The following is a 62,074-nucleotide window of genomic DNA, read 5'->3' as shown; positions in this document are numbered from 1 at the left end:
ACATATCCATACACCTTACATCTACATATCCATACACCATACATCTACATATCCATACACCATACATCTTACATATCCATACACCATACATCTTACATATCCATACACCATACATCTACATATCCATACACCATACATCTTACATATCCATACACCATACATCTTACATATCCATACACCATACATCTTACATATCCATACACCATACATCTTACATATCCATACATCTTACATATCCATACACCATACATCTACATATCCATACATCTACATATCCATACACCATACATCTACATATCCATACACCTTACATCTTACATATCCATACACCATACATCTTACATATCCATACACCTTACATCTTACATATCCATACACCATACATCTTACATATCCATACATCTTACATATCCATACACCATACATCTTACATATCCATACACCATACATCTTACATATCCATACACCATACATCTTACATATCCATACACCATACATCTTACATATCCATACACCATACATCTTACATATCCATACACCATACATATCCATACACCATACATCTTACATATCCATACACCATACATCTTACATATCCATACACCATACATATTACATATCCATACACCATACACCATACATCTTACATATCCATACACCATACATATACATACACCATACAACTTACATATCCATACACCATACAACTTACATATCCATACACCATACATATTACATATCCATACACCATACATATTACATATCCATACACCATACACCATACACCTTACATATCCATACACCATACATCTTACATATCCATACACCATACATCTTACATATCCATACACCATACATCTTACATATCCATACACCATACATATCCATACACCATACATCTTAAATATCCATACACCATACATCTTACATATCCATACACCATACACCATACATCTTACATATCCATACACCATACATATACATACACCATACAACTTACATATCCATACACCATACATCTTACATATCCATACACCATACATCTTACATATCCATACACCATACATCTACATATCCATACACCATACATCTACATATCCATACACCTTACATCTACATATCCATACACCATACATCTACATATCCATACATCTTACATATCCATACACCATACATCTTACATATCCATACACCATACATCTTACATATCCATACACCATACAGCTTACATATCCATACACCATACATCTTACATATCCATACACCATACATCTACATATCCATACACCATACATATACATATCCATACACCATACATCTACATATCCATACACCATACATCTTACATATCCATACACCATACATCTACATATCCATACACCATACATCTACATATCCATACACCTTACATATCCATACACCATACAACTTACATATCCATACACCATACATCTTACATATCCATATTTTGGATAGATAGAGTTGAAGTCGGGGTTATTAAAACTCATTTTTCAACCACTCCACACATTTCTTGTTAATAAACTATAGTTTTGGCAAGTCTGTTAGGACATCTACTTTGTGCATGACACAAGTAATTTTTCCAACAATTGTTTACAGACATATTATAAATCACTCTATCGCAATTCCAGTTGGTCAGAAGTTTACATACACTAAGTTGACTGTTCCTTTAAAAAGCTTGGAAAATTCCAGAAAATTATGTAATGGCTTTAGAAGCTTCTGATAGGGCTAATTGACATCATTTGAGTCAATTGGAGGTGTACCTGTGGATGTATTTCAAGGCCTACCTTCAAACTCAGTAACTCTTTGCTTGACATCATGGGAAAATCTAAAGAAATCAGCCAAGACCTCAGAAAAAGAATTGTAGACCTCCACAAGTCTGGTTCATCCTTGGGAGCAATTTCCAAATGCCTGAATGTAATTCACCTGATGAGGAAACACTGACCGTGCACTTTGACATATTATAAGGTGAATAAACTATAGTCTGAGCTATATTATAAGGTGATTAAACTATAGTCTGAGTTATATTATAAGTTGAATAAACTATAGTCTGAGTTATATTATAAGGTGATTAAACTATAGCCTGAGTTATATTATAAGGTGAATAAACTATAGTCTGAGTTATATAATAAGGTGATTAAACTATAGCCTGGGTTATATTATAAGGTGATTAAACTATAGCCTGAGTCATATTATAAGGTGATTAAACTATAGCCTGAGTCCAGAGGCTGTTTGAGCTGTCTTGACAACTTCATTGCTGTCATTTGAGAGAGAGGGAGACGCAGAGAGAGAAAGGAAGGGGGATAGGCGCAGAGAGTGGGAGAGACAGAGAGAGAGAGAAATGAGGAGATGGGTGCAGAGAGAAGGTGAGAGATAGCTGCAGAGAGAGAGAGAGAGAGAGAAAGGGGGAGATGGGCGCAGAGAGAAGGTGAGAGATAGCTGTAGAGAGAGAGAGAGAGAGAGAGAGAGAGAGAGAGAAATGGGGAGATGGGCGCAGAGAGAAGGTGAGAGATAGCTGCAGAGAGAGAGAGAGAGAGAGAAAGGGGAGATGGGTGCAGAGAGAAGGTGAGAGATAGCTGCAGAGAGAGAGAGAGAGAGAGAAAGGGGGAGATGGGCGCAGAGAGAAGGTGAGAGATAGCTGCAGAGAGAGAGAGAGAGAGAGAAATGGGGAGATGGGCGCAGAGAGAAGGTGAGAGATAGCTGCAGAGAGAGAGAGAGAGAGAGAGAGAGAAAGGGGAGATGGGCGCAGAGAGAAGGTGAGAGATAGCTGCAGAGAGAGAGAGAGAAGAGAAAGGGGGAGATGGGCGCAGAGAGAGGTGAGAGAATAGCTGCAGAGAGAGAGAGAGAGAGAGAGAGAGAGAGAGAGAGAGAGAGAGAAATGTGGAGATGGGCGCAGAGAGAAGGTGAGAGATAGCTGCAGAGAGAGAGAGAGAAGAGAGAAAGGGGGAGATGGGCGCAGAGAGAAGGGAGAGATAGCTGTAGAGAGAGAGAGAGAGAGAGAGAGAGAAAGGGGGAGATGGGCGCAGAGAGAAGGTGAGAGATAGCTGTAGAGAGAGAGAGAGAGAGAGAGAGAGAGAGAGAGAGAGAAATGGGGAGATGGGCGCAGAGAGAAGGTGAGAGATAGCTGCAGAGAGAGAGAGAGAGAGAGAAAGGGGGAGATGGGCGCAGAGAGAAGGTGAGAGATAGCTGCAGAGAGAGAGTGGGATGGAGAGATGGGCGCAGAGAGAAGGAGAGAGATAGCTGCAGAGAGAGAGTGGGATGGAGAGAGAAGGTGAGAGATAGCTGCAGAGAGAGAGTGGGATGGAGAGAGAGAGAGAGAGAGTGGGATGGAGAGAGAGAGAGAGAGAGAGGGAGAGAGAGAGAGATAGCTGCAGAGAGAGAGTGGGATGGAGAGTGGCATGGAGAGTGGGATGGAGAGATAGCTGCAGAGAGAGAGTGGGATGGAGAGTGAGAGTGGGATGGAGAGATAGCTGCAGAGAGAGAGTGGGATGGAGAGAGAGAGTGGGATGGAGAGTGAGAGTGGGATGGAGAGATAGCTGCAGAGAGAGAGTGGGATGGAGAGAGAGAGTGGGATGGAGAGATAGCTGCAGAGAGAGAGTGGGATGGAGAGTGGCATGGAGAGTGGGATGGAGAGTGGGATGGAGAGTGGGATGGAGAGTGGGATGGAGAGAGAGAGTGGGATGGAGAGTGGGATGGAGAGTGGGATGGAGAGTGGGATGGAGAGTGGGATGGAGAGAGAGAGTGGGATGGAGAGTGGGATGGAGAGAGAGAGTGGGATGGAGAGTGGGATGGAGAGAGAGAGTGGGATGGAGAGAGAGATAGCTGCAGAGAGAGAGTGGGATGGAGAGTGGGATGGAGAGTGGGATGGAGAGTGGGATGGAGAGAGGGAGAGAGAGAGATAGCTGCAGAGAGAGAGTGGGATGGAGAGTGGGATGGAGAGTGGGATGGAGAGTGGGATGGAGAGTGGGATGGAGAGAGGGATGGAGAGTGGGATGGAGAGTGGGATGGAGAGTGGGATGGAGAGATAGAGAGAGAGAGAGAGAGAGAGAGAGAGAGAGAGTGGGATGGAGAGAGGGATGGAGAGTGGGATGGAGAGTGGGATGGAGAGATAGAGAGAGAGAGAGAGAGAGAGAGAGAGAGAGAGAGAGTGGGATGGAGAGTGGGATGGAGAGAGGGATGGAGAGAGAGAGTGGGATGGAGAGAGAGAGAGAGAGTGGGATGGAGAGAGAGAGAGAGAGTGGGATGCAGAGAGAGAGTGGGATGGAGAGTGGGATGGAGAGTGGGATGGAGAGTGGGATGGAGAGTGGGATGGAGAGTGGCATGGAGAGTGGCATGGAGAGTGGGATGGAGAGTGGGATGGAGAGTGGGATGGAGAGTGGGATGGAGAGTGGGATGGAGAGTGGGATGGAGAGTGGCATGGAGAGTGGGATGGAGAGTGGGATGGAGAGAGAGAGAGGGATGGAGAGAGAGAGTGGGATGGAGAGAGAGAGTGGGATGGAGAGTGGCATGTCTATTTATAAGAGAACTTTGTAATATAGCAGCCTAGTGTTCTCTGGCCCCGGTCCAGTCCCTCTCAGCTCAGGGCTGTTCTGGGGTCAGCTGGATGGACAGAGCACATAACAGACCCGCTGGATCCAAACAGTATGTGTTTCTCCAAATATGTTACGTGTGCCTGATTTGGCTTGTCTGTACTATAGTGTTCTGGAACTAAATGGATAACTTGCCTGTACTGTAGTGTTCTGGAACAAAATGGATAACTTGCCTGTACTGTAGTGTTCTGGAACTAAATGGATAACTTGCCTGTACTGTAGTGTTCTGGAACTAAATGGATAACTTGCCTGTACTGTAGTGTTCTGGAACTAAATGGATAACTTGCCTGTACTGTAGTGTTCTGGAACTAAATGGATAACTTGCCTGTACTGTAGTGTTCTGGAACTAAATGGACAGTGTTCTAGAACTAAATGGATAACTTGCCTGTACTGTAGTGTTCTGGAACTAAATGGATAGCTTGCCTGTACTGTAGTGTTCTGGAACTAAATGGACAGTGTTCTGGCTTGCCTGTATTGTAGTGTTCTGGAACTAAATGGATAGCTTGCCTGTACTGTAGTGTTCTGGAACTAAATGGATAGCTTGCCTGTACTGTAGTGTTCTGGAACTAAATGGACAGTGTTCTGGCTTGCCTGTATTGTAGTGTTCTGGAACTAAATGGATAGCTTGCCTGTACTGTAGTGTTCTGGAACTAAATGGATAACTTGCCTGTACTGTAGTGTTCTGGAACTAAATGGACAGTGTTCTGGAACTAAATGGACAGCTTGCCTGTACTGTAGTGTTCTGGAACTAAATGGATAACTTGCCTGTACTGTAGTGTTCTGGAACTAAATGGATAACTTGCCTGTACTGTAGTGTTCTGGAACTAAATGGACAGCTTGCCTGTACTGTAGTGTTCTGGAACTAAATGGATAACTTGCCTGTACTGTAGTGTTCTGGAACTAAATGGACAGTGTTCTGGAACTAAATGGACAGCTTGCCTGTACTGTAGTGTTCTGGAACTAAATGGACAGTGTTCTGGAACTAAATGGATAACTTGCCTGTACTGTAGTGTTCTGGAACTAAATGGACAGCTTGCCTGTACTGTAGTGTTCTGGAACTAAATGGATAACTTGCCTGTACTGTAGTGTTCTGGAACTAAATGGACAGTGTTCTGGAACTAAATGGACAGTGTTCTGGAACTAAATGGACAGCTTGCCTGTACTGTAGTGTTCTGGAACTAAATGGATAGCTTGCCTGTACTGTAGTGTTCTGGAACTAAATTGATAACTTGCCTGTACTGTAGTGTTCTGGAACTAAATGGACAGCTTGCCTGTACTGTAGTGTTCTGGAACTAAATGGACAGCTTGCCTGTACTGTAGTGTTCTGGAACTAAATGGATAACTTGCCTGTACTGTAGTGTTCTAGAACTAAATGGACAGCTTGCCTGTACTGTAGTGTTCTGGAACTAAATGGACAGTGTTCTGGAACTAAATGGATAACTTGCCTGTACTGTAGTGTTCTGGAACTAAATGGATAACTTGCCTGTACTGTAGTGTTCTGGAACTAAATGGATAACTTGCCTGTACTGTAGTGTTCTGGAACTAAATGGACAGCTTGCCTGTACTGTAGTGCTCTGGAACTAAATGGACAGTGTTCTGGAACTAAATGGATAACTTGCCTGTACTGTAGTGTTCTGGAACTAAATGGACAGTGTTCTGGAACTAAATGGATAACTTGCCTGTACTGTAGTGTTCTGGAACTAAATGGATAGCTTGCCTGTACTGTAGTGTTCTGGAACTAAATGGACAGCTTGCCTGTACTGTAGTGTTCTGGAACTAAATGGACAGTGTTCTGGAACTAAATGGATAACTTGCCTGTACTGTAGTGTTCTGGAACTAAATGGATAGCTTGCCTGTACTGTAGTGTTCTGGAACTAAATGGACAGCTTGCCTGTACTGTAGTGTTCTGGAACTAAATGGACAGCTTGCCTGTACTGTAGTGTTCTGGAACTAAATGGACAGTGTTCTGGAACTAAATGGATAACTTGCCTGTGCTGTAGTGTTCTGGAACTAAATGGATAACTTGCCTGTGCTGTAGTGTTCTGGAACTAAATGGACAGTGTTCTGGAACTAAATGGATAACTTGCCTGTACTGTAGTGTTCTGGAACTAAATGGACAGTGTTCTGGAACTAAATGGACAGCTTGCCTGTACTGTAGTGTTCTGGAACTAAATGGACAGTGTTCTGGAACTAAATGGATAACTTGCCTGTACTGTAGTGTTCTGGAACTAAATGGACAGCTTGCCTGTACTGTAGTGTTCTGGAACTAAATGGACAGTGTTCTGGCTTGCCTGTATTGTAGTGTTCTGGAACTAAATGGATAGCTTGCCTGTACTGTAGTGTTCTGGAACTAAATGGATAGCTAGCCTGTACTGTAGTGTTCTGGAACTAAATGGACAGCTTGCCTGTACTGTAGTGTTCTGGAACTAAATGGATAGCTTGCCTGTACTGTAGTGTTCTGGAACTAAATGGATAGCTAGCCTGTACTGTAGTGTTCTGGAACTAAATGGACAGCTTGCCTGTACTGTAGTGTTCTGGAACTAAATGGACAGCTTGCCTGTACTGTAGTGTTCTGGAACTAAATGGACAGTGTTCTGGCTTGCCTGTACTGTAGTGTTCTGGAACTAAATGGATAGCTTGCCTGTACTGTAGTGTTCTGGAACTAAATGGACAGTGTTCTGGCTTGCCTGTACTGTAGTGTTCTGGAACTAAATGGATAGCTTGCCTGTACTGTAGTGTTCTGGAACTAAATTGATAACTTGCCTGTACTGTAGTGTTCTGGAACTAAATGGACAGCTTGCCTGTACTGTAGTGTTCTGGAACTAAATGGACAGTGTTCTGGCTTGCCTGTACTGTAGTGTTCTGGAACTAAATGGATAGCTTGCCTGTACTGTAGTGTTCTGGAACTAAATGGATAGCTTGCCTGTACTGTAGTGTTCTGGAACTAAATGGATAGCTTGCCTGTACTGTAGTGTTCTGGAACTAAATGGACAGTGTTCTGGAACTAAATGGATAGCTTGCCTGTACTGTAGTGTTCTGGAACTAAATGGACAGTGTTCTGGCTTGCCTGTACTGTAGTGTTCTGGAACTAAATGGATAGCTTGCCTGTACTGTAGTGTTCTGGAACTAAATGGATAGCTTGCCTGTACTGTAGTGTTCTGGAACTAAATGGATAGCTTGCCTGTACTGTAGTGTTCTGGAACTAAATGGATAACTTGCCTGTACTGTAGTGTTCTGGAACTAAATTGATAACTTGCCTGTACTGTAGTGTTCTGGAACTAAATGGATAACTTGCCTGTACTGTAGTGTTCTGGAACTAAATGGATAGCTTGCCTGTACTGTAGTGTTCTGGAACTAAATGGACAGTGTTCTGGCTTGCCTGTACTGTAGTGTTCTGGAACTAAATGGACAGTGTTCTGGAACTAAATGGATAGCTTGCCTGTACTGTAGTGTTCTGGAACTAAATGGATAGCTTGCCTGTACTGTAGTGTTCTGGAACTAAATGGACAGTGTTCTGGCTTGCCTGTACTGTAGTGTTCTGGAACTAAATGGATAGCTTGCCTGTACTGTAGTGTTCTGGAACTAAATGGACAGCTTGCCTGTACTGTAGTGTTCTGGAACTAAATGGATAACTTGCCTGTACTGTAGTGTTCTGGAACTAAATGGATAACTTGCCTGTACTGTAGTGTTCTGGAACTAAATGGATAACTTGCCTGTACTGTAGTGTTCTGGAACTAAATGGACAGCTTGCCTGTACTGTAGTGTTCTGGAACTAAATGGATAACTTGCCTGTACTGTAGTGTTCTGGAACTAAATGGATATCTTGCCTGTACTGTAGTGTTCTGGAACTAAATTGATAACTTGCCTGTACTCTAGTGTTCTGGAACTAAATGGATAGCTTGCCTGTACTGTAGTGCTCTGGAATTAGTAGTGCCAAAACAGTAAACATCACCCACCAAATGGCCTGCTGGGTAAACAAATATATTTATTTTATTGATGTCAAAGTCAGAATTCTGCTCTTAGGTTATCCACATTAGATTTTAGTCACCAAATGTCCTCCACCATTGGACTTATTTTAGCCCCTTACTAGAAGGAAGGCTTCGGTGCCATTTCCACCCGACGCTAATATTGCCACGTTGGTTTTAATTGGTCTTCCAGGAAAGAGAGAGCGAAAGGGAGCTGTTGGCCTCGTGTCAGGAATGCTTTTGTGGGTTAACTAGTTATCTACTGACAACAGACAGCTAGTGACATCAGCCCAGGCAGCATGGAGCTGTCTCCAGGGAGATGTTGGCCTCGTGTCAGGAATGCTTTTGTGGGTTAACTAGTTATCTACTGACAACAGACAGCTAGTGACATCAGCCCAGGCAGCATGGAGCTGTCTCCAGGGAGATGTTGGCCTCGTGTCAGGAATGCTTTTGTGGGTTAACTAGTTATCTACTGACAACAGACAGCTAGTGACATCAGCCCAGGCAGCATGGAGCTGTCTCCAGGGAGATGTTGGCTAAAGTTGTGCAAGCAATGACGTATCTACCTCCAATTCTGTGTGCAGTGGTCATTGGATAGCTTGCCTGTACAATTGGGGAATGTGTGTCTCTCATACTCTGGTAAGAGTTGACCTAGGATCAGCTTACCCTCTCTGAATCCCAGACATTATTAGTGCAAGTCCAGACCTTCACCTGAGACGGGTCAACTTCAGGTGGGTTAGTCATTTAGGAGACGCTGTCATCCAAAGCGACAATCAGGCATGCATCCATTTTCGTAAGGGAGGCCCCAGGGGCAATGGAATCCTGGCATTGCTAGCGCCATGCTCTACCAACTGAGCCAGACAGGACCCGGTTTCAAAACGGCCGATTCAAAAATATCTGACCTTGTATCAGAGATGAAAAGGAGAAGCAAGAGGACTTACTCGTACCCCAAAATCTATCCGCGCGAGGACTTACTCGTACCCCAAAATCTATCCGCGTGAGGACTTACTCGTACCCCAAAATCTATCCGCGTGAGGACTTACTCGGACCCCAAAATCTATCCGCGTGAGGACTTACTCGTACCCCAAAATCTATCCGCGTGAGGACTTACTCGAACCCCAAAATCTATCCGCGTGAGGACTTACTCGGACCCCAAAATCTATCCGCGTGAGGACTTACTCGTACCCCAAAATCTATCCGCGTGAGGACTTACTCGGACCCCAAAATCTATCCGCGTGAGGACTTACTCAGACCCCAAAATCTATCCGCGTGAGGACTTACTCGTACCCCAAAATCTATCCGCGTGAGGACTTACTCGTACCCCAAAATCTATCCGCGTGAGGCCTTACTCGTACCCCAAAATCTATCCGCGTGAGGACTTACTCGTACCCCAAAATCTATCCGCGTGAGGACTTACTCGTACCCCAAAATCTATCCGCGTGAGGACTTACTCGTACCCCAAAATCTATCCGCGTGAGGACTTACTCGAACCCCAAAATCTATCCGCGTGAGAACTTACTCGGACCCCAAAATCTATCCGCGTGAGGACTTACTCGTACCCCAAAATCTATCCGCGTGAGGACTTACTCGTACCCCAAAATCTATCCGCGTGAGGACTTACTCGGACCCCAAAATCTATCCGCGTGAGGACTTACTCGTACCCCAAAATCTATCCGCGTGAGGACTTACTCGTACCCCAAAATCTATCCGCGTGAGGACTTACTCGTACCCCAAAATCTATCCGCGTGAGGACTTACTCGGACCCCAAAATCTATCCGCGTGAGGACTTACTCGGACCCCAAAATCTATCCGCGTGAGGACTTACTCGTACCCCAAAATCTATCCGCGTGAGGACTTACTCGGACCCCAAAATCTATCCGCGTGAGGACTTACTCGTACCCCAAAATCTATCCGCGTGAGGACTTACTCGTACCCCAAAATCTATCCGCGTGAGGACTTACTCGTACCCCAAAATCTATCCGCGTGAGGACTTACTCGGACCCCAAAATCTATCCGCGTGAGGACTTACTCGTACCCCAAAATCTATCCGCGTGAGGACTTACTCGGACCCCAAAATCTATCCGCGTGAGGACTTACTCGGACCCCAAAATCTATCCACGTGAGATACAGTGCCGTCAAAGTATTCACACCCCTTGACTTTTTCCACATTTTTATTGTTACAGCCTGAATTTAAAATAGATTAAATTACCCCAAACATTGTCACTGGCCTCAACACAATACCCCATAACGTCAAAGTGGAATGATGTTTTTACATTGTCACTGGCCTCAACACATTACCCCATAACGTCAAAGTGGAATGATGTTTTTACATTGTCACTGGCCTCAACACATTACCCCATAACGTCAAAGTGGAATGATGTTTTTACATTGTCACTGGCCTCAACACAATACCCCATAACGTCAAAGTGGAATGATGTTTTTACATTGTCACTGGCCTCAACACATTACCCCATAACGTCAAAGTGGAATGATGTTTTTACATTGTCACTGGCCTCAACACAATACCCCATAACGTCAAAGTGGAATGATGTTTTTACATTGTCACTGGCCTCAACACAATACCCCATAACATCAAAGTGGAATGATGTTTTTACATTGTCACTGGCCTCAACACATTACCCCATAACGTCAAAGTGGAATGATGTTTTTACATTGTCACTGGCCTCAACACAATACCCCATAACGTCAAAGTGGAATGATGTTTTTACATTGTCACTGGCCTCAACACAATACCCCATAACGTCAAAGTGGAATGATGTTTTTACATTGTCACTGGCCTCAACACAATACCCCATAACGTCAAAGTGGAATGATGTTTTTACATTGTCACTGGCCTCAACACAATACCCCATAACGTCAAAGTGGAATGATGTTTTTACATTGTCACTGGCCTCAACACATTACCCCATAACGTCAAAGTGGAATGATGTTTTTACATTGTCACTGGCCTCAACACAATACCCCATAACGTCAAGTGGAATGATGTTTTTACATTGTCACTGGCCTCAACACATTACCCCATAACGTCAAGTGGAATGATGTTTTTACATTGTCACTGGCCTCAACACAATACCCCATAACGTCAAAGTGGAATGATGTTTTTACATTGTCACTGGCCTCAACACAATACCCCATAACGTCAAAGTGGAATGATGTTTTTACATTGTCACTGGCCTCAACACAATACCCCATAACGTCAAAGTGGAATGATGTTTTTACATTGTCACTGGCCTCAACACAATAGCCCATAACGTCAAAGTGGAATGATGTTTTTACATTGTCACTGGCCTCAACACAATACCCCATAACGTCAAAGTGGAATGATGTTTTTACATTGTCACTGGCCTCAACACAATACCCCATAACGTCAAAGTGGAATGATGTTTTTACATTGTCACTGGCCTCAACACAATACCCCATAACGTCAAAGTGGAATGATGTTTTTACATTGTCACTGGCCTCAACACAATACCCCATAACGTCAAAGTGGAATGATGTTTTTACATTGTCACTGGCCTCAACACAATACCCCATAACGTCAAAGTGGAATGATGTTTTTACATTGTCACTGGCCTCAACACAATACCCCATAACGTCAAAGTGGAATGATGTTTTTACATTGTCACTGGCCTCAACACATTACCCCATAACGTCAAAGTGGAATGATGTTTTTACATTGTCACTGGCCTCAACACAATACCCCATAACGTCAAAGTGGAATGATGTTTTTAGACATTTGTACAAATGAATAAAACGTTTTAAAGCTGAAATGTCTTGAGTCAATCAGTATTCAACCCCTTTGTTATGGCAAGTCTAAATCAGTTCAGGAGTAAAAAAATGTGCTTAACATGTCACATAAGTTGCATGGACTCATTGTGTGCAATAATAGCGTTTTAACATGAATGACTACCTCATCTCTGTACACCACATTCAAGCAGTGAATTTCAAACACAGATTCAACCACAAACACCAGGGAGGTTTTCCAATGCCTCACAAAGAAGGGCACCTATTGGCAGATGGGTAAAACATTTATATTTTTTAAAGTAGACATTGAATATTCCTTTGAACATGGTGAAGTTAATAATTACACTGTAGATCACTTTATCAATACACCCAGTCGCTACAATCATACAGGCGTCCTTCCTAACTCTGCTGCTGGACTGTATTATTGACTGTGTGTTTTGTTTTATTCCATGTGTAACACTGTGTTGTTGTTTACTCCATGTGTAACTCTGTGTTGTTGTTTACTCCATGTGTAACACTGTGTTGTTGTTTACTCCATGTGTAGCTCTGTGTTGTTGTTTATTCCATGTGTAACACTGTGTTGTTGTTTATTCCATGTGTAACACTGTGTTGTTGTTTATTCCATGTGTAACACTGTGTTGTTGTTTACTCCATGTGTAACTCTGTGTTGTTGTTTATTCCACGTGTAACTCTGTGTTGTTGTATGCGTCGAATTGCTATGTTTTATCTTGGTCAGGTCGCAGTTGCAAATGAGAACTTGTTCTCAACTAGCCTACCTGGTTAAATAAAGGTGTTCTCAACTGGCCTACCTGGTTAAATAAAGGTGTTCTCAACTAGCCTACCTGGTTAAATAAAGGTGTTCTCAACTAGCCTACCTGGTTAAATAAAGGTGTTCTCAACTAGCCTACCTGGTTAAATAAAGGTGAAATAAAAATAAATCAAAATGAATTGTGAATAAAGAGTGAGGAAGTTAGAGAGGGTCAAAAGGTAACACTTAAGTCATTATTGGTCATCTTTTTCAAGGGTGTGAAGTTCAGAACCCCACTGTAAATGATAGCCAATTCAGGACACATTTCATTTCCAACCCTGGATATAAAACGGGTCAGACCGAAACTCTCCGGCAGCCTGGCTGAACTACTGCATAAGAACTTGGGCCAGACTAAAACAGGAGGCAGTTGTAAATATATGGCTCTGCCTAGCAGGCTAGCACCCGTAAACCATTCTAGTGTAGACTGATGAGTTGTTACTATAACAACAGAGGAACAGCCAGTGTTCCGGAACTGTTAGGCCAAGTGGGAATAAGCCCAGGCATACCAACAGTGATACATTAACCCAGTCCTAGTGAGGTGTTGGGCTGGGTAGAGTGCTGGTATCTGCCGGTATAGATCAGGGCCCTAGGGGGTAGACAGAGTCAATATGCATCCCAAATGGCACCATGTTCCCTTGGCCCATAAGGCTCTGGTCTAAAAGTAGTGCACCACATAGGGAACAGGTTGCTGGAGCTCCATGTAGCTGTTGGTTCAGTAGCTGTGTGTAAAGGAACGTCCATGTAGCTGTTGGTTCAGTAGCTGTGTGTAAAGGTACGTCCATGTAGCTGTTGGTTCAGTGGCTGTGTGTAAAGGAACGTCCATGTAGCTGTTGGTTCAGTAGCTGTGTGTAAAGGTACGTCCATGTAGCTGTTGGTTCAGTGGCTGTGTGTAAAGGAACGTCCATGTAGCTGTTGGTTCAGTAGCTGTGTGTAAAGGAACGTCCATGTAGCTGTTGGTTCAGTAGCTGTGTAAAGGAACGTCCATGTAGCTGTTGGTTCAGTAGCTGTGTGTAAAGGAACGTCCATGTAGCTGTAGGTTCAGTAGCTGTGTGTAAAGGTACGTCCATGTAGCTGTTGGTTCAGTGGCTGTGTGTAAAGGTACGTCCATGTAGCTGTTGGTTCAGTGGCTGTGTGTAAAGGAACGTCCATGTAGCTGTTGGTTCAGTGGCTGTGTGTAAAGGAACGTCCATGTAGCTGTTGGTTCAGTAGCTGTGTGTAAAGGAACGTCCATGTAGCTGTTGGTTCAGTGGCTGTGTGTAAAGGAACGTCCATGTAGCTGTTGGTTCAGTGGCTGTGTGTAAAGGAACGTCCATGTAGCTGTTGGTTCAGTAGCTGTGTGTAAAGGAACGTCCATGTAGCTGTTGGTTCAGTAGCTGTGTGTAAAGGAACGTCCATGTAGCTGTTGGTTCAGTGGCTGTGTGTAAAGGAACGTCCATGTAGCTGTTGGTTCAGTGGCTGTGTGTAAAGGAACGTCCATGTAGCTGTTGGTTCAGTAGCTGTGTGTAAAGGTACGTCCATGTAGCTGTTGGTTCAGTGGCTGTGTGTAAAGGAACGTCCATGTAGCTGTTGGTTCAGTAGCTGTGTGTAAAGGAACGTCCATGTAGCTGTGCAATAAAACCAGTCTACGGGGACATTGTGAAACTGGACCCTACAATAGGGGACTGCAGTCAGCACTTTACACACAGGAGTGGGAGGAGAGAGAGAGAGAGAGACAGAAGAGGGAGGAGAGAGAGAGACAGAAGAGGAAGGAGAGAGAGAGAGAGACAGAAGAGGAAGGAGAGAGAGAGAGACAGAAGAGGAAGGAGAGAGAGAGAGACAGAAGAGGAAGGAGAGAGAGAGACAGAAGAGGGAGGAGAGAGAGAGACAGAAGAGGGAGGAGAGAGAGAGACAGGAGAGGGAGGAGAGAGAGAGACAGGAGAGGGAGGAGAGAGAGAGAGACAGGAGAGGGAGGAGAGACACAGGAGAGGGAGGAGAGAGAGAGAGACAGGAGAGGGAGGAGAGAGAGAGAGACAGGAGAGGGAGGAGAGAGAGACACAGGAGAGGGAGGAGAGAGAGAGAGACAGGAGAGGGAGGAGAGACACAGGAGAGGGAGGAGAGAGAGAGAGACAGGAGAGGGAGGAGAGAGAGAGAGACAGGAGAGGGAGGAGAGAGAGACACAGGAGAGGGAGGAGAGAGACACAGGAGAGGGAGGAGAGAGAAGGGAGACAGGAGAGGGAGGAGAGAGAAGGGAGACAGGAGAGGGAGGAGAGAGAGACAGGAGAGGGAGGAGAGAGAGACAGGAGAGGGAGGAGAGAGAAGGGAGACAGGAGAGGATGCATGAAGATGTGTTTGTCCATAGTGCTTTTTCAACAGTTGTCTTTGAAACAAATGGTTTCAAATCCTTTCTAATACAAAGAAGAAAGAAAAAGACAGTCCAATTGTTTGCTGGTCATGTTTATTAAATGAGATATTTCATAGAACAGGGGAACCGATTATTACAAAATGGAGAGGCAGCTTTAAGGCAAAAACTAAATGTCCTCATGTTGAACATGCGACACCTTCAGAACGTAATCGTATCATGCTTGGAAACTTAAATATGTAATAAAAACAATTAAATGTAATGATGTACACCCTTAACTTCGTTTTACTGTACCTCCGGTTTCTTCCATGCACACGATTTTAACAATTTACATTTAGATTTTTTTTTAAGTAAGACTTAGGTGCTTCTCATGAAGCATCCCCCCCCCCCCCCCCAAAAAAAAACAGAATGCACCTATAAATAAAAAATGACAAATGATTGAAAATGGAAAGCTTCTATAACTTAGACAGATTAATTAATTATTAACTTGCAACCTACCATAACTAAATGAATCACCGTAGTGACACAATGAAAAATGGGATGTCCTTCCATCTCACTCCCCCCCCCCCGTCCCTCTCGTCCAACGCCTCGGTGTCCAGAACAGTTACATTGAAGAATGGGATGTCCTTCCATCTCACTCCCCCCCCCCCTCCCCCCCCGTCCCTCTCGTCCAACGCCTCGGTGTCCAGAACAGTTACATTGAAGAATGGGTTGTCCTTCCATCTCACTCCCCCCCGTCCCTCTCGTCCAATGCCTCGGTGTCCAGAACAGTTACATTGAAGAATGGGATGTCCTTCCATCTCACTCCCCCCCCGTCCCTCTCGTCCAACGCCTCGGTGTCCAGAACAGTTACATTGAAGAATGGGATGTCCTTCCATCTCACTCCCCCCCGTCCCTCTCGTCCAACGCCTCGGTGTCCAGAACAGTTACATTAACACGTTGTCCCATTCAAATAAATATCTGCTAGAAATAAATAATGGAAACACGACTGTCAAAACAGAAGAGAAGGTCACTAATGTCAATGCAATGTGTATGAGGATGGTAGTGAGAGAGTGGTGTGGTGTGTGTGTGTGTGTGTATGAGGATGGTAGTGTGTGTGTGTGTGTGTGTATGAGGATGGTAGTGTGTGTGTGTGTGTGTGTGTATGAGGATGGTAGTGAGAGAGTGGTGTGGTGTGGTGTGTGTGTATGAGGATGGTAGTGAGAGAGTGGTGTGTGTGTGTGTATGAGGATGGTAGTGTGTGTGGTGTGTGTGTGTATGAGGATGGTAGTGTGTGTGGTGTGTGTGTGTATGAGGATGGTAGTGTGTGTGGTGTGTGTGTGTATGAGGATGGTAGTGTGTGTGTGGTGTGTGTGTGTATGAGGATGGTAGTGTGTGTGTGGTGTGTGTGTGTATGAGGATGGTAGTGTGTGTGTGGTGTGTGTGTGTATGAGGATGGTAGTGTGTGTGTGGTGTGTGTGTGTATGAGGATGGTAGTGTGTGTGTGGTGTGTGTGTATGAGGATGGTAGTGTGTGTGTGGTGTTGTGTGTATGAGGATGGTAGTGAGAGAGTGGTGTGTGTGTGTATGAGGATGGTAGTGTGTGCGTGGTGTGTGTGTGTATGAGGATGGTAGTGTGTGCGTGGTGTGTGTATGTATGAGGATGGTAGTGTGTGTGTGGTGTGTGTGTGTATGAGGATGGTAGTGTGTGTGTGGTGTGTGTGTGTATGAGGATGGTAGTGTGTGTGTGTATGAGGATGGTAGTGTGTGTGTGGTGTGTGTGTATGAGGATGGTAGTGAGAGAGTGGTGTGTGTGTATGAGGATGGTAGTGAGAGAGTGGTGTGTGTGTATGAGGATGGTAGTGAGAGAGTGGTGTGTGTGTGTATGAGGATGGTAGTGAGAGAGTGGTGTGTGTGTGTGTGTGTGTGTGTATATGAGGATGGTAGTGAGAGAGTGGTGTGTGTGTATGAGGATGGTAGTGAGAGAGTGGTGTGTGTGTATGAGGATGGTAGTGAGAGAGTGGTGTGTGTGTATGAGGATGGTAGTGAGAGAGTGGTGTGTGTGTGTGTGTGTGTGTATGAGGATGGTAGTGAGAGAGTGGTGTGTATGAGGATGGTAGTGAGAGAGTGGTGTGTGTGTATGAGGATGGTAGTGAGAGAGTGGTGTGTGTGTATGAGGATGGTAGTGAGAGAGTGGTGTGTGTGTATGAGGATGGTAGTGAGAGAGTGGTGTGTGTGTGTGTATGAGGATGGTAGTGAGAGAGTGGTGTGTGTGTGTGTGTATGAGGATGGTAGTGAGAGAGTGGTGTGTGTGTGTGTGTATGAGGATGGTAGTGAGAGAGTGGTGTGTGTGTGTGTGTGTGTGTGTGTAAAGCACTAGTGCGGCTTCGAATGTCTCTCGCTGCTGTTACCTTGAGGTAGATAACACATTCACAAAAGGGCCAGGAGTAATGGTTCGCTGCTGGCATCATGTGTCAAACAAACTACAGTATGAAATGAGGGGGTTTCAGGAAGCCTCTTTTAGGAAATTATACAGAAATAAATTAAACACTTGGTAAAAATAATTAAAGTACATTTTCAAATAAAACCTCTTTAAAAAAGAAAGGAAAAGCCTGCCCCCCCCCCGGTGAAAAGACCTACAGCGATTGTGATGTGAGTATGACTACGTCTCCCACAATACACCTCTCTCCTTTAGTTCACAATGCCCTCCCATCTTCTCACATTGGCTCTGTTAAGATATGTATCCTTCCTCCCATGGAGATGTAGAGAACATTACTTGGAAATAACCTGTTTTTACATGGACATTTCCATTGAGAGCTTCCACCATTTTAAAGTAGTGAACTGGGTGGGGGGATTCCTATGGGTTGGGAGCGATCAGCAGAACATTTGTCTTCTTCAAATTGGTTTGCCTAGTTTGTAAATGGCTTTAAGCTATATGACCGCCATCTAGTGGCCACAATAAATGAATAACACGATTTGGTTTCAAGACTCGAAGACTGCAGGTGACTGCAGGTGACGGTAAAGTCACCACTATGAGCGTTACACTCTTCAAACATCAAAAGAAGAAAATATACTACTTTAAAATGGAGATAGCCTCAATGGCACTGGCCATGCTGTCACAGACACCAGAATGGCACAGATTACAAAGCTGTGATTTCTATACACCTCTTCCTGTGTTGACCACATGACTGATCTGAGAGGGTCTGATTGGTTTAAGTGATAGGGTGCAAACGTTCCTTTCACTTATCAGCCACAGGTCTTAGATCAGTGATGAGCTCAGGGGGAAAGGCTGCAGGATCAACAGGGCTGTTCTGCTTAGCATCGCACCACTTCTCATATCCCTCCATATATCTCCCCCTATCCAATTCTCCACCTTCCTTCTCTCTTCCTCATTCCTTCTCTCCTCTCCTTCTAGTCTACAGTACTCAGTGTGCAGTGTAAATGCTGCCAGTTGGTGGATGCTGAGGGATAATTGGGGAGATCAACTCAGGTCTCAGGTCAGTGACCCCCGGAGGTAATAATTCCTTCTCTCTTCCTCATTCCTTCTCTCCTCTCCTTCTAGTCTACAGTACTCAGTGTGCAGTGTAAATGCTGCCAGTTGGTGGATGCTGAGGGATAATTGGGGAGATCAACTCAGGTCTCAGGTCAGTGACCCCCGGGAGGTAATAACGCTGATGTTTGATCTGCTAGCAACTTTTCAACCCAGTCTATTTTACCTTTAACTCCTACAACAACTAAATAATTATAATAAAAATACAAATAAGAGTTTATATTTTAAAAAAGGAGCCATACAATAAGGTATGAAATGATTCAAGTAAAATAACATCACTATCATAATGAAATTAAATAGAAGGACAACAGAACAGAACCAGCCTAGAGATCTTGCACTGTGAGGAACATGGTATTGTATCATTTATGGTTTTTTAATTCAGATGCTTGAAGAAGCTGCTGTAGGTTGTGTGGGCGATCTGAGGCGAGCATTTGACCGTGGAGGGAGCGAGGGAGGCCTGGATGGATTTGAGCGGCACGTCGGTCGTAGCATCGAATCCCGGCAGCGCCAGAGAGTCCAGCTGCATGTTAAACATGATTTCTCCGCTCCGCGCCAGGAAGCCCCCCTCGTCCCGTTCCCTCTCCACTCCCACATCCGAGGGCTCAGGTTCTGGGGTGTCGGCGGCGCTAGCAGCACTCTCCCCGCTGCCCTCGTCCTTCCTGCTGAACAGTCTGTCCAGGTAGCTGGTGTAGCAGCTGTCCTTCTGGAGCTGCTCCTCTTTCCCAACGTCCCAGCGCCCCGCCCCGTCCATCAGACACCCACCTCTCCGCTCCTCCACCCTCTCCCCTCCTCCGAAGCTCTCCCAGGGGTGTGCGGGACGCGCCCCAGACCCAGCGGTCCCCACGGTGATGCTGACCTGAGCAAAGTTCACCAGGCACTTCTCCTCCTTCTCCTGGCTGATGGTTTTGGACATGGAGCCTGACCGCGGAGCCTCCAGCTGGGACACAGACGAGTTGAGCTCGTTCAGGAGGCCCACCTCGCTCAGGAGGCCCACTCCCACCTCGCTCAGGAGGCCCACATCCCCCAGGAGTCCCACGTCGCTGGGCTCAGTTCGCAGGCTCAGTTTGATGGTGCCGGCGATGAAGGAGTCAAAGTCAAAGCCTTGATTCTGTTGAGTAGTCTGGGTCTGGTTCTTCTCTTGCTGGGAGTCCTTCTCCACCGGGCCCTTCTCTACCTGTAGAACCATCTGAGCCTTCACCAGGCCGTTCTTCTCACACTTGCTCTTCTGAGCCTTGTGCTCCTTGTCTCTGCCTGCAGCCTGAGCCTGTTTCTCTTTACTCTGCTGCTCCTTCCAGTTGGACAGATCTATAATGAGCTTGGGCTCGTAGTAGTGGTTGACCTCGCTGTCCCTCCAGATCAGGTTATCCAGGTAGGATGGAGACACCACCTTGTAGTTACAGGTGTGGGAACACTCCAGGTCACAGTACTTGTTCTCGTGGTGAAGGTCCAAGTGTTTGTCATCGGGGTCGGGCCACGAGCGTTCGGGAGTGAAGAGGGAGGAGTAGCCGTAGGAAGGATCATCCAGGATCTCCCGGTCTCCGTCTGCATACTTACGAGGGTCCACCTGGAGGGGTAGGAGGGGCAGGGGTTAGGGTGGTGACTTGAGGAAGGAGTGTGTGTGTGTGTGTGTGTGTGTTTCTCTCCGTACCTGAACCTCCTCCTCGTCAGTTTGGTCAGACAGAGCCCGAGGGTCCACCTGTACCTCGTCAGTGTCCAGAATGCTGTGGGTGTGGAGGTGCCAGTCCCCTTCTGAAAGCTGGCTGTCACGGTACCTGCTGGAGGGAGGGAGATGAAGGGTTAAGACAACCCAAAGCACAAACCCCTGAGTCTGACCTCAACAGTAAAAGAAACCCTCTTCTATAACTAACTAGCTATGGAACCCAGTGTGTGTATGTAGACTACAGTGCGTCTCCATGGAACCCAGTGTGTGTATGTAGACTACAGAGCGTCTCCATGTAACCCAGTGTGTGTATGTAGACTACAGTGCGTCTCCATGGAACCCAGTGTGTGTATGTAGACTACAAAGCGTCTCCATGGAACCCAGTGTGTGTATGTAGACTACAGAGCGTCTCCATGGAACCCAGTGTGTGTATGTAGACTACAGAGCGTCTCCATGGAACCCAGTGTGTGTATGTAGACTACAGTGCGTCTCCATGGAACCCAGTGTGTGTATGTAGACTACAGAGCGTCTCCATGGAACCCAGTGTGTGTATGTAGACTACAGAGCGTCTCCATGGAACCCAGTGTGTGTATGTAGACTACAGTGCGTCTCCATGGAACCCAGTGTGTGTATGTAGACTACAGAGCGTCTCCATGGAACCCAGTGTGTGTATGTAGACTACAGAGCGTCTCCATGGAACCCAGTGTGTGTATGTAGACTACAGAGCGTCTCCATGGAACCCAGTGTGTGCATGTAGACTACAGAGCGTCTCCATGGAACCCAGTGTGTGTATGTAGACTACAGAGCGTCTCCATGGAACCCAGTGTGTGTATGTAGACTACAGTGCGTCTCCATGGAACCCAGTGTGTGTATGTAGACTACAGAGCGTCTCCATGGAACCCAGTGTGTGTATGTAGACTACAGAGCGTCTCCATGGAACCCAGTGTGTGTATGTAGACTACAGAGCGTCTCCATGGAACCCAGTGTGTGCATGTAGACTACAGAGCGTCTCCATGGAACCCAGTGTGTGTATGTAGACTACAGAGCGTCTCCATGGAACCCAGTGTGTGTATGTAGACTACAGAGCGTCTCCATGGAACCCAGTGTGTGTATGTAGACTACAGTGCGTCTCCATGGAACCCAGTGTGTGTATGTAGACTACAGTACGTCTCCATGGAACCCAGTGTGTGTATGTAGACTACAGAGCGTCTCCATGGAACCCAGTGTGTGTATGTAGACTACAGAGCGTCTCCATGGAACCCAGTGTGTGTATGTAGACTACAGAGCGTCTCCATGGAACCCAGTGTGTGTATGTAGACTACAGTACGTCTCCATGGAACCCAGTGTGTGTATGTAGACGACAGTACGTCTCCATGGAACCCAGTGTGTGTATGTAGACGACAGTGCGTCTCCATGGAACCCAGTGTGTGTATGTAGACGACAGAGCGTCTCCATGGAACCCAGTGTGTGTATGTAGACTACAGAGCGTCTCCATGGAACCCAGTGTGTGTATGTAGACTACAGAGCGTCTCCATGGAACCCAGTGTGTGTATGTAGACTACAGAGCGTCTCCATGGAACCCAGTGTGTGTATGTAGACTACAGAGCGTCTCCATGGAACCCAGTGTGTGTATGTAGACTACAGAGCGTCTCCATGGAACCCAGTGTGTGTATGTAGACTACAGAGCGTCTCCATGGAACCCAGTGTGTGTATGTAGACTACAGTGCGTCTCCATGGAACCCAGTGTGTGTATGTAGACTACAGAGCGTCTCCATGGAACCCAGTGTGTGTATGTAGACTACAGAGCGTCTCCATGGAACCCAGTGTGTGTATGTAGACTACAGAGCGTCTCCATGGAACCCAGTGTGTGTATGTAGACTACAGTGCGTCTCCATGGAACCCAGTGTGTGTATGTAGACTACAGAGCGTCTCCATGGAACCCAGTGTGTGTATGTAGACTACAGAGCGTCTCCATGGAACCCAGTGTGTGTATGTAGACTACAGTGCGTCTCCATGGAACCCAGTGTGTGTATGTAGACTACAGAGCGTCTCCATGGAACCCAGTGTGTGTATGTAGACTACAGAGCGTCTCCATGGAACCCAGTGTGTGTATGTAGACTACAGAGCGTCTCCATGGAACCCAGTGTGTGCATGTAGACTACAGAGCGTCTCCATGGAACCCAGTGTGTGTATGTAGACTACAGAGCGTCTCCATGGAACCCAGTGTGTGTATGTAGACTACAGAGCGTCTCCATGGAACCCAGTGTGTGTATGTAGACTACAGTGCGTCTCCATGGAACCCAGTGTGTGTATGTAGACTACAGTACGTCTCCATGGAACCCAGTGTGTGTATGTAGACTACAGAGCGTCTCCATGGAACCCAGTGTGTGTATGTAGACTACAGAGCGTCTCCATGGAACCCAGTGTGTGTATGTAGACTACAGAGCGTCTCCATGGAACCCAGTGTGTGTATGTAGACTACAGTACGTCTCCATGGAACCCAGTGTGTGTATGTAGACGACAGTACGTCTCCATGGAACCTAGTGTGTGTATGTAGACGACAGTGCGTCTCCATGGAACCCAGTGTGTGTATGTAGACGACAGAGCGTCTCCATGGAACCCAGTGTGTGTATGTAGACTACAGAGCGTCTCCATGGAACCCAGTGTGTGTATGTAGACTACAGAGCGTCTCCATGGAACCCAGTGTGTGTATGTAGACTACAGAGCGTCTCCATGGAACCCAGTGTGTGTATGTAGACTACAGAGCGTCTCCATGGAACCCAGTGTGTGTATGTAGACTACAGAGCGTCTCCATGGAACCCAGTGTGTGTATGTAGACTACAGAGCGTCTCCATGGAACCCAGTGTGTGTATGTAGACTACAGTGCGTCTCCATGGAACCCAGTGTGTGTATGTAGACTACAGAGCGTCTCCATGGAACCCAGTGTGTGTATGTAGACGACAGTACGTCTCCATGGAACCTAGTGTGTGTATGTAGACGACAGTGCGTCTCCATGGAACCCAGTGTGTGTATGTAGACGACAGAGCGTCTCCATGGAACCCAGTGTGTGTATGTAGACTACAGAGCGTCTCCATGGAACCCAGTGTGTGTATGTAGACTACAGAGCGTCTCCATGGAACCCAGTGTGTGTATGTAGACTACAGAGCGTCTCCATGGAACCCAGTGTGTGTATGTAGACTACAGAGCGTCTCCATGGAACCCAGTGGGTGTATGTAGACTACAGAGCGTCTCCATGGAACCCAGTGTGTGTATGTAGACTACAGAGCGTCTCCATGGAACCCAGTGTGTGTATGTAGACTACAGTGCGTCTCCATGGAACCCAGTGTGTGTATGTAGACTACAGAGCGTCTCCATGGAACCCAGTGTGTGTATGTAGACTACAGAGCGTCTCCATGGAACCCAGTGTGTGCATGTAGACTACAGAGCGTCTCCATGGAACCCAGTGTGTGCATGTAGACTACAGTGCGTCTCCATGGAACCCAGTGTGTGTATGTAGACTACAGAGCGTCTCCATGGAACCCAGTGTGTGTATGTAGAATACAGAGAGTCTCCATGGAACCCAGTGTGTGTATGTAGACTACAGAGCGTCTCCATGGAACCCAGTGTGTGCATGTAGACTACAGAGCGTCTCCATGGAACCCAGTGTGTGTATGTAGACTACAGAGCGTCTCCATGGAACCCAGTGTGTGTATGTAGACTACAGAGCGTCTCCATGGAACCCAGTGTGTGTATGTAGACTACAGAGCGTCTCCATGGAACCCAGTGTGTGTATGTAGACGACAGTGCGTCTCCATGTACCTGTCCCAGGTGTGGCTGTGACCCTCGTCCATCAGTAAGATATCATCCACCTCATCCTCTATGTGGAAGGGGTGCAGCGAGACGGGTTCGTCCAGGGGGAAGGAGTAGTCAGACATGTAAGGGTGGGCTAGGGCTTCTTCTGCTGTCAGACGGTCCATGGGGTTAAAGGTCAGGATCTTTTGCAGGAAATCCAGGGCTGGAAGGGAAGAGGAGCATTTACCATGGTACAGTGTGGCATGTACGGGACAATATGGTATAAAATAGGAGTGTGTTAGTTAGTGTGTGTTCACCAGGTGGTATGTCAGGCATCAGTTTGTCCAGTGCGGGTGTGTGTGTACGTCATAAGTGTGACTGTGTGTGTCTCTAGACTCACGCTGTGGGCTGACGTCGTGCAGTAGCTTGGCCAGTAGCTTGGCCAGTGGGTTGTGCGGCTGGGACATGTCACTGTGTAAGTGTCTACACGAGTGCGAGTCTAGACTCACCCTGTGGGCTGACGTCGGGCAGTAGCTTGGCCAGTAGCTTGGCCAGTAGCTTGGCCAGTGGGTTGTGTGGCTGGGACATGTCACTGTGTAGGTGTCTATACGAGTGCGAGTCTAGACTCACCCTGTGGGCTGACGTCGGGCAGTAGCTTGGCCAGTGGGCTGTGTGGCTGGGACATGTCACTGTGTAGGTGTCTATACGAGTGCGAGTCTAGACTCACCCTGTGGGCTGACGTCGGGCAGTAGCTTGGCCAGTAGCTTGGCCAGTAGCTTGGCCAGTGGGTTGTGTGGCTGGGACATGTCACTGTGTAGGTGTCTATACGAGTGCGAGTCTAGACTCACCCTGTGGGCTGACGTCGGGCAGTAGCTTGGCCAGTGGGCTGTGTGGCTGGGACATGTCACTGTGTAGGTGTCTATACGAGTGCGAGTCTAGACTCACCCTGTGGGCTGACGTCGGGCAGTAGCTTGGCCAGTGGGTTGTGCGGCTGGGACATGTCACCGTGTATGAAGACGGGGATAACACTGTGTAACTCCTGCCTGTCCTCTTCTCTCAGCACAGGGATGGACTCCAGGATCAGCTGCATCTGCTCCAGTTCATGGGCTCCTGCAGAACACCAGTTCAACACAGGGTTAAAAACACAGGAGGACACAGGGTTCATTTACACCCAACTGTCAGACCACCAACTGAGTGGCCTTGTGGTTAGTGTCCATCCTGAGATTGAAAGGTTGAGGGGGGGGAGGTTCGATCCTCGGTCGAGTGAGTGATACCAAAGACTCTAAAACAGGACCTGATGCTTCTCTGTCTGGTCACTAAGCATAAGATTCAGTCAGTTTAGCTAGCCAACTCTCCAGGTTACCTCGGGTTTAGCTAGCCAACTCTCCAGGTTACCTCGGGTTTAGCTAGCCAACTCTCCAGGTTACCTCGGGTTTAGCTAGCCAACTCTCCAGGTTACCTCGGGTTTAGCTAGCCAACTCTCCAGGTTACCTCGGGTTTAGCTAGCCAACTCTCCAGGTTACCTCGGGTTTAGCTAGCCAACTCTCCAGGTTACCTCGGGTTTAGCTAGCCAACTCTCCAGGTTACCTCGGTTTAGCTAGCCAACTCTCCAGGTTACCTCGGTTTAGCTAGCCAACTCCCCAGGTTACCTCGGTTTAGCTAGCCAACTCCCCAGGTTACCTCGGTTTAGCTAGCCAACTCCCCAGGTTACCTCGGTTTAGCTAGCCAACTCCCCAGGTTACCTCAGTTTAGCTAGCCAACTCTCCAGGTTACCTCAGTTTAGCTAGCCAACTCTCCAGGTTACCTCAGTTAGCAAGCTAACTTTCAAGGTTACCTCAGTTTAGCTAGCCAACTCTCCAGGTTACCTCGGTTTAGCTAGCCAACTCTCCAGGTTACCTTAGTTAGCAAGCTAACTTTCAAGGTTACCTCAGTTTAGCTAGCCAACTCTCCAGGTTACCTCAGTTAGCAAGCTAACTTTCAAGGTTACCTCAGTTTAGCTAGCCAACTCTCCAGGTTACCTCAGTTAGCAAGCTAACTTTCAAGGTTACCCCCCCAGAGTTAACACTGATATAGACAAGCAGCTCCATATCCAAACCCCCCCCGTGGCACCACTTAAACTGTCTGCCCCATATCAGTTACACCATGTCAGTCAGAGAGTGAGAGCTCTGCCAGAACCCACGTGCCATGAAGCCTGTGGCCTACATTTCCGCCCCGCGGTTCAGTGGCACAGTGAGCCTGCCTCACCGGTCACCCGTGTGAGTCTGTGCTTGACTGACCTGCGAAGAGCGTTTTCCCGGTGAGCATCTCGGTGAAGATGCATCCGGCAGCCCACATGTCAATGGCCTTGGTGTAGTTGTTAGGAGAGAGCAGCAGGCGAGGAGACCGGTACCATTTAGTCACCAAGCCCTCAGAAAGATGACCCTGGAGGAGGAGGCAGAAAGGAAGAGGGGAGGGTGAGTTAACACTTCTTTAGTGAGAAGTGCACACTAAGAGTTGAACGAGAGCAAGAGCCTGATAAACCTGAATTCATAGGACCCCTCCCTCTCTCTCCAGAATGACTCAACCCCTCTCTCCAGAATGACTCAACCCCTCTCTCCAGAATGACTCAACCCCTCTCTCCAGAATGACTCAACCCCTCTCTCCAGAATGACTCAACCCCTCTCTCCAGAATGACTCAACCCCTCTCTTCAGAATGACTCAACCCCTCTCTCCAGAATGACTCCCCCTCTCCCTGTTCAGAATGACTCAACCCCTCTCCCTGTTCAGAATGACTCAACCCCTCTCCCTGTTCAGAATGACTCAACCCCTCTCCCTGTTCAGAATGACTCAACCCCTCTCCCTGTTCAGAATGACTCAACCCTTCTTTCTCGCTCTGTGTGTGTTCAGAATGAATAAACAGAATGTGACTGAAACTGGTTTATCAGCTCTTATGAGATACACCTAAAACACAGACCCATAGGTTACTAGTTTATTTCTATGAATGAAACAGATGTCATCCTACTGCACTGCTGTGTGTGTGTGTGTGTGTGTGTGTGTGTGTGTGTGTGTGTGTGTGTGTGTGTGTGTCTCTCTCTCCAGGTCTGTATCGACTTCAAAAGCACCATTGATCCTGTTAACTACATTCAGCTAATGACCTCTTAATGGTTGAGAAGCAGAGACTCATCAAAGCTGTAGCAACAGAACAATCTGCTTCTGGAAGCTTCCCCTACGGCTCCCTATTCCCTACATGGACCCTGGTCAACAGTAGTGCACTGTAAAGCCCTACAGCTCCCTATAATAGACCCTGGTCAACAGTAGTGCACTGTAAAGCCCTACAGCTCCCTATAATGGACCCTGGTCAACAGTAGTGCACTGTAAAGGGAATAGGCTGCCATTTCGGAGACAGCCGCCGTCGCTGTTTGTGTTACCCAGCGGCCAGTCACCCACCCTGGTAGATCAAAGCTACTAGAGCTCTGCTCGGCCCTGTCACATTAGACCTGCCTGCAGTATCCTCAGTGACGACAGGAGATACACGTAGGTTTGTCCAGAGCTCAATCCCACCCACCCACTCCTCCACATACAGCCTCGCCCCTGTCCCTACAGCCTCGCCCCTGGTCCCTACAGCCTCGCCCCTGGCCCCTACAGCCTCGCCCCTGGCCCCTACAGCCTCGCCCCTGGCCCCTACAAGCCTCGCCCCCCGGTCCCTACACAGCCTCGACCCCGGTCCCTACAGCCTCGACCCCGGCCCCTACAGCCTCGACCCCGGCCCCTACAGCCTCGCCCCGGCCCCTACAGCCTCGACCCTCGACCCTACAGCCTCGACCCTACAGCCTACAGCCTCGACCCTACAGCCTCGACCCTCGCCCCTACACCCTCTCCCCTACACCCTCCCCCTACACCCTACAGCCTCCCCCTACAGCCTCTCCCCTACAGCCTCTCCCCTACACCCTCCCCCCTACACCCTCTCCCCTACAGCCTCCCCCCTACAGCTCTCCCCTACAGCCTCTCCCCTACACACCCTCTCCCCTACACCCTCCCCCCTACAACCTCCTCTCCCTACACCCTCTCCCCTACACCCTCTCCCCCTACAACCCTCTCCCCTACACCCTCCCCCCCCCTACACCCTCCCCTACACCCTCCCCCCTACACCCTCCCCCCCTACAACCCCCCTACACCTCCCCCTACACCCTCCCCCCTACACCCTCGCCCCTACACCTCCCACCCCTACACCCTCGCCCCTACAGCCTCGCCCCTACACCTCCCCCCTACACCCTCGCCCCTACACACCCTCGCCCCTACACCCTCGTCCCTACAGCCTCTCCCCTACACAACTCTCCCCTACACAGCCTCTCCCCTACAACCCTCCCTCCCCCCTACACACACCCTCCCCCCCCTACACCCTCTCCCCCTATAGCCTCTCCCCCTACAGCCTCCCCCCTACAACCCTCCCCCCCTACACCCTCGCCCCACTACACCCTCGCCCCTACAACCCTCTCCCCTACAACCCTCTCCCCCTACAGCCTCCCCCCTACACCTCTCCCCTACACCCTCCCCCCCTACAAACCCCACACCCTCCCCCCTACAACCCCTCCCCCTACAAGCCTCTCCCTACACCCTCCCCCTACACCCTCTCCCCTACAGCCTCCCCCCTACACCCTCTCCCCTACAGCCTCCCCCCTACAAACACCCTCCCCCCTACACCCTCCCCCTACAGCCGCTCCCCTACACCCTCCCCCCCTACACCCTCTCCCCTACAGCCTCCCCCCTACAGCCTCCCCCCTACAGCCTCCCCCCTACAAGCCCTCCCCCCTACAACCCTCTCCCCTACAACCCTCCCCCCTACAAACACCTCTCCCCTACCAACCCTCTCCCCTACAACCCTCCCCCTACACCCTACCAACACCCTCCCCCCCTACAAACCCTCCCCCCTACACACAACCCTCCCCCTACAACCCTCCCCCCTACAATACACAAACCCTCCCCCCCTACAACCCTCCCCCCCTACACCCTCCCCCCTACACCTCTCCCCTACAGCCCCTCCCCCTACACAACCCTCTCCCCTACAGCCTCCCCCCTACACCTCCCCCCTACCAACACCCTCCCCCCTACACCAACCCTCCCCCCTACAGCCTCTCCCCTACACCTCCCCTACTACACCCTCTCCCCTACACCCTCCCCCCACAACAAGCCCTCTCCCCCACACCCTCTCCCCTACACCCCCTCCCCCCTACAAACCCCTCCCCCTACACCCTCGCCCCTACACCCAACCCTCCCCCCCTACACACCCTCCCCCCTACACCCTCCCTACACCCTCCCCCCTACAACCCTCCCCACCCTCCCCACCCCTCTCCCCTACAAGAGCCCTCCCCCCTACACACCCTCCCCCCTACACCCTCCCCCCTACAGCCTCTCTCCCCTACAGCCCTCCCCCCTACCCCTCTCCCCTACAAAGCCTCCCCCTACACACCTCCCCTACAGCCTCCCCCCTACCCCTCCCCCCTACACAAAAACCCCCTAACAGCCTCCCCCCTACACCCTCTCCCCTACACCTCCCCCCTACACCCCCCTCTCCCTACACCTCCCCCCTACCTCCCCCGACACCTCTCCCCTACAACCCTCTCCCTACACCCATCCCCCCTACACCCTCCCCCCTACACCCTCCCCCCTACACAACCCTCGCCCCTACAACCCTCCCCCCTACAACCTCCCCCTACAGCCTCTCCCCTTACACCCTCCCCCCTACACCCTCTCCCCTACAGCCCCCCCCTAACCTCCCCCCTACACCTCCCCCCTACAAACCCTCCACCCTACAGCCTCCCCTACACCCTCTCCCTACAGCCCTCCCCCCCTACACTAAGCACCTCCCCCCTACAGCCCTCCCCCCTACAACCTCCCCCCGACACCTTCCCTACAAAACCCTCCCCCGACACCCTCTCCCCTACACCTCTCCCCCGACACCCTCTCCCCTACAACCCTCCCCCCTACAGCCTCCCCCCTACAACCCTCTCCCCTACAGAGCCCTCCCCCCTACACAGCCTCCCCCTACCACCCTCGCCCCTACAAACCCTCGCCCCACAGCCTCGCCCCTACAGCCTCCCCTACACCTCGCCCCCTACACACCCTCGCCCCTACCCCCGCCCCCCTACAGCCTCGTCCCTACAGCCTCTCCCCTACAGCCTCTCCCCTACACCCTCCCCCTACACCCTCCCCCCTACAGCCTCTCCCCTACAGCCTCCCCCCTACACCCTCCCCCCTACACCCTCGCCCCTACACCCTCCCTCCCCTACACCCCTCGCCCCTACACCCTCTCCCCCTACACCTCCCCCCCACACCCCCTACACCCTCTCCCCTACACCCTCTCCCCTACAACCCTCTCCCCTACACCCTCTCCCCCTACACCCCCCCCCTACACCCCCCCCCAACACCCTCGCCCCTACACCCTCCACCCTCGCCCCCTACAGCCTCGCCCCCTACACCCTCGCCCCTACACCCTCCCCCCTACACCCTCGCCCCTACACCCTCGCCCCTACAGCCTCTCCCCTACACCCTCTCCCCTACACCCTCCCCCCTACACCCTCTCCCCCTACAGCCTCTCCCCCTACAGCCTCCCCCCTACAACCCTCCCCCCGACACCCTCGCCCCCGACACCCTCGCCCCGACACCCTCGCCCCGACAGGCCTCTCCCCCTACAGCCTCCCCCCTACACCCTCTCCCCTACACCCTCCCCCCCTACACCCTCCCCCCCTACACCCTCCCCCCCTACACCCTCCCCCCCCTACACCCTCCCCCCCTACACCCTCCCCCCCTACACCCTCCCCCCTTTGCCGCACAAAAATGGAGAGAAAATACAGAAAAGGATAAAAAGTGAGAGAGCGAGGAGACAGACCCAGTCAGCAGCCACAGGAAACAGGATAATCCCCCTGCCTCACACACAATCTGTACTTCCGGGACAGTAGAGTCAGCAACAATACGCTGCCTGCCAGTCTGCCCTCAGGCCCTGCAACACAAAAGGCACCCACCAAACCAGTGCCCCGTCTTGTTCTTCCATCCTCAAAAGTCCCCACAAGGATAGTAAAACAAGATCACACTCACAAGGACAAAGGCTATTTTAAGCTTAAGGGTTAGCCGTTAGGATTTTGATTTTGAATGGAAATCAATTATAGATCCCCACAAGGTCCCATGCTCTGTGTGTGTGTGTGTGTGTGTGTGTGTGTGTGTGTGTGTGTGTGTGTGTGTGTGTGTGTGTGTGTGTGTGTGTATTACAGTGGTAAAACAACACCCTCTGACCTGGGGAGAAATCATTAGTCGAAAAACATTTCACAACTGAAACCATTTAATCCAACTGGAAAACATTTTGCAACGAAAACAAGTTTCTATTGGACAAATTCAGGTTGGTCCCTCCCTCGTGTTCCATTTGCTTCTGTTTGGTTCCCTGCTACGTCAGAGTGGTGAGCTGGCTGTTTCGGTCTCTGTCGCTAGAAAGGCTCACTCACACACACACACACACACACACACACCCTGTGTGTCAGTCAGAATATCATTATACCATTTCTGTAACCATGGCCTCCTTTATTATGGACATAAAAATAAATCAATGAATTAGCTCAGGTAGGATAGTCCCATACTAAGCAGTCTAATGTCTTCAGCTCATAACAAGGCTCAGCTAGCGGGCCAACAAGGCTCAGCTAGCGGGCCAACAAGGCTCAGCTAGCGGGCCAACAAGGCTCAGCTAGCGGGCCAACAAGGCTCAGCTAGCGGGCCAACAAGGCTCAGCTAGCGGGCCAACAAGGCTCAGCTAGCGGGCCAACAAGGCTCAGCTAGCGGGCCAACAAGGCTCAGCTAGCGGGCCAAGGGACAACAAGGCTCAGCTAGCGGACCAAGAGACAACAAGGCTCAGCTAGCAGACCAAGAGACAACAAGGCTCAGCTAGCGGGCCAAGAGACAACAAGGCTCAGCTAGCAGACCAAGAGACAACAAGGCTCAGCTAGTGGGCCAAGAGACATGTGGACCAACTGGAAATGATCTAGGTTGAATGACAGAACGATCTAGATGTAGAGACAGGAGAAATGATCTAGGTTGAATGACAGAATGATCTAGATGTAGAGACAGGAGAAATGATCTAGGTTGATTGACAGAATGATCTAGATGTAGAGACAGGAGAAATGATCTAGGTTGAATGACAGAATGATCTAGATGTAGAGACAGGAGAAATGATCTAGGTTGAATGACAGAATGATCTAGATGTAGAGACAGGAGAAAATGATCTAGGTTGAATGACAGAATGATCTAGATGTAGAGACAGGAGAAATGATCTACTCAACAAAACCTGGTGGATATTCTAAGCAACACCAGGGCCCGGTTGGCTGGGTGGGTATATTTAGAAATGGGTAGAAGTCGCTCTTGCATCAGCAGCTTTTAAGCAACTGAAGGAGCAGTCAGAAAACCAGCCAGCCAGAACAGTCTGCCAGCCAACCAGCCAGCAGAATGTCATGAAATCAGTCAATACACTATCACAAATGAGGAAACTCCAAGCAGTTCCCAGCAGTCAAGACGACTGTAGTCAGAGATTTGGCAACAACCAGCATGGTAGACTGCCTGTAATGTTGCATAAGAAGTCTAGAATGAAAGAGGTTCTGAGAATCCACAGCAGATTACAACAAGTGAACATTCTAACTAATTGTCTAACTCATTTCAGGAGAATTCACACACACACACACACACACACACACACACACACACACACACACACACACACACACACACACACACAGTCATTTCTCCAGACCAGACCAAAGCCACAGGTTTGCAACAGTCAGAGAGGCCGTGTTATCTAGCCCAGTGTGTGACAGAGAGAAAAACCTGTTTCCACTCACTGAGCGCTGTGCTGTTCTCACTGCCAGACTAGTGGGTCTTTCATTCATGACAGGAAGAACAGCCATGCATGCTATGGTTCTCTATGTAAAGACTTTTCTGTATAGAATAGTTTACATTAGCTTCATTTGTGCAATGTGGTTTAGAAGAAAAAAAATACATGATATGTTTCTGTGTCAGATGGGTGGCTAACACCTCAGTGGAAGGAAGGGGGGGAGTGGGGAGAGGAAGGGAGGAGGGAGGATGAAGAGGGAGTGTAGAGGAAAATAAGAGGAAGGAGAGGAAGGCAACAGTTGTAGAGTACTATAGGGTTGTCTCAGAGAACCTGGTGACAGAGGATTAGTGGCTAGATTTCCTCAGAGAACCACACGAAGCTAGCTATACACACACTCACTGGCTTTATATATACACACACACATACACACAGCTTTAATCCCCAGGAGATGTGTGTTAGGCATGGATTTATACACACAGCTTTAATCCCCAGGAGATGTGTGTTAGGCACGTCTTTATACACACAGCTTTAATCCCCAGGAGATGTGTGTTAGGCACGTCTTTATACACACAGCTTTAATCCCCAGGAGATGTGTGTTAGGCATGTCTATAAACACACAGCTTTAATCCCCAGGAGATGTGTGTTAGGCATGTCTATATACACACAGCTTTAATCCCCAGGAGATGTGTGTTAGGCATGTCTATATACACACAGCTTTAATCCCCAGGAGATGTGTGTTAGGCATGTCTATATACACACAGCTTTAATCCCCAGGAGATGTGTGTTAGGCATGTCTATATACACACAGCTTTAATCCCCAGGAGATGTGTGTTAGGCATGTCTATATACACACAGCTTTAATCCCCAGGAGATGTGTGTCAGGCATGTCTTTATACACACAGCTTTAATCCCCAGGAGATGTGTGTCAGGCATGTCTTTATACACACAGCTTTAATCCCCAGGAGATGTGTGTTAGGCATGTCTTTATACACACAGCTTTAATCCCCAGGAGATGTGTGTCAGGCATGTCTTTATACACACAGCTTTAATCCCCAGGAGATGTGTGTCAGGCATGTCTATATACACACAGCTTTAATCCCCAGGAGATGTGTGTCAGGCATGTCTATATACACACAGCTTTAATCCCTAGGAGATGTGTGTCAGGCATGTCTATATACACACAGCTTTAATCCCCAGAAGATGTGTGTCAGGCATGTCTATATACACACAGCTTTAATCCCCAGGAGATGTGTGTCAGGCATGTCTATATACACACAGCTTTAATCCCCAGGAGATGTGTGTCAGGCATGTCTATATACACACAGCTTTAATCCCCAGGAGATGTGTGTTAGGCATGTCTATATACACACAGCTTTAATCCCCAGGAGATGTGTGTTAGGCATGTCTTTATACACACAGCTTTAATCCCCAGGAGATGTGTGTCAGGCATGTCTATATACACACAGCTTTAATCCCCAGGAGATGTGTGTCAGGCATGTCTATATACACACAGCTTTAATCCCCAGGAGATGTGTGTTAGGCATGTCTTTATACACACAGCTTTAATCCCCAGGAGATGTGTGTCAGACATGTCTTTATACACACAGCTTTAATCCCCAGGAGATGTGTGTCAGGCATGTCTTTATACACACAGCTTTAATCCCCAGGAGATGTGTGTTAGGCATGTCTATATACACACAGCTTTAATCCCCAGGAGATGTGTGTCAGGCATGTCTATATACACACAGCTTTAATCCCCAGGAGATGTGTTAGGCATGTCTATATACACACAGCTTTAATCCCCAGGAGATGTGTGTTAGGCATGTCTTTATACACACAGCTTTAATCCCCAGGAGATGTGTGTCAGGCATGTCTATATACACACAGCTTTAATCCCCAGGAGATGTGTGTCAGGCATGTCTATATACACACAGCTTTAATCCCCAGGAGATGTGTGTTAGGCATGTCTTTATACACACAGCTTTAATCCCCAGGAGATGTGTGTCAGGCATGTCTTTATACACACAGCTTTAATCCCCAGGAGATGTGTGTTAGGCATGTCTTTATACACACAGCTTTAATCCCCAGGAGATGTGTGTTAGGCATGTCTATATACACACAGCTTTAATCCCCAGGAGATGTGTGTTAGGCATGTCTATATACACACAGCTTTAATCCCCAGGAGATGTGTGTTAGGCATGTCTTTATACACACAGCTTTAATCCCCAGGAGATGTGTGTCAGGCATGTCTATATACACACAGCTTTAATCCCCAGGAGATGTGTGTCAGGCATGTCTATATACACACAGCTTTAATCCCCAGGAGATGTGTGTCAGGCATGTCTATATACACATAGCTTTAATCCCCAGGAGATGTGTGTCAGGCATGTCTATATACACACAGCTTTAATCCCCAGGAGATGTGTGTTAGGCATGTCTATATACACACAGCTTTAATCCCCAGGAGATGTGTGTTAGGCATGTCTATATACACACAGCTTTAATCCCCAGGAGATGTGTGTTAGGCATGTCTATATACACACAGCTTTAATCCCCAGGAGATGTGTGTCAGGCATGTCTTTATACACACAGCTTTAATCCCCAGGAGATGTGTGTTAGGCATGTCTATATACACACAGCTTTAATCCCCAGGAGATGTGTGTCAGGCATGTCTATATACACACAGCTTTAATCCCCAGGAGATGTGTGTTAGGCATGTCTATATACACACAGCTTTAATCCCCAGGAGATGTGTGTTAGGCATGTCTTTATACACACAGCTTTAATCCCCAGGAGATGTGTGTCAGGCATGTCTATATACACACAGCTTTAATCCCCAGGAGATGTGTGTCAGGCATGTCTATATACACACAGCTTTAATCCCCAGGAGATGTGTGTTAGGCATGTCTTTATACACACAGCTTTAATCCCCAGGAGATGTGTGTTAGGCATGTCTATATACACACAGCTTTAATCCCCAGGAGATGTGTGTTAGGCATGTCTATATACACACAGCTTTAATCCCCAGGAGATGTGTGTCAGGCATGTCTTTATACACACAGCTTTAATCCCCAGGAGATGTGTGTTAGGCATGTCTATATACACACAGCTTTAATCCCCAGGAGATGTGTGTTAGGCATGTCTATATACACACAGCTTTAATCCTCATGTAGAATGGTTTCTTTTAGAGCTGGTGCTCCGCTTACACACGACTCAAGTCATTTTTTAAAAGCCTTGTGAACCTTGGAGTGGAAGCGGCGAGCCAAGAGGAGAGCTGTGTGTGTGTGTGGTGTGTGTGTTGCTATAGCTGGGTAATTGGGTCAACGTGAGTATGTGTGTCATGGGAGGAGGACTGTGGTGGAGTGATCCGAGCTACAGCAGGAAGCATGTGTGGTGGTGGAATGACGTTCTCTCCCCTCTATCTTTCCCTTCCTCCCCCCCTGCCTCAGTCCCCCCCCACACATTTTCCCCTTTCTCCCCCTGTCTCAGCCCCCCACACATTTTCCCCTTCCTCCCCCTGTCTCAGCACCCCTCTCCCTGTCTCAGCCCCCCCCCCCATCTCAGCCCCCCTCCCCCTGTCTCAGCCCCCCTCCCCCTGTCTCAGCCCCCCTCCCCCTGTCTCAGCCCCCCTCCCCCTGTCTCAGCCCCCCTACCCATGTCTCAGCCCCCCTACCCATGTCTCAGCCCCCCTACCCATGTCTCAGCCCCCCTACCCATGTCTCAGCCCCCCTCCCTATGTCTCAGCCCCCCTACCCCTGTCTCAGCCCCCCTCCTCTCTCCTTATAACATTCCAGGAAATGTACACCTGCACATCAAGAGCAGCTACCATCTGCAAACCTACCAGTCTGCTGCTTCTTCATAATGACACACAGGCCTGGAGGGTGTTTAGGGGATATACGTCTCATTCACACCGACGTCTTTTCAGGGTTTTAGATGAAAACGACTTGTTTGGAAAATGACTAACTTACTTGGTTAAAAAAAAACACCCCTTAAACCACTTGTTGCTCACATGTAAAAGACCGTCATGTTATGGTCCTCATTTTATCTAACTTCCTAGAACAAAACTGGGTTCAATAAAATGCTTTATATTCCGATAAACAAACCCTCAGTATGTATGTCAAGGCCATTTTGCATTAAGAAATCTTCAGGGTTGGATTACATCTTGTAAAATAGGAGGTCAAGTTGCCTCACTGAGCAGATGTCATATCACTCAGCTAATGCTAGTCTACACAGCCATGCCCCTTGACCTGCTTCACTGAAGGGCACACTTAAGCTAAGCTAACTGCTAAGCTAGCTAACTCTGGTCCCTGCCATGCTCACTGTGCCAAGCCGAAAAAGGGATGCTATTGCTAATGCTAAGCTAACGGACGCAAATGCAATGCTTTTTCCGAACCCAATGCGTCTAGTCAGCCCAAGGGCACGCTAAGCTAAATGCTAAACTAACACTGGTTGTAACAGCTCAGCCACGTTCCCTGCTTAACCTCAAGGCATGATTATGCTACACTAGCAGCTTGAGAGCAGCTCTAGCCTTGGAGAAAGGCTCCCACGATAGGCAGGACAAAGGAATGATTGACTGACTGGCTGGGAGGGAAGGAAGGAGGGAGGGAAATGCACAGGATGCTTGATTCCTGCCTGCACGTGAATTCCAGACATTCTTGGTGGTGGGCCACTGGGTGTTTGACTGCTGCGGGTCCCACAGAAGCAGGCTGAGGAGGCTCTGAGAAACTCTGCACAAAACAGAGCACAAAACAGGCACTCACACAAACCCCTCAACATACAGAACCACTCAATCCTCTAGCAAAGTTCAGAATATTTCTAAGGGTGGGGGGATGGGACAAATTCAGAGAACTTCAATAGAGCCTAAAGGAAGTCTGAGAAACAGACAATGTAATCTCCATAAGAACCCAATCACCTAAACCCAATCAGAGACAAATGGTGGCCATATTAAGCCAATCAGGGTCTATCTCTGGTCATATTAAGCCAATCAGGGTCTATTTCTGGTCATATTAAGTCAATCAGGGCCCATCTCTGGTTATATTAAGCCAATCAGGGGCCCATCTCTGGTCATATTAAGCCAATAAGGGCCCATCTCTGGTCATATTAAGCCAATCAGGGCCCATCTCTGGTCATATTAAGCCAATCAGGGCCCATCTCTGGTCATATTAAGTCAATCAGGGCCCATCTCTGGTCATATTAAGCCAATAAGGGCCCATCTCTGGTCATATTAAGCCAATAAGGGCCCATCTCTGGTCATGTACAACACAGGAAATGGAGTAGGTCTTGCTGAAGATATATATATAAATATAAACTGGATGCTGATTGGCTAACAGCCGTGTTATATCAGACCGTATACCACAGGTATGACAAAACATACATTTTTACTGCCCTAATTGCATTAGTAACCAGGTTCTAACAGCAATAAGGCACCTCGGGGGTTTGTGGTATATGACCAATATACCACGGCCGACGGCTGTATCCAGGCATTACGTCGTGCCATACACCACACCCCCTCGGGCCATATTGCTCAAATATAGCATCTATATAGACACTATAGAATATCTATACATTGAGACGTGTGCAAGTTCTTGCCAGTGTCCCGACAGAGACCAAGGTTAGTTGCTGCAAATGGTTCTGGTTCTTTATTTAGACAGAGTGAGCTGTACAAATAGAATGCAGAGAGGCAGGGCCAGCCAGCTACCCCAACAGCAGAGAGGCAGGGCCAGCCAGCTACCCCAACAGCAGAGAGGCAGGGCCAGCCAGCTACCCCAACAGCAGAGAGGCAGGGCCAGCCAGCTACCCCAACAGCAGAGAGGCAGGGCCAGCCAGCTACCCCAACAGCAGAGAGGCAGGGCCAGCCAGCTACCCCAACAGCAGAGAGGCAGGGCCAGCCAGCTACCCCAACAGCAGAGAGGCAGGGCCAGCCAGCTACCCCAACAGCAGAGAGGCAGGGCCAGCCAGCTACCCCAACAGCAGAGAGGCAGGGCCAGCCAGCTACCCCAACAGCAGAGAGGCAGGGCCAGCCAGCTACCCCAACAGCAGAGAGGCAGGGCCAGCCAGCTACCCCAACAGCAGAGAGGCAGGGCCAGCCAGCTACCCCAACAGCAGAGAGGCAGGGCCAGCCAGCTACCCCAACAGCAGAGAGGCAGGGCCAGCCAGCTACCCCAACAGCAGAGAGGCAGGGCCAGCCAGCTACCCCAACAGCAGAGAGGCAGGGCCAGCCAGCTACCCCAACAGCAGAGAGGCAGGGCCAGCCAGCTACCCCAACAGCAGAGAGGCAGGGCCAGCCAGCTACCCCAACAGCAGAGAGGCAGGGCCAGCCAGCTACCCCAACAGCAGAAAGGCAGGGCCAGCCAGCTACCCCAACAGCAGAGAGGCAGGGCCAGCCAGCTACCCCAACAGCAGAGAGGCAGGGCCAGCCAGCTACCCCAACAGCAGAGAGGCAGGGCCAGCCAGCTACCCCAACAGCAGGGCAGGCAGGGGCACGGGAGTCAAGTGGTTGTCCCCCCCCCCCCCCGTCCACTCAGGCTGTGTGTGTGTCCAGGCTCTCTGGATGGTACGTGGAATGCGGCACCAAATGACACACACACACACACACACACTTGAGCTTCTGCAGTCCACGGAAATACGAAAAGAGTTGACATCAGCAGAGGGTCTTTTCAATAGGCCGTTCCCTTGCCTCCACCTCATCAAAACAAAACCTGCTTAGATAGGGAAAACACACAGCAGAACAGAGCTGCTATAGGGGCTAGGAGAGGCAGGGAGAGGCAGGAAGAGGAGGGAATGTGGAGGGGGTGTCTGGCTAGAGACTGAAGATCGTGAGAAAATCTCTCGAACTTCAAACAGGCACCTGTAGCGCACACACACACACACACAAATGGAAATGCCAGTTTCCTGCCGTGTCCCCAGCACGATTGCAATTCAAAGGAGAGAGTGTTCTCTAGCGATGCGTCATTGGAGAGTAGCGAGTCAACACTTGATCTGCGATATGAGCCACTAAAACCAGCTGCTTTTGGGCTGTGTGTGTGTGTGAAGCTGTGGCCTAGCTGTAAAAGACTCTGGCACGGGGCTGAGCAGTGTGTGAGAGAAAGTGTGAGGCCTAGCTAACTGTAAAAGTCCCGAGTGAATCCTGTGCTGTGCCAGAGAGAGAGGGCCGAGTCCCACACCAGACAGGCCCCGGTGATGACTAATCTAAGACACCTGTAGCTGCATGGTGACTACTCCACTCCTCAGCTCTCTCCTCACCTCTTTCTTCATTCTTCTGTGACTCCTGCTCTCCCCTCTGAGTCCTGTCTAAAGAGCAGTGTACAACTGGGGAAAGAGCCACCTCAACCTACATTCTCCCAGAGCCAGACATATCAGCCTCATCTCCACATCTCTGAGGTTTGTGCACCAGTCAGGCATTCATTCAATCTACAACACCACACAGCCTGGACAACAACCACACAGCCTGGACAACAACCACACAGCCTGGACAACAACCACACAGCCTGGACAACAACCACACAGCCTGGACAACAACCACACAGCCTGGACAACAACCACACAGCCTGGACAACAACCACACAGCCTGGACAGCCTGGACAACAACCACACAGCCTGGACAACAACTACACAGCCTGGACAACAACTACACAGCCTGGACAACAACCACACAGCCTGGACAACAACCACACAGCCTGGACAACAACCACACAGCCTGGACAACAACCACACAGCCTGGACAACAACCACACAGCCTGGACAACACCACACAGCCTGGACAACAACCACACAGCCTGGACAACAACCACACAGCCTGGACAACAACCACACAGCCTGGACAACAACTACACAGCCTGGACAACAACCACACAGCCTGGACAACACCCACACAGCCTGGACAACACCACACAGCCTGGACAACAACCACACAGCCTGGACAACAACCACACAGCCTGGACAACAACCACACAGCCTGGACAACACCACACAGCCTGGACAACAACCACACAGCCTGGACAACAACCACACAGCCTGGACAACAACCACACAGCCTGGACAACAACTACACAGCCTGGACAACAACCACACAGCCTGGACAACAACCACACAGCCTGGACAACAACCACACAGCCTGGACAACAACCACACAGCCTGGACAACAACTACACAGCCTGGACAACAACCACACAGCCTGGACAACAACCACACAGCCTGGACAACAACCACACAGCCTGGACAACAACCACACAGCCTGGACAACAACCACACAGCTGGACAACAACCACACAGCCTGGACAACAACCACACAGCCTGGACAACACCACACAGCCTGGACAACACCACACAGCCTGGACAGCCTGGACAACAACCACACAGCCTGGACAACACCACACAGCCTGGACAACACCACACAGCCTGGACAACACCACACAGCCTGGACAACACCACACAGCCTGGACAACACCACACAGCCTGGACAGCCTGGACAACAACCACACAGCCTGGACAGCCTGGACAACAACCACACAGCCTGGACAACACCACACAGCCTGGCAGCCTGGTCAACACCACACAGCCTGGACAGCCTGGTCAACACCACACAGCCTGGACAGCCTGGTCAACACCACACAGGCTGGACAGCCTGGTCAACACCACACAGCCTGGACAGCCTGGTCAACACCACACAGGCTGGACAGCCTGGTCAACACCACACAGGCTGGACAACACCACACAGCCTGGACAACACCACACAGCCTGGACAGCCTGGACAACACCACACAGCCTGGACAGCCTGGTCAACACCACACAGCCTGGTCAACAGTCTAAACTCTTGTCCTGGTCAACACCACACAGCCTGGACAACACCACACAGCCTGGTCAACACCACACAGCCTAGTCAACACCACACAGCCTGGACAGCCTGGACAGCCTGGACAACACCACACAGCCTGGACAGCCTGGTCAACACCACACAGCCTGGTCAACATCACACAGCCTGGTCAACACCACACAGCCTGGTCAACACCACACAGCCTGGTCAACACCACACAGCCTGGTCAACACCACACAGCCTGGACAACACCACACAGCCTGGACAACACCACACAGCCTGGACAACAACCACACAGCCTGGACAACAACCACACAGCCTGGACAACACCACACAGCCTGGACAACACCACACAGCCTGGACAGCCTGGACAACACCACACAGCCTGGACAGCCTGGACAACAACCACACAGCCTGGACAGCCTGGACAACAACCACACAGCCTGGACAACAACCACACAGCCTGGACAACACCACACAGCCTGGACAACACCACACAGCCTGGACAACACCACACAGCCTGGACAGCCTGGACAACAACACACAGCCTGGACAACAACCACACAGCCTGGACAACACCACACAGCCTGGACAACACCACACAGCCTGGACAGCCTGGTCAACACCACACAGCCTGGACAGCCTGGTCAACACCACACAGCCTGGACAGCCTGGTCAACACCACACAGCCTGGACAGCCTGGTCAACACCACACAGCCTGGACAGCCTGGTCAACACCACACAGGCTGGACAGCCTGGTCAACACCACACAGCCTGGTCAACACCACACAGCCTGGACAGCCTGGTCAACACCACACAGCCTGGACAGCCTGGTCAACACCACACAGCCTGGACAACACCACACAGCCTGGACAGCCTGGACAACACCACACAGCCTGGACAGCCTGGTCAACACCACACAGCCTGGTCAACAGTCTAAACTCTTGTCCTGGTCAACACCACACAGCCTGGACAACACCACACAGCCTAGTCAACACCACACAGCCTAGTCAACACCACACAGCCTGGACAACACCACACAGCCTGGACAGCCTGGACAACACCACACAGCCTGGACAGCCTGGTTAACACCACACAGCCTGGTCAACATCACACAGCCTGGTCAACACCACACAGCCTGGTCAACACCACACATCCTGGTCAACACCACACTGCCTGGTCAACACCACACAGCCTGGACAGCCTGGTCAACACCACACAGCCTGGTCAACATCACACAGCCTGGTCAACACCACACAGCCTGGTCAACACCACACAGCCTGGTCAACACCACACAGCCTGGTCAACACCACACAGCCTGGTCAACACCACACAGCCTGGTCAACACCACACAGCCTGGTCAACACCACACAGCCTGGACAGCCTGGTCAACACCACACAGCCTGGTCAACATCACACAGCCTGGTCAACACCACACAGCCTGGTCAACACCACACAGCCTGGTCAACACCACACAGCCTGGTCAACACCACACAGCCTGGTCAACACCACACAGCCTGGTCAACACCACACAGCCTGGACAGCCTGGACAACACCACACAGCCTGGTCAACACCACACAGCCTGGTCAACACCACACAGCCTGGTCAACACCACACAGCCTGGACAACACCACACAGCCTGGACAGCCTGGTCAACACCACACAGCCTGGTCAACACCACACAGCCTGGACAGCCTGGTCAACACCACACAGCCTGGACAGTCTGGTCAACACCACACAGCCTGGACAAAACCACACAGCCTGGTCAACACCACACAGCCTGGACAACACCACACAACACCACACAGCCTGGTCAACACCACACAGCCTGGTCAACACCACACAGCCTGGTCAACACCACACAGCCTGGACAGCCTGGTCAATACCACACAGCCTGGACAGCCTGGTCAATACCACACAGCCTGGACAGCCTGGTCAATACCACACAGCCTGGACAGCCTGGTCAATACCACACAGCCTGGTCAACACCACACAGCCTGGACAGCCTGGACAACACCACACAGCCTGGACAGCCTGGACAACACCACACAGCCTGGTCAACACCACACATCCTGGACAGCCTGGACAACACCACACAGCCTGGTCAACAGTCGAAACTCTTGTCCTGGTCAACACCACACAGCCTGGACAACACCACACAGCCTGGACAACACCACACAGCCTGGTCAACACCACACAGCCTGGACAGCCTGGTCAACACCACACAGCCTGGACAACACCACACAGCCTGGACAGCCTGGTCAACACCACACAGCCTGGACAGCCTGGTCAACACCACACAGCCTGGACAGCCTGGTCAACACCACACAGCCTGGACAGCCTGGTCAACACCACACAGCATGGTCAACACCACACAGCCTGGACAGCCTGGTCAACACCACGCAGGCTGGACAGCCTGGTCAACACCACACAGCCTGGTCAACACCACACAGCCTGGACAGCCTGGTCAACTCCACACAGCCTGTTCAACACCACACATACTGGTCAACACCACACAGCCTGGTCAACAGTCTAAACTCTTGTCCTCGGCACCGGGGCAGGATGTGGATGCGGCCTCCCACCCCTCAACGGAAATATTGGTTCCCAGGGCCCTTATCTCAGTGGAAGCATTTCCCCTGGGAAGGGAAACGGAGGCGCGACTTCAGGAACTACCATACCTCCTTGTTAACTTCCTGCGGTGCTGTGTGGTGTGATAGGCTGATAGCGTCACCCGAGGGATTAGCCCAGTTGGTTTCTGGGCAATAAAGCCAGAACGCTAGGCAGGTATCACATGGTTATTACAGACAGTAATGACTGTTAGTTTAACTAGCCTCTTACCTTGTGTGAGTAGTGAGGATCCATGATCCGGGCCAGTCCAAAGTCTCCTATCTTCAGCACCAGGTCCTCTGTGTTGACGAACAAGTTGGCAGGCTTCAGGTCTCTGTGCAGTACGTTGGCAGAGTGGATGTACTTGAGGCCTCTCAGCAGCTGGTACATGAAGAGTCTGGCGTGATCCTCAGAGAGTAGACCCCTCTCCAGGAGCTGACACAGGTCTGTCTCCATGTACTCCTGGACGATGTACACAGAGTTCACCTCTGTCAGAGAGACTATGTCCTCTGTTAGGTGACGACCGCTGGGCCCAAGGGTCTCAAATACCTGGCAGAGGGAAGGTGTTCATGTGTTAACATCAACTCATACGAGCAGATACACCTGCATGTTGTCTGTGTGGTCTTGACTATGTGCAGTGTCACTTCCATCCTGCCTGTTTAACACTAACTAGTGGGGGGTAGTCCAGCAATTGGAAGTGACTTGTATTGGTCGACTCAGGCCAAGTCGTATGACTGCAGAGTTTGATGTTGCAGTGTGACTTGAGCAAGGGGAGTCCCGCCCCCCACTGTCTGCAGTGTTAGGAGCTGACCCATTCCACTGTCTGCAGTGTTAGGAGCTGACCCATTCCACTGTCTGTAGTGTTAGGAGCTGACCCATTCCACTGTCTGCAGTGTTAGGAGCTGACCCATTCCACTGTCTGCAGTGTTAGGAGCTGACCCATTCCACTGTCTGCAGTGTTAGGAGCTGACCCATTCCACTGTCTGCAGTGTTAGGAGCTGACCCATTCCACTGTCTGCAGTGTTAGGAGCTGACCCATTCCACTGTCTGCAGTGTTAGGAGCTGACCCATTTCACTGTCTGCAGTGTTAGGAGCTGACCCATTCCACTGTCTGCAGTGTTAGGAGCTGACCCATTCCACTGTCTGCAGTGTTAGGAGCTGACCCATTCCCACTGTCTGCAGTGTTAGGAGCTGACCCATTCCACTGCTGTCCTGACAAAAGACATTTCCATATGAAAGGCCAATATAAATTATTGTACAGTTCGTTACTGCATTTCCTGCGTTACCTTGACGGTGTTGTCGTGGTCCAGCCTCCTGATGATCTTGATCTCTCTCAGGGCGTGTTTGACGCTCTGAGGATCCGTCAGAATGATCTTCTTCACCGCCACTCGTTTGTCGCAGTCCGTGTCGATGGCTGAGAACACCAGGCCGTTCCCTCCGTAGCCCAGAGGCTTCAGGTCCATGTAACGTGGGCCCAGGTCAAACCCGTGGATGTTCATCAGAGACTCAAACTTCTCCGCCATCTTGGATTTGGTGTTTTGACTAAGTTTGCAATTGGCTTTGGGGGTTGTTTAATACAAAATGGACAAACTGACTGGTAATAAGCTATAGGAGGTCTTGCCTGGTGTGTAACATTGTGAAAATAGAAAATGTGGATGGTATAACCCTCACAGAAGACTACTGTTTCCCCCTGTCTAACCCTCACAGAATCACACGGCTCTCGGACTCACAACCAGAGTAGAAAGTCATGTTTGTTTGACAAAAGGAGCAAGTTTTTCCAGGCCTAATATGAATTACTTTTTCAAAATCTGTTTTTTGTTGTTGTTGTTTATGTTGTTGTTGTTGTTGTTTATGTTGTTGTTGTTGTTTTTGCCGCTTCTCCGGTTATTAAACCGTTTTTAAACGTTTATAGTGTTTAACAGCCAGCAATAATGGAATGAACTCAAGAGGCCAATTCAAAAACTACAACAGGATCTTGTTGCATCCTCACAGTGCAGATACATTCAGTGATAGACTCATCCTGTGTAGCTGCATTGATTACAATTGCGCCAAAAAGAACTACAATTTTTAATTCTATTATTTTTTTTGTTGTTGTATATACTCAAATCTTCTTCCTGTTGAAACCACCGCTCATCCAAAAATGGTGTCTTGCCTTTTAGTCTTCACAGAGTAGTCTGGCCCTCAACAATCGGGTGGCTCAAGCTCACCACAGTCGCAATCAAAACTATCCTCCATTTTACATAGGGGTAACCTGAAACAGAAACAACACAATGCTTTAGGTCAGCAATCAGACAACAATTAGACAATAGTAACACTGCCATGGCTGGTTGACTGGACACACAGTTCCATTCAACCGTTTTAATAGCCTGACGTCAAACGGACTGAACGACTGTCACTGTCCAATTTAAGATGACCCAAAAGAGAAATACATGGGAGAGAAATGCTAGCGAATACATTTCAAAAGTTTCAAACTTTGGTTTTTTCATCCAATTGGTGACAGATTTTCCACACAAATATTCTAAAAAAATCTGCATAAAAACAATATGCAAATTTTCACACCGGAGTTTCCATCAAATTGACATGTGCATGATGACATAGTGATGACATAGTGATGACATAGTGATGACATAGTGATGACATAGTGATGACATAGTGATGACATAGTGATGACATAGTGATGACATAGTGATGACATAGTGCGCATCAAAATACATTTCGCAGTTAAATTCCCACAAAAAAAAAAAGTTAAGTTAAAGTTAAATGGTTTCTCATCACATTTTCAACTCTACTGATGGTTTTCACACAACAACAAAAAAGATGTATAGCAAGTGTGTCCATTCTGGTATTGGCACGCTCACAGATACAGTGTGGGTATAAGACTATAATTTTATTATTATTATTATTCGACAAAAGAGCGAGATTATTTTTATTTGTCAAACACCAGCCAAACATCGATCATCAGGTCAACAGAATAAGACCCTTGATATTTATTGGAAAATAGTTTTATATTTTAACTATTTGAGGAAAACATCTTAGTCAATAAACATCAAAAAAAAAATAGCTAGCTACCTGGCTTTGTAATCCAGCCAGGTTGCAATAAAGACCATATGGTCTGTGGAAAGTCGCTAGGCAGATGTTAGAATGGGCAAAACTAGTTTGGGAAAGGGGGATACCTAGTCAGTTGTACAACTGAAAGCCTTTAACTGAAATGTGTCAGAGAGGTGCTGGGGGCGGCCTTAATCCACATCTTTGGCGCCCGGGGAACACACTGGGTTAACCGTCTTGCTCAGGGGCAGAATTACAGATTTTTACCTTGTCAGCTCAGGCATTCGATCCAGCAACCTTACGGTTACTGGCCCAACACTAACTTAAGCAACTGAGCGTTGGTATGATCGTCGGTGCCAGGCATGCTGGCTCCAGTATCTCAGAAACAGGCCGGCCTCCTAGACTTTTCACGCACGACTGTGTCTAGGGTTTACCGAGAACGGACAAACAAAAACACATCCGGTCAGCGCCTGTCCTGTGTCCAGTCGGCGCCTGTCCTGTGTCCAGTCGGCGCCTGTCCTGTGTCCAGTCGGCGCCTGTCCTGTGTCCAGTCGGCGCCTGTCCTGTGTCCAGTCGGCGCCTGTCCTGTGTCCAGTCGGCGCCTGTCCTGTGTCCAGTCGGCGCCTGTCCTGTGTCCAGTCGGCGCCTGTCCTGTGTCCAGTCGGCGCCTGTCCTGTGTCCAGTCGGCGCCTGTCCTGTGTCCAGTCGGCGCATGTCCTGTGTCCAGTCGGCGCCTGTCCTGTGTCCAGTCGGCGCCTGTCCTGTGTCCAGTCGGCGCCTGTCCTGTGTTGGGTTGCTATACGTTCGCGTTATACACCCACCCAACCACGCTCCTTTAAATTTATGTCATAAGTAACCTATCTTATGTAACAATACCAAACGTAACACATCATACTAATTTGAGTGTCCCGGATTTACTTTTATTATGTTACGTCTAATCGATGAGACCTGTCTGGGGACTGCTAAATCGGGGGCAAAATCATGTAGTGTACAGTCGGGCCAAAAGTTTTGAGAATGACACAAATATACATTTTCACCAAGTCTGCTGCCTCTGTTTGTATGATGGCAATTTGCATATACTCCAGAATGTTATGAAGAGTGATCAGATGAATTGCTATTAATTTCAAAGTCCCTCTTTGCCATGCAAATGAACTGAACACTCCCAAGAATTGATTATGCAAGAATGGGCTGCCATCAGTCAGGATGTGACCCAGAAGTTAATTGACAGCATGCCAGGGCGGATTGCAGAGATCTTGAAAAAGAAGGGTCAACACTACAAATATTGACTCTTTGCATCAACTTCATGTAATTGTCAATAAAAGCCTTTGACACTTATGAAATGCTTGTAATTATACTTCAGTATTCCATAGTAACATCTGACACCAATATCTAAAGACACTGAAGCAGCAAACTTTGTGGAAATGAATATTTGTGTCATTCTCTAAACTTTTGGCCACAAATGTACACCTGGCTTAAATGTGGGTGGACTGGACCTCCGACCTCACATAAAATAACAGTTTTTATAAAAAAAATACCTCTTTCAGCACCCAAAGAATAGTGTTAGCCTGCAATTACAGAGAACAATGTATGTAATTGCAGGCTATTCTTTGGGTAATGAAATCAGTAGTTTTTCATAAAAACTTCATTTTAAATATGACTCTCCACACTCCAGTGTTGCCAATTTAGCGACTTTGTTGCTAGATTTAGCAAGTCAGATCCTTCCAGCGACTTTTATTGGCAAAAGTTTTTAGATACTTCTTAAAGGCTGCCCCAGTTACTTTTGGTTGATTTCATTCATTCATTTCATTTAACTAGGCAAGTCAGTTCAGAACAAATTCTTATTTACAAGGACCGTCTACCCAGGCCAAACCCGGACGAAGCTGGGCCAATTGTGCGCCGCTCTATGGTACTCCCAATCAAGGCCGGATGTGATGCAGCCTGGTTTCGAACCAGGTACTGTAGTGTCTTAGCGAGCTGCTCTCTACGTCACTCTTAGACCACTGCGTCACTCGGGATTTAGTGACTTCCGTGTTTGTGTACCCTGCCTGGCTAAACTCAGCTGCTCCACTGAGGTAGCGCCACTCTAGCCTCTTGGTCCTCACCCCTCTGCTGCAGCAAGTGAAGTTAATTTATTAAATCGGCTCCTTGTCAAATGACACCACAGCTGTCTATAAGGCATAAACAATAATAACAAGTTAAAAAAAAACAAAGTGTACTACTATTGTGTACTACTATTTTTTTTAAGTACTTGCTGTTTTTTTTAATGTGCATTTTAATGATTTAATGTCTCATTGCATGAGAGGACTGAGGGACAGCATAAACGTAAAAACAAATCCCTATTATGTCATCTAGGGACAAATGGACAAAAGCTACTTTTTTTCCTTTAAAAAAATACAATAAATAAATGTTAACACCTGCGCCGCTCAACTCCATAGTAAATCGTGGAGTTGAGTCGGCTGATAAACTAGCTACTGTAGCATCATTCGCTAACTAGCGACACACTTTCTATCCAAAACGGAACCAGAAAAACACTCCGAAATGTTTAAATGTAAATAACATGGCGATAGCAGCTTGCCACCAAAACATACTCGCCGTATTGCCGACTATAGGTTATTTTGTGTGAAGATAACCACGTTATTACGATGAACTTTCTCCAGATAGCCACTGCTAGCCAAGTTAACCATGTGATCCCCCCATTAAAGTCGTGAACCTCCGACTCCGGTGATAATTCGGGGAACAGACCCCCTAGTTGACTGTTCGCATTATCCTAACCTTACAGGGGGAAATGAAATATCGTTGATATTCAGCCAAAGGCTTCTTCTATATAACATTACCCATATAAACAACGTTTTATCCACATATTTGGTTGATAAAGAGAGGGAGGTTTTCAACGATCCCCGTGACATGAACAAAGGCGCCCTGTTGTTGGCCAGAGGGTCTTGAGTTGAGCTGGCTAACCTCACAAGGCCGTCGCTAGTTAGCTTTATTCGGCTCCGTGGTCGTCCCTCTGAGGCATACAACAGCGGATCCTGCTCCCTCCTAACACAAAGCCGACGTCGAAAAATGTCACATAATCTGCCGTTTAAAAACATAATACGACCTTCCCACATAACAATACACTTATCCAACCAAAAAAAAAAAATAGTATAGAATCACTTACTGTTCTCGTCCGTTTCATTTGATATAGCGATGATTTTTCAAAGCGATATAAGGTCGGGCTGCGCTAAGTCCGCACCGCGCTGCGAGTCTGTTACCATCGCCATTCAGACTGGCTGCCCGCGTCAGCGTCGGCGTCATTCAACAGACGTGGAGAACGGAGACGATGGGGAATCGGGCGGTAAATTCAAAATATTGGAATAAAACAAATATTTAGGGCGATTCAATCTTCTAATGTTTGTTTGATGTTATTTTACTGACTGTGTTTTTTGTTATGTTTTTTATTTATTTTTATAGTCTTAGTGTCCGAATACACTGTTATTTTACGCTGTGGGCCCTGAAGTTATTGACAGCCAGCCAGGCAGAATCTTATCCTAAATAGATAGCCCCAATACAAAGGAAAAACACTACCAGTCCGCCATCACTATTGAATGGAGGATCAAAGCAGCCTCATTAAAACAGTTAACATCAATTCATTATTAAACTGCTGATAGTTAGGATTATGTTCATTCAGAAGGTCATTGTTTTTAGACGTAGGTCTGTACATAAAATAATGCATAGGCCTAATTGACAACCTGTCATGTTCAGCCTATAGGCCTATATAAAGCCTATAGCCTAATTGACAATCATATTGAGCCTAGGGTAGCCTAGTGGTTAGAGCGTTGGACTAGTAACTGGAAGGTTGCAAGTTCAAATCCCCGAGCTGACAAGGTACAAATCTGTTGTTCTGCCCCTGAACGAGGCAGTTAACCCACTGTTCCTAGGCCGTCATTGTAAATAAGAATTTGTTCTTAACTGACTGGCCTAGTTAAATAAAATATATATAAAGCCTATATCTTATATTTATAGTAAACACAGAGACTATGCGGTTGAGTCTGACTGCTCAATGAAATCCTCATGTATTAATCTTAAAGTAAAACACAGATCGATAGGCGGTATAAGCTTATCTTCACATCAAATTCAATCAATCATTTAATCATGACCTATAGTTTTCTGTATTTCTCTCGCGTGTATTTTACCTGTTATTGACTGGGTACAGGTGTAGTCAGTGCCTGCTACGTTTGGACCATATGTCACACACAGTTGCTGAGACGGAGGATTATATTTATATTTTCTAAATAAATATTCAATATCAGCACTCAAGAGAGATACTAATATTTGTGTCAACTTCCAAGCAAGTCAGTCAGACAAGACAGACAAACTTGATTTGGAAAGTCTTTTGCTTGCGAAGGACTGCGGAGGTGCTGCCGTTGTTTTTCATCCTTCAGCAGCAATGCAGTGTTTTCTGAGCGTTGCCTAAATGCTATTTTCAGATTATGGTACACAGTACTGGGTTATTAGCCGCGTTAGAGGTAAAAGTCCCTCGGAAAGGTTACTGGTGCTGCGCGAGGATTTAGATAGTCCATCTGTCATGATGCGCAGGGCTTGTCGCCTTTTTCTGCTGGTTTTTTTTTGTCTTCTTTTTTCCCCGACTGTCGGTATGTGGAATCTCTCGCACTGCGATCTACCTACATCCTTCCGGAAATAATATTCAGAATAAAGGAATAAAAATCACACAGAAATAAAACAGAATAGCCAAAATATTCGGATCCGGAGATATTCGGATGCAGGTCTTCTGCAGGTCTGGGGTCCTTGTCTGCTATGCAGTAGCTCCACCAGTCAGTCTGTGAGCCAGTGTGATGTAACATCAGCATAGGCAGCACCAGAGCAGGGGAGAGCGGAGGGGAAGGAGGATATGTAGGATATGTTGATGAATGAACGAGCAACAGAATCGGCCAGTTTAATGAGAGGACCGGAAGAGGCCGGACCCCGGAAGCAGCAGGAGCAATGTGGTAGGTTGCTCCCATCAACTGCAGTGTCCATCAGCAGGGCCAGCAGACCATGTGAAGAGCCGTGTGGCTGAGAATGCTGCAGAACGTTACCTGACCCAGCCTGGGATGATGATGATGATGATGTAGACTAGTGGGATGGAGAGACTGGAGGGATGCTCAGTCTATTATGCGACAGACATGGTGAGGTGAGCATTTTGAGACCATGTCCAAGGAGCAGGCTACAGATCAGCTTCTCTATGACAGGTGTAAAGAAAAGTAGCTGAATGGAATTCTGACCAATGGTACAAATTGCCTACGTTCACACATAAATCAATAACTATGACATAAATCAATAACTATGACATAGATCAATAACTACAGTAATATATAGATCAATCACTACGGTAATATATAGATCAATCACTACGGTAATATATAGATCAATCACTACGGTAATATATAGATCAATCACTACGGTAATATATAGATCAATCACGACGGTAATATATAGATCAATCACTACGGTAATATATAGATCAATCACTACGGTAATATATAGATCAATCACTACGGTAATATATAGATCAATCACGACGGTAATATATAGATCAATCACTACGGTAATATATAGATCAATCACTACGGTAATATATAGATCAATCACTACGGTAATACATAGATCAATCACTACAGTAATATATAGATCAATCACTACAGTAAGACATAGATCAATACCTGTGGTATAGATCAATACCTGTGGTCTAAGGCACTGCATCTCAGTGCAAGAGGTATCACTACAGTCCCTGGTTCGATTCCAGGCTGTATCACATCCAGCTGTGATTGCGAGTCCCATAGGGCGACGCACAATTGGCCCAGCTTCGTCTGGGTTTTGGCGGGGTACACTTTACCCCCCCCCCCCCCCCATATCCCCCCCCCCCCCCCCCCCCCAAGGTTAGTCTACAGTATCATTTGTTGAGTCCCTTAGACTCCCCCTCAAAGAACATTCATATTGTATATTCATAATGTCATTCATATTGTCAACCTGCTGAGGGGAGCTGAAGTAGTAGGATATCCATCACACTAGCTTATGTAACTAGCTTATGTAACTAATGTAACTAATGTAACTAAGGAAACTAATGTAACTCATGTTGATCTGTTGAAACTGAAGCCGTAGCACCACACAGATGGTCAGTATGAAGTAGCACCATAGATAGTGGGAGCTGGATTTGACAAAACAAAGCTGTCGTGACTTTGATATCACATTTAAACTCTATCCTAAAGCACATAGGGACAACACACCTGTGTCTACACTGTTACCACAGAACCACTTTGTATGGATGTGCTGTGCTTTACGGGCTAAGACATCCCTGTCTGAGTCCCGGGATGCATTACAAATAGCACCCTAGGGCATAGGGGTCTATTTGGGACTTCATTCCTGTGTTAGTTCATCTGCACAGAACGTTCTCTGTCCTCAGAGTGTGAAGAGTGGTTTCTGACTGCCGTGTCTCCAAGGAGACGTGAAAATTCTGTTTACACCCGTCTGTCACCTTATATGCGGCTGTGATGATGACAGCGGGCATAATCACAAAGGAAGCTCATCACAAGCCTGCCTGCATGCCTGTCTTTCTGAGTGCCTGCTTGTCTGCCTGTCTGTCTTTCTGCCTGCCTCAGCCTCGACTCATGCTTCCAGCTCACCATATCTCACCACAGAGAGAGAAAGAGAGAGAAAAAGAAAGACATACAGAGATCTCTAGCGCTCGTTGTTCATCTACAATCGTCAAAAACTAAATTGCTATTCGGCTGAATCAGACAGTCACAGGATCTTGCCCAGCCAACAAACCTCTCATGTCTCTTAGACTCTCCTACACGGCCAGCCAACAAACCTCTCATGTCTCTTAGACTCTCCTACACAGCCAGCCAACAAACCTCTCATGTCTCTTAGACTCTCCTACACAGCCAGCCAACAAACCTCTCATGTCTCTTAGACTCTCCTACACAGCCAGCCAACAAACCTCTCATGTCTCTTAGACTCTCCTACACGGCCAGCCAACAAACCTCTCATGTCTCTTAGACTCTCCTATATGCCCATAGAACACTTCAACCAGATTCCCTCTGCACTTATACTGTTCTTCTGCCTTGTTCAACTTAGTCTGTAACGTGATATTACAGCCGTCTATCTCTCTTACCATGGTTGAAATCCTCCTGGACTGTCAGGAACGCCATGGTACAGAACAGCAGTTAATCCATACAGTAATGCACTAAAGAAAGAGACCAATATCCAACTGTCCAACACGGCTTGTCCCACAGTCCACAGGGCTTTACAGTAGCCCCTCAGCAGCCAGGCAAAGGGAAGTAGACAGTTGCCAGGCAGACAGTCCACTAGTAGCCTGTGGAGTGATATAGTACTATGTAGAAATAGATTGTCACAGTCTTGGTGATATGTTGTGTTGCTCCATGTGAGTCAGTCTGGGTTGGGAGGTGGAGCTCCATGAAGAGTACATGTAGGCTGAACATGGAGAGAGAGAGAGAGGGAGAGAGAGAGAGAGAGAGAGAGAGAGAGAGAGAGAGAGAGGGGGAGGAGAGAGAGAGGGGAGGGAGGAGCAGAGGGGGGATGGGGGAGGAAGGGGGAGAGAGAAAGGGAGTGAGGGGGAGGAGCGAATGAGAGAGGGAGGGGGAGAGACAGGGGGGGAGAAGGAGGAGAGAGAAAAAAGAGAGGGAGGGAGCGAGGGAGACTGAAGGGGGAGGAGAGAGAAAGTAGAGATGGAGGGAGAGAGGGACATTAAGAGAGAGGGAGGAGAGAGGGAGAGTGGGGGGAGGAGTCTAAGCTGAATATGGTTAGATCTGTCACTGTCACAATGCCTGTTAGGCCACTGCCTGTTAGATACACTCTCTCTCTCGCTCTCTCTCTCTGTCTCTCCCTCCATCTCTCTGTCTCTCACTGCATCTCTCTCTCTCTGTCTGTCTCTCCCTGCATCTCTCTCTCTCTCTCTCTCTCTCTCTTTCTCTCTCTCCCTCCATCTCTCTCTCTCTCTGAGGTTGCTGTATAATCATACCATACTCGTTTCCTTAATACTCTTCTTTTGCAAAGGGCAGTGCAGTGATGCTTTTATCATGTGGTATCTGTTGTGGTACATATATAGTACCAGTCACACGTTTGGACACACCTAATGCCAAGAGTGTGCAAAGCTGTCAACATATGAAATACATTTAGATTTGTTTAACACTTCTTTTTGGTTCCTACATGATTCCATATGTGTTATTTCATAGTGTTGATGTTTTCACTACTATTCTACTATGTAGAAAATAGTACAAATAAAGAACAACCCTTGAATGAGCAGGTGTGTCCAAACTGTTGACTGGTAACTGTTGTTTAGTCATTTCGTCCTGGCTGACGTGTGGCTGACGTGAGAATGGAGAAAGGGTGTTGGTTGTGTTGGTGTGGTGTTACAGGGTAGTAATATGATGATAGTGGTGTGATGTTACAGGGTAGTAATATGATGGTAGTGGTGTGGTGTTACAGGGTAGTAATATGATGGTAGTGGTGTGTTGGTGTGGTGTTAAAGGGTAGTAATATGATGGTAGTGGTGTGGTGTTACAGGGTAGTAATATGATGGTAGTGGTGTGTTGGTGTAGTGTTACAGGGTAGTAATATGATGGTAGTGGTGTGTTGGTGTGGTGTTACAGGGTAGTAATATGATGGTAGTGGTGTGGTGTTACAGGGTAGTAATAAGATGGTAGTGGTGTGGTGTTACAGGGTAGTAATATCATGGTAGTGGTGTGGTGTTAGAGGGTAGTAATATGATGGTAGTGGTGTGATGGTGTGATGTTACAGGGTAGTAATATGATGGTAGTGGTGTGTTGGTGTGGTGTGGTGTTACAGGGTAGTAATATGATGGTAGTGGTGTGGTGTTACAGGGTAGTAATAAGATGGTAGTGGTGTGGTGTTACAGGGTAGTAATATCATGGTAGTGGTGTGGTGTTAGAGGGTAGTAATATGATGGTAGTGGTGTGATGGTGTGATGTTACAGGGTAGTAATATGATGGTAGTGGTGTGTTGGTGTGGTGTTACAGGGTAGTAATATGATGGTAGTGGTGTGGTGTTACAGGGTAGTAATATGATGGTAGTGGTGTGTTGGTGTGATGTTACAGGGTAGTAATATGATAGTAGTGGTGTGTTGGTGTGGTGTTACAGGGTAGTAATATGATGGTAGTGGTGTGGTGTTACAGGGTAGTAATATGATTGTAGTGGTGTGTTGGTGTGATGTTACAGGGTAGTAATATGATGGTAGTGGTGTGTTGGTGTGGTGTTACAGGGTAGTAATATGATGGTAGTGGTGTGGTGTTACAGGTAGTAATATGATGGTAGTGGTGTGTTGGTGTGGTTTTACAGGGTAGTAATATGATGGTAGTGGTGTGGTGTTACAGGGTAGTAATATGATGGTAGTGGTGTGGTGTTACAGGGTAGTAATATGATGGTAGTGGTGTGGTGTTACAGGGTAGTAATATGATGGTAGTGGTGTGTTGGTGTGGTGTTACAGGGTAGTAATATGATGGTAGTGGTGTGGTGTTACAGGGTAGTAATATGATGGTAGTGGTGTGTTGGTGTGGTGTTACAGGGTAGTAATATGATGGTAGTGGTGTGGTGTTACAGGGTAGTAATATCATGGTAGTGGTGTGGTATTAGAGGGTAGTAATATGATGGTAGTGGTGTGATGGTGTGATGTTACAGGGTAGTAATATGATGGTAGTGGTGTGTTGGTGTGGTGTGGTGTTACAGGGTAGTAATATGATGGTAGTGGTGTGGTGTTACAGGGTAGTAATATGATGGTAGTGGTGTGTTGGTGTGATGTTACAGGGTAGTAATATGATAGTAGTGGTGTGTTGGTGTGGTGTTACAGGGTAGTAATATGATGGTAGTGGTGTGGTGTTACAGGGTAGTAATCATGATTGTAGTGGTGTGTTGGTGTGATGTTACAGGGTAGTAATATGATGGTAGTGGTGTGTTGGTGTGGTGTTACAGGGTAGTAATATGATGGTAGTGGTGTGGTGTTACAGGGTAGTAATATGATGGTAGTGGTGTGTTGGTGTGGTTTTACAGGGTAGTAATATGATGGTAGTGGTGTGGTGTTACAGGGTAGTAATATGATGGTAGTGGTGTGGTGTTACAGGGTAGTAATATGATGGTAGTGGTGTGGTGTTACAGGGTAGTAATATGATGGTAGTGGTGTGTTGGTGTGGTGTTACAGGGTAGTAATATGATGGTAGTGGTGTGGTGTTACAGGGTAGTAATATGATGGTAGTGGTGTGGTGTTACAGGGTAGTAATATGATGGTAGTGGTGTGTTGGTGTGATGTTACAGGGTAGTAATATGATGGTAGTGGTGTGTTGGTGTGGTGTTACAGGGTAGTAATATGATGGTAGTGGTGTGGTGTTACAGGGTAGTAATATCATGGTAGTGGTGTGTTGGTGTGGTGTTACAGGGTAGTAATATGATGGTAGTGGTGTGGTGTGGTGTTACAGGGTAGTAATATGATGGTAGTGGTGTGGTGTTACAGGTTAGTAATATGATGGTAGTGGTGTGTTGGTGTGATGTTACAGGGTAGTAATATGATGGTAGTGGTGTGGTGTTACAGGGTAGTAATATGATGGTAGTGGTGTGGTGTTACAGGGTAGTAATATGATGGTAGTGGTGTGTTGGTGTGGTGTTACAGGGTAGTAATATCATGGTAGTGGTGTGTTGGTGTGATGTTACAGGGTAGTAATATGATGGTAGTGGTGTGGTGTTACAGGGTAGTAATATGATGGTAGTGGTGTGGTGGTTACAGGGTAGTAATATGATGGTAGTGGTGTGTTGGTGTGGTGTTACAGGGTAGTAATATCATGGTAGTGGTGTGTTGGTGTGGTGTTACAAGGTAGTATTAGTCAGAGGCCCTACATCATCTAAAGCCAGAAACAACTGGTATAGACTAGTGGGTAAACAAACTGGTATAGACTAGTGGGTAAACAACTGGTATAGACTAGTGGGTAAACAACTGGTATAGACTAGTGGGTAAACAACTGGTATAGACTAGTGGATAAACAACGGTATAGACTAGTGGGTAAACAACTGGTAAAGACTAGTGGGTAAACAACTGGTATAGACTAGTGGGTAAACAACTGGTATAGACTAGTGGGTAAACAACTGGTATAGACTAGTGGGTAAACAACTGGTATAGACTAGTGGTAAACAACTGGTATAGACTAGTGGGTAAACAACTGGTATAGACTAGTGGGTAAACAACTGGTATAGACTAGTGGGTAAACAACTGGTATAGACTAGTGGGTAAACAACTGGTGTAGACTAGTGGGTAAACAACTGGTATAGACTAGTGGGTAAACAACTGGTATAGACTAGTGGATAAACAACGGGTATAGACCTAGTGGGTAAACAACTGGTATAGACTAGTGGGTAAACAATTGCTATAGACTAGTGGGTAAACAACTGGTGTAGACTAGTGGGTAACAACTGGTATAGACTAGTGGGTAAACAACTGGTGTAGACTAGTGGGTAACAACTGGTATAGACTAGTGGGTAAACAACTTGGTATAGACTAGTGGGTAAACAACTGGTATAGACTAGTGGGTAAACAACGGGTATAGACTAGTGGGTAAACAACTGGTATAGACTAGTGGGTAAACAACTGGTATAGACTAGTGGGTAAACAACTGGTATAGACTAGTGGGTAGACAACGGTATAGACTAGTGGTAAAACAACTGGTATAGACTAGTGGGTAAACACTGGTATAGACTAGTGGGTAAACACTGGTGTAGACTAGTGGGTAAACAACTGGTATAGACTAGTGGGTAAACAACTGGTATAGACTAGTGGGTAAACAACTGGTGTTGACTAGTGAGTAAACAATTGGTATAGACTAGTGGGTAAACATCTGGTATAGACTAGTGGATTAACAACTGGTATAGACTAGTGGGTAAACAACTGGTATAGACTAGTGGGTAACAACTGGTATAGACTAGTGGGTAAACAACTTGTATAGACTAGTGGGTAAACAACTGGTATAGACTAGTGGGTAACAACTGGTATAGACTAGTGGGGTAAACAACTGGTATAGACTAGTGGGTAAACAACTGGTGTAGACTAGTGGGTAAACAACTGGTATAGACTAGTGGGTAACAACTGGTATAGACTAGTGGTTAACAACTGGTATAGACTAGTGGGTAAACAACTGGTATAGACTAGTGGGTAAACAACTGGTATAGACTAGTGGGTTAACAACTGGTATAGACTAGTGGGTAAACAACTGGTATAGACTACGACTAGTGGGTAAACACTGGTATAGACTGGGTAAAACACTGGTATAGACTAGTGGGAAACAACTGGTATAGACTAGTGGGTAAACAACTGTATAGACTAGTGGGTTAACAACTGGTATAGACTAGTGGGTAAAACAACTGGTGTAGACTAGTGGGTAAACAACTGGTATAGACTAGTGGTAAACAACTGGTATAGACTAGTGGGTAAACAACTGGTATAGACTAGTGGGTAAACAACTGGTATAGACTAGTGGGTAACAACTGGTATAGACTAGTGGGTAAACAACTGGTGTAGACTAGTGGGTAAACAACTGGTATAGACTAGTGGGTAAACAACTGGTATAGACTAGTGGGTAACAACTGGTATAGACTAGTGGGTAACAACTGGTATAGATAGTGGGTAACAACTGGTATAGACTAGTGGGTAAACAACTGGTATAGACTAGTGGGTAAACAACTGGTATAGACTAGTGGGTAAACAACTGGTATAGACTAGTGGGTAAACAACTGGTATAGACTAGTGGGTAAACAACTGGTATAGACTAGTGGGTAAACAACTGGTATAGACTAGTGGGTAACAACTGGTATAGACTAGTGGGTAAACAACTGGTATAGACTAGTGGGTAAACAACTGGTATAGACTAGTGGGTAAACAACTGGTATAGACTAGTGGGTTAACAACTGGTATAGACTAGTGGGTAAACAACTGGTATAGACTAGTGGGTAAACAACTGGTATAGACTAGTGGGTAAACAACTGGTATAGACTAGTGGGTAAACAACTGGTATAGACTAGTGGGTAAACAACTGGTATAGACTAGTGGGTAAACAACTGGTATAGACTAGTGGGTAAACAACTGGTATAGACTAGTGGGTAAACAACTGGTATAGACTAGTGGTAAACAACTGGTATAGACTAGTGGGTAAACAACTGGTATAGACTAGTGGGTAAACAACTGTATAGACTAGTGGGTAAACAACTGGTATAGACTAGTGGGTAAAACAACTGGTATAGACTAGTGGGTAAACAACTGGTATAGACTAGTGGGTTAACAACTGGTATAGACTAGTGGGTAAACAACTGGTGTAGACTAGTGGGTAAACAACTGGTATAGACTAGTGGGTAAACAACTGGTATAGACTAGTGGGTAACAAATGGTATAGACTAGTGGGTAAACAACTGGTATAGACTAGTGGGTAAACAACTGGTATAGACTAGGGGTAAACAACTGGTATAGACTAGTGGGTAAACAACTGGTATAGACTAGTGGGTAAACAACTGGTATAGACTAGTGGGTAAACAACTGGTATAGACTAGTGGGTAAAACAACAATGGTATAGACTGTATGGGTAAACAACTGGTATAGACTAGTGGGTAAACAACTGGTATAGACTAGTGGTAAACAACTGGTATAGACTAGTGGGTAAACAACTGGTATAGACTAGTGGGTAACAACTGGTATAGACTAGTGGGTAAACAACTGGTATAGACTAGTGGGTAAACAACTGGTATAGACTAGTGGGTAAACAACTGGTATAGACTAGTGGGTAAACAACTGGTATAGACTAGTGGGTAAACAACTGGTATAGACTAGTGGGTAAACAACTGGTATAGACTAGTGGGTAAACAACTGGTATAGACTAGTGGGTAAACAACTGGTATAGACTAGTGGGTAAACAACTGGTATAGACTAGTGGGTAAACAACTGGTATAGACTAGTGGGTAAACAACTGGTATAGACTAGTGGGTAAACAAACTGGTATAGACTAGTGGGTAAACAACTGGTATAGACTAGTGGGTAAACAACTGGTAGAGACTAGGTGGGTAAAAACTGGTATAGACTAGTGGGTAAACAACTGGTATAGACTAGTGGGTTAAACAACTGGTATAGACTAGTGGGTTAACAACTGGTATAGACTAGTGGGTAAAACAACTGGTATAGACTAGTGGGTAAACAACTGGTATAGACTAGTGGGTAAACAACTGGTATAGACTAGTGGGTAAACAACTGGTATAGACTAG

General features: G+C 47.8%; 1 protein-coding gene across 5 annotated transcripts; it reads right to left on the bottom strand.

Annotated features, from left to right (window-relative positions):
- Window positions 1-17,818: 17,818 nt before the first annotated feature.
- On the bottom strand, window positions 17,819-55,182 carry LOC116373887 (mitogen-activated protein kinase 6). Of its 5 annotated transcripts, XM_031822178.1 has the most exons (9): window positions 50,934-51,075; window positions 50,732-50,812; window positions 46,015-46,979; window positions 44,960-45,277; window positions 26,740-26,884; window positions 25,409-25,573; window positions 24,491-24,686; window positions 20,660-20,786; window positions 17,819-20,575 (listed from the first exon to the last, which is right to left on the bottom strand). In XM_031822178.1, exons 3-9 carry the CDS (start codon window positions 46,249-46,251, stop codon window positions 19,385-19,387), a joined length of 2,379 nt encoding a protein of 792 aa, XP_031678038.1. In that variant the 5' UTR covers window positions 46,252-46,979; window positions 50,732-50,812; window positions 50,934-51,075; the 3' UTR covers window positions 17,819-19,384. The 5 variants fall into 5 exon arrangements, with proteins under 5 accessions (XP_031678038.1, XP_031678039.1, XP_031678040.1 ...); XM_031822179.1 differs by lacking the exons at window positions 50,732-50,812; window positions 50,934-51,075 and adding an exon at window positions 54,927-55,182; XM_031822180.1 differs by lacking the exons at window positions 50,732-50,812; window positions 50,934-51,075 and adding an exon at window positions 51,949-52,383.
- Between the last annotated feature and the right edge of the window lie 6,892 nt (window positions 55,183-62,074).

This window comes from Oncorhynchus kisutch, unplaced genomic scaffold (assembly GCF_002021735.2).
Source record: "Oncorhynchus kisutch isolate 150728-3 unplaced genomic scaffold, Okis_V2 scaffold4083, whole genome shotgun sequence".
NCBI lineage: Eukaryota > Metazoa > Chordata > Actinopteri > Salmoniformes > Salmonidae > Oncorhynchus > Oncorhynchus kisutch.
Note: the sequence above shows the minus strand (reverse complement) of the source record. Positions and strands in the feature narration are given on the sequence as shown.

Excerpts from the sequence above, each read along its gene's own strand:
- LOC116373887 (XM_031822179.1), bottom strand. The coding sequence starts at position 46,251 with ATGGCGGAGAAGTTTGAGTCTCTGATGAACATCCACGGGTTTGACCTG. Across the intron at positions 45,278-46,014 it reads ACCACGACAACACCGTCAAG|GTATTTGAGACCCTTGGGCC; the intron begins GTAACGCAGGAA and ends TCCCTCTGCCAG. Across the intron at positions 20,787-24,490 it reads CACAGCCACACCTGGGACAG|CAGGTACCGTGACAGCCAGC; the intron begins GTACATGGAGAC and ends CCCTCCCTCCAG.